Source organism: Polypterus senegalus, chromosome 13 (assembly GCF_016835505.1).
Source record: "Polypterus senegalus isolate Bchr_013 chromosome 13, ASM1683550v1, whole genome shotgun sequence".
NCBI classification, from domain to species: domain Eukaryota; kingdom Metazoa; phylum Chordata; class Cladistia; order Polypteriformes; family Polypteridae; genus Polypterus; species Polypterus senegalus.
The window spans coordinates 20,444,676-20,513,790 of record NC_053166.1 but is presented as its reverse complement, the minus strand read 5'-3'; the positions used below and the strand labels follow the sequence as shown (position 1 = coordinate 20,513,790).

At 36.9% G+C, this 69,115-nt stretch overlaps 2 protein-coding genes across 6 annotated transcripts in view; both read right to left on the bottom strand.

The window, feature by feature from the left end:
• Nucleotides 1-12,357: 12,357 nt before the first annotated feature.
• hmgxb3 (HMG box domain containing 3) lies at nt 12,358-62,188 on the bottom strand. 5 transcript variants are annotated; one of them, XM_039774612.1, is made up of 23 exons: nt 62,110-62,173; nt 54,845-54,918; nt 54,640-54,761; nt 54,334-54,520; nt 52,883-53,057; nt 51,559-52,074; nt 51,047-51,142; nt 49,562-49,693; nt 49,090-49,469; nt 46,854-46,963; nt 46,127-46,219; nt 42,676-42,764; nt 40,540-40,641; nt 38,574-38,723; nt 35,984-36,285; nt 34,909-35,036; nt 28,262-28,393; nt 27,034-27,218; nt 25,255-25,474; nt 23,481-23,614; nt 17,698-17,817; nt 15,517-15,726; nt 12,358-13,376 (listed from the first exon to the last, which is right to left on the bottom strand). In XM_039774612.1, the coding sequence occupies exons 4-23, from the start codon at nt 54,477-54,479 to the stop codon at nt 12,924-12,926; spliced, it is 3,873 nt and encodes a 1,290-aa protein (XP_039630546.1). In that variant the 5' UTR covers nt 54,480-54,520; nt 54,640-54,761; nt 54,845-54,918; nt 62,110-62,173; the 3' UTR covers nt 12,358-12,923. The 5 variants fall into 5 exon arrangements, with proteins under 5 accessions (XP_039630546.1, XP_039630548.1, XP_039630545.1 ...); XM_039774614.1 differs by lacking the exon at nt 54,640-54,761; XM_039774611.1 differs by lacking the exons at nt 54,640-54,761; nt 54,845-54,918 and having other exon boundaries at nt 62,110-62,188.
• A 5,274-nt stretch (nt 62,189-67,462) lies between these two features.
• sra1 (steroid receptor RNA activator 1) overlaps nt 67,463-69,115 on the bottom strand; it is a 14,396-nt gene continuing 12,743 nt past the window's right edge. The window contains exon 5 of the mRNA XM_039774997.1: nt 67,463-69,115. This exon is cut by the window's right edge and continues 303 nt beyond it. The gene's annotated coding sequence lies outside the window, so the exon portion shown is untranslated.

The window sequence follows — 69,115 nt, the reverse complement described above, 5'->3', positions numbered from 1 at the left end:
TTCAAGGGATGTAAAGATTTCCTGTGCTGTTGTTTGTTGTCAGAGGTGGCAGCTCTGTGGCTAATTGAACTTCACATTTCTTAAATATACAATTTTTAAAGGTAAGTATCCAATGGAAGCCATGCTGGAGTACAATGGCAAAATTGCTAGCTGCTTCCAAACATTGTGATGTTTTGCCAGTAAGTTACAGTTTAAGTTCTTTCGGACTGATAGGCAGCAACAACATTTATTTATATAGCACATTTTCATACAAACAGTAGCTCAAAGTGCTTTACATAATAAAGAATAGAAAAATAAAAGACACAGTAAGAAAAGAAAATAAGTCAACATTAATTAACATAGAATAAGAGTAGGGTCCAATGGCCAGGGTGGACAGAAAAGTAGGGAGGCAGGAGTTTGTTAGTCTTGGCCACAGCAGATTCAGCTCAGCGCCAGTCACACAAGGAGTCCCTCAAAGCTCTGTCCTCTGCTCTTCTGTATCTAAATGTTTCAACTTGGTCATACTGGTTATCATTTAAATGTAGATGACGCTCGAGTTTATTTCAATATTAACAGTCAAAATTCATCAAAGCTTTCTCTCACCACTTGCCTCAGTGAAATTAAAACCTGAACTGAAACTCCTTAAAATTAAACTGTAATAAAAGTGAAGCCATGCTAATTGGCACTAAAGCTCAACTTCAGTTGATATTATCAGACCTTCTTCTTCTGCAATGAAACTGGGTGTCACTTTTGATTCCTCCCCTTCTTATTTCACCCACATTCATCACATAAACAATCTTTCTTCCGCCATCGTGACATATCCGTGTTCACTCATTCCTCTTCCTTTTCCAAAACTGAGTAACCTGTCCATGCTTTTATCACATCTTCTATCGACTACTGTAACTCCCTACTTGCAGATGTCCCTTGTAATCTTTTATCATTGCTCCAATTGGTTCATAACTCTGTTTTAAAAATTCTTACACAGACCTGCAACCACGAGCACATAAAAACCATTCTGTTCTGCATTCTGGGTCTTGGACAGCTGAGTATAAATTTCTATTACTAACCTATAAAGTTTTAAATGGCTGTGCATCGAACTTCATCAGTAAATTCCTCCTTCATTATGCTCTTGTCTACACTCTATATTACAAATCGTAACCTTTAGATCCTCGAATGAGTATCTCCTTACAATTCCAAAAGCTAAACTTAAAAGAAGTGGTGAGGCGGGCGGCCTTCTGCTGTTATGCACCTAAAATCTGGAATAGCCTGCCAATAGGAATTCACCAGGCAAATACAGTAGAGCTCTTTAAAACACTGCTGAAAACATTACTTTAACATGGCCTTTTTATAACTTCACTTTAACTTAATCCTGATACTCTGTATGTTCAATTCATCATGATAACTATTCATAGTGGCTCTAAAATCCGTACTGACCCCTACTCTCTCTTCTGTTTCTTTTTCTGGTTTCTTTGTGGTGGCAGCCTGCGCCACCACCATCTACTCAAAGCATCATGATGCTCCAACATTGATGGACTAAAAGCCAGAAGTCTACGTGACCATCATCATCAAGTCCTTCTGTGAGAACCCTAAATCCAAAGAGGACTGTTTCATTTATGTCAGGTAGAATGCCCAGAGGGGACTGGGCAGTCTAATGGTCTGAAATCCCTGCAGATTTTATTATTTTTCTCCAGCCGTCTGGAGTTTTTTTTTTTTTTCTGTCCACCTTGGCCATTGGACCTTACTCTTATTCTATGTTAATTAATGTTGACTTACAGTGCATCCAGAAAGTATTCACAGCGCATCACTTTTTCCACATTTTGTTATTTTACAGCCTTATTCCAAAATGGATTAACTTCATTTTTTTCCTTAGAATTCTACACACAACACCCCATAATGACAACATGAAAAACGTTTACTTGAGATTTTTGCAAATTTATTAAAAATAAAAAAAACTGAGAAATCACATGTACATAAGTATTCACAGCCTTTGCCATGAAGCTCCAAATTGAAATCAGGTGCATCCTGTTCCCCTGATCATCCTTGAGATGTTTCTGCAGCTTAATTGGAGTCCACCTATGGTAAATTCAGTTGATGGGACATGATTTGGAAAGGCACACACCTGTCTATATGAGGTCCCACAGTTGACAGTTCATGATAGAGCACAAACCAAGCATGAAGTCAAAGAAATTTTCTGTAGACCTCAGAGACAGGATTATCTCGAGGCACAAATCTGGGGAAGGTTACAGAAAAGTTTCTGCTGCTTTGAAGGTCCGAATGAGCACAGTGGCCTCCATCATCTGTAAGTGGAAGAAGTTCGAAACCACCAGAACTCTTCCTATAGCTGGCCGGCCATCTAAACTGAGCGATCGGGGGAGAAGGACCTTAGTCAGGGAGGTGACCAAGAACCCGATGGTCACTCTGTCAGAGCTCAGAGGTCCTCTGTGGAGAGAGGAGAACCTCCCAGAAGGACAACCATCTCTGCAGCAATCCACCAATCAGGCCTGTATGGTAGAGTGGCCAGACGGAAGCCACTCCTTAGTAAAAGGCACATGGCAGCCCGCCTGGAGTTTGTCAAAAGGCACCTGAAGGACTCTCAGACCATGAGAAACAAAATTCTGTGGTCTGATGAGACAAAGATTGAACTCTTTGGTGTGAATGCCAGGCGTCACGTTTGGAGGAAACCAGGCACCGCTCATCACCAGGCCAATACCATCCCTACAGTGAAGCATGGTGATGGCAGCATCATGCTGTGGGGATGTTTTTCAGCAGCAGGAATTGGGAGACTAGTCAGGATAAAAGGAAAGATGACTGCAGCAATGTACAGAGACATCCTGGATGAAAACCTGCTCCAGAGCGCTCTTGACCTCAGACTGGGGCGACGGTTCATCTTTCAGCAGGACAACAACCCTAAGCACACAGCCAAGATATCAAAGGAGTGGCTTCAGGACAACTCTGTGAATGTCCTTGAGTGGCCCAGCCAGAGCCCAGACTTGAATCTGATTGAACATCTCTGGAGAGATCTTAACATGGCTGTGCACCGACGCTTACCATCCAACCTGATGGAGCTTGAGAGGTGCTGCAAAGAGGAATGGGCAAAACTGGCCAAGGATAGGTGTGCCAAGCTTGTGGCATCATATTCAAAAAGACTTGAGGCTGGAATTGCTGCCAAAGGTGCATCGACAAAGTATTGAGCAAAGGCTGTGAATACTTATGTACATGTGATTTCTCAGTTTTTTTATTTTTAATAAATTTGTAAAAACCTCAAGTAAACGTTTTTCACATTGTCATTATGGGGTGTTGTGTGTAGAATTCTGAGGAAAAAAATGAGTTTAATCCATTTTGGAACAAGGCTGTAACATAACAAAATGTGGAAAAAGTGATGCGCTGTGAATACTTTCTGGATGCACTGTATTTTATTTTCTTACTGTGTCTTTTATTTTTCTATTCTTTATTATGTAAAGCACTTTGAGCTACATTTTTTGGATGAAAATGTGCTATATAAATAAATGTTGTTGTTGTTGCCCAGTAAGGTCCACTGATTCTGGTAATCTGGTTGTGCCCAGAACCTACAGGGCCTTCATCTCTATAGCTCACAGACTTTGGAAAACCTTCCCGAAATTAATGAGATCAGCCGACTCAATTCATTCTTTCAAAAATAACTTAAAATTCATCTGTTAACGAAGGCATTTAACTTACCCTGACTTTCTGACCCTTCCTTCCATTTCACCACTCTATCCAGATGCCCTGGAAGATTTGTGTTTGCACCCCAAATAATGTTATTTGTTCAGATTTTTTTGTAGTATTCACATTTTTGTATTTTATTCTGATTTATTGTTGCTTGTTGTATCTCAATGCTGTGCATATCTTTTATTTAGTAATTATGCAGATATTATTTGTGTCCAGTGCTGTATATGCCCTGTTGTTCTTTCTGAATTTCTGTGAAGTGCTTTGAGCAAGAAAAGGGTGCTATATAAATAAAATCATTATTATTATCATTGTTAAATACTGAATTTTTATAAACTTTACATAATGCAGCCATGGCACAGTGTTTAGTGTAACAAATACTGAGAACACATTTGGTCACTACAGCATAAAGCATCACAAGTTCTCTTATAGTAGTGCTAAAGGCTTTGAACTTCAAACCCTGAGGCTGTGGGTACAAATCCTGCTGCTGACACCACTGTGTGCCCATGAACAAGTCACTTCACATGTTTGCGCTACAAATTGGAAAAACAAAAAGAAATGTAACCAACTGTATCTCACAACTCTTGATTATTACCTTGGATGAAGACGTCGACCAAATAATAAGTAATCTTCTTCTATATATAATACACTACTGTGGCTGTCCGTTCGTCTGTCCAGGATTTTAAATCACCTGTAGCTCACAAACCGCTTGACCTATTGACCTGAAATTTGGTATATATATACTATGTGACGTCTACTGTCCGCTTTCAGGGTGATGACTGACATCCAAGGTCAAAGGTCAACCCAGGAAGGTGAAGGTCAAAAATCAAATAACCTGTAGCCTGGAAATTTGCTACACACATACTATGCTGAAACTCTGCACTACAGCTTTATATTAAAAGCGAAGAGTTTTGGAATTATTATCTTCTTATTTTATTTTAATGTAGAATCAACTCTCTGCAGCGGGCAGCAGGTCGTGCACCGCATGCGTACGGGCGCCGTTCTCAACCCTACCACCTTCGCCGTCACTTCCCCTACTTCTTCATATCTTAAATCATTCTTGTGGCAGATTGAAGACTTAAGTGCCAGCTTAAGAGAGAAATTAAACAAAATGTACTAAGTAATCGCAACACGAAAACTGATTTAATGAGTTTTAATGCGAAAAGATGCCGACGGAAGAAGAGAAGAAGTGGGCCGCTAGGGTGGAGAAAAGAAGAACTGCCCAGGAAGCAGCAAGCACATCAACCTCGGAGCAAACGAATGATAAATGTACAGGGAAAGAGGATGAAAACTAGGAATGCTCAAGTCAAGTGTATTCACTGCACGTCATCGTGCTGTGTGCCTTTACTGGTAATAACAATAATACGTAATACATGATTTTTTAATTTTTACAGACTGTCACACACGTGTGCTTGGGAGTCAACCAAAGGGACCAGGAAACGACAATTCCACGCCAGGCCAGGGGGTGGGGGGGTGCACTGAACCAAACACGAGAAATCCTTCCTGTCCCACCCCCCGGGGACGTCACTTCCTGTGACCCAGCTATGAAAACCCCTCATCCTCCATTCTTAAACAGTTCTGTTTTGGACTCTAACCAGTACACATTGTGCTCTACTGTAAAGCCTTTTGCAGTTAGGGAAACTACACGGGTGGCTGCCCCAAACCTTTGTTGTGTGTCCATCTATTTCTTTCACAAGACATAAACATTATCTCACTTACCTGGTTTGATTTTAAGGAACAGAAGAAGTGAGTTGCTGCAACTGAGGTTCATGCAAAATGCTGTGTGGCCCACAGAGATGGACATGGGATGGGCTTGAAGGCAGAAAGCAGGCTGTTAGCACATAATGAAACCGATATTCTGGAACAGTTAGAGGTAAACAATATCATTACAACCATATTGAATAAATAAAGAATATCATCATTAGCGAATTGAACACATACATATACCTCCAACATTATACCTTTCTTATATGGTAATTACCGCCCCCATCTGGCCCCACCCCATCCCATGTCCTTCCTCGAGGTGTGTTTGCTTCAGGACGCACGACTGCAGATGACTCACTTCTGGTGTCAGGAGCAGCTGTTGAACAAATAAAAGCAAAAAATACACGAGAAAATAGTACAAACTCAATTAACCACCCTCATGCTAAAACTGAAACAGTAAGCCAATTTTCAACCAAAGTCGCACAAAATGTTTCTCTGTTGTAAGACAGATGACTTTGTAAATTTGCCAATGCTTTTCAAAGGCAGATTTTGACACCATATTTGAGAGATCTCAACAAAAACTCAACTGTTCCGTCAAATTTCCCAGAAAAATACAAGTGTCAAAATTCAACAAAAATTGGTCCATCAAAAGCTGAATTGTTTCACGGACAGGCAGACTAACATGGATATTACATTACAGTATATGCAAACACATCTAAAAATGAGCACATTTAAAATAATGAATTCAGTTCCTCCTTCTTCATTGACTTCAATGCAATTGTCAGAGTTTGGTGAAGTTCCCGGACATGTCTGTGATTTTGCGGAACTCGCGACAAAGCGAACTCTGCAGGTTTCATTCATTACTACTCTTTAACAACAAGTACTGACCATGAGATTTCACTTCTCACTAGTGTGAAGTCTTATTGCATTCGACATTCCTGCCCAAGTACATAAACTTTTAGAAACAAATGTATCTTTTCATCTAAGATTACATAGGTTGCTAATCTCTTCTTTGCTTCTAGTCTTGTTATGACATACTTGTATTGTAACACAATGACCAAAACTGTGCACAGTGTTCCAGATGTTATCTCATCACTGCATTATACCAGTGGTTCTGAAACTTTTTTATTTTTTAGCAACACATTTTGGCCTTTTTTCTGTCTTCAAGAACCACAATCGCCACCGACAGTCATCCTGGGGACCCTTTTGTGGGGTATTGGTGATTAATGGGGGCCCATTGAAAATTGACAACGCACAGCATATTGGAGCAGTTGTGCTTGCTTAAACTACCCTCGAAACTCATCGCAACACACTACACAACTCATAAAAATACTGGTACTTTAATGGCATTTTATGGCTCTTTACTGGGTTGTGTGGCTCGTCATACCATTTCTTTCTGAGACAGGGTCTCTGCATATGAAGCAGGGTTCTTTGTGCTTTGAAAACACTTCTTAATATGTAGAAAAGAAACCCTGAAACCTTTAAGTATGGTAGGCTACCTAGAGAGTGACCAGGACCTGGACCTGGACTTGGACTGTGTAGAGTCTTTTTAAAATCAGGACACATTGGTACTTCACAAATCTGTTACTGTCAGTTCTTGGTTATTTACTGTATTGAGTCTGTTATGCATCTAAATAAAGAAAGGTTCTTTCTGGAATCTTCATGTGGATAGATCTTTTGGGAACCAAAGATGATTCCCTCTCTGAGGAGCCACTCTGGCACTTTTAATTTTAAGAGTTTACGCAACCCTTTCTCATTGATTAGAATCGTGAATAATACCCAAAATAAGGCAACTAATTGCGACCCATAGTTTTTGAACATAAGCATTATGCAGTCTGAGTATAATCTCCCTTGATTAACATTTAACAGTTTATACATTTAAGTTTATAAAGTGTTTTTACACACTATTTGGAACGAGACAGCTCTGTGTCAACGTAAAGCCCTAACAGACAGGAAGTGATCTGTAACAAATGACAGCTCCGAGACACCTTTTCAAGGATAATATTTATAAGTTATTCAAAAGCAAACTCTTAAATATTTTAATGTTGCGTATAGTACAGCAGCAAATGCCTCCATGACTTTTCAGTTTAAATTCCTAATTCTCTTAGTTACTGTAATTAAAGCGAAATAGTCTGTAGTGAAAGTGTGAAACCAGCATTCTAGGCGTCTTGTCATTTAAACATGGTTTATATTGCTTATAAAATGGAAACGAAGTTTAAACCTTAACAGCTGTTTTTCCATTTACGCTTGCATATTGTACACTTTAGTAGTGACAGTTCTATTTACTAAAAAAGCGAGACATTTTAGGATGTTTGAATTCTTTAAATTTCTTGTTGTTATTCATTTGTGTTTTTACCCTATGATGCTTTATCAACAGAATATTGCAAGTCATTAATATCAGAAATAAGCCAATAATTAAAATCTTTTTGCAGACCCACACCTGGAGAGTGGCGTGACTGCATGCAGAGATAATCCAGGAGGCTGATTGCAAAAACTTTTGAAACATCTTGGTTTGAGGTGAAGCGCTTAACCCCTGTTTTCTTGCTCATTTTAATCCCTGGGTTTGTTCTCGAAACCACCAATTCAAAGCCTCATGCCTTTGCTTACTAAACCATGTGACAGAAGCCTTAGACTTGAAATAGCATTCAAGATTACAAAGATTTATTTCGAAAACATGTGCTTTTGTAAGTAAATACTATAAACAAGCTATTATATTTTCCATAGCCATTTAGTAACAGGAAATGTTTTGTGTACAGAAAAGAACTGAAAAGCATGAAACAACTTGAAATGTAAAAGGGAGATAATGTGGCGTGGAAATTCTTTAAAATGCTTTTGCACCATTAAAGTAAAACTGATTTAGAGACCAACAGCAACTCTAAGCTATCATGAGGGCGCTAAAGAAAACAGGCCACCGTACAGCTTGTATGGCTGGATTAGTGTAGGATAAATGTGTTACACCCTAGTTAAGAGGACTGCACAGGATCTGGATATAAAAATAAGAAAAGTATTACCAACATGGAAATATCAAATCAGGTTCCTTTGTTTACTAGCCAAGACTCTTTACGTAAACGGACTTCAATATTTAATGTGATTTACCGGTTTCACTGTGATTTTACTGATTTTGATACTTAATATGATTTAAGTAAAAAGAATATAATTCATCATAATTCTATAGTACTAGGGTGTTGTACTGTGGTAGCCATTATACTGTAGATGTAGTGAGAAGTCAAGCAAAATGACACCTTTTATTGGATAACTAGAAAAGTTCCAATATGCAAGCTTTCGAGGCAACTCAGGCCTCTTCTTCAGGCAAGATGTAATCATGTAATTATCTCTTGCCTGAAGAAGGTACTCAAGTTGCCTCAAAAGCTTGCGTATTGGAATCTTTCTAGTTAGCCAATAAAAGGTGTCATTTTGCTTGACATCATAATTCTAAATGCTGTTGTGAATGCACTGGCATCCCAGCTGAGATGGACCCTGTTCACTTGTCTGGCCAGGAGGCAAATACAACGGATAGTCTAGAAGAGAGGCAAGGTGTTCCCTGTCTCAGTCGGGAGACTGGCATGAGGTGTCAGCATGGTTGGATAAACAGATGGACTGGCATCCTGGTAGAGATGGGCACAAGGCCTTTAACTGGCTGAGAGGCCAATGTAACAGATGGAACATTTAATGGGTAGTGCATCCTGACCGGGATGGTTGGCACCGTTACATTTATTGGGTAGTGCATCCCGACTGGGATGGTTGGCAATCTCTTTTAGGAAGGCCAAAAGAAGTAAGGGGCATTGGGAGACTGCCTCTCATCTGCCTGTTATTCCCCAGTATAATGGGCGTTAGCACAACTCTTGGGGAGCCCCATTTAGACACCCGCATGGCAGCATGGGAATTGTGGTTCCAAAGGTCTGCCTTGTTGGTTTCCATGGGTGCCACCCAGGGAGGTATCAGAAGGAGAATCCCCTGTACTAAGGTGGTTCTGCCTGACATACTGGAGTGCTTCCCGGAGACTCTGGTTCAGCATTGGAAGTACTCCTTAATACGAGATCCTCTCATCAGATTGGATGGCCCAGTACAGCCTCCGCTATAGAATGGCCAGGAGAGGGCATAGGCGGCTGAGGTCTGAGTCTCCAGGACTGTGACTATGACTGACTTTCACTTTTACAATTTCAATCTCCTCCATTGTCAACATGCCCTAGATCATCAATTAATTAATGGAAAGATATTGCTGGTTTCCATTTATGTTTAATCATTCCATGGTTTCCATTTATATGTAATCAGTCCCTAACTTGTTCTTTGTGTATTTTATCAAATCTTATCATTTTTGTGCACTAGTTCTGCATTTAGTAATGATACTTGTATTTTAACAGAGAACTGTTCCCAGCGTTCTGCGCCTGTACTTAGTGAAGAGTGCTATAGAAATAATAAATTGCAATATAATGCAGGGTTTAAAAGGGAGTCCTCCATCTCCTCCATGTCACCCAAGGAGCTGGGTGAGGAGTAGGAGGAGGAAGAGGAGAAAGCTCTCATGGGAGGAGTGGAGGAAGAAAAAGAGGCCTCATTGTTCATTGTCATTTGTACCTCGGACTGTTGTGTGGTTGTGTCTGGGGTTTGGGGGTCTGTGATACTCCCTAGTGGCCACAATGCCCAGCTACCTTAGGCTCAGTTTATAAATTATAGTTTCCAAAAATAAGTGGCACAAGACATTTTACTTTATATAAATATCATACAATAAAATATTTCTGAAACTTGTTGAATATATACAATGGAATGAGTCATACATTTTTGCAGTCAGTTGAATATATAAAACATCATCATTTACAGATGACTATCACTTCAAAAGTACATGTCCTAAAGCCCAAAAAGGTTTTTAATCATAATAATAAAAAATATTTTTACAATTACTCACCTAGGTTTTAAACTTCACAATGTAATTTTTCTTTTATAAAAAGAATTTTTTTTTTTTTTTTTTAGAATATTTTCATTTATGTTTACCTAACTAATCAGCTCTTTTAATCAAGAATAAATTCTGCATTACAGCGGCCGTTACACTAAAGATGACAGCTTTAGAGATAACAAGATAAGATTCACTAAACCCATGGTGGGGCACACTTGAATATTTTAAAACTGTAATAACGTAAGAGAAAAAGAACTATGGTTTTCATGTTGCAAAAATATGAAAAAAATCTTTTAATTTTTAAATAAAAATAATTACTATTATTGGCAACATTTTAGTTTAGGTACCGCAAAAATGCATTACACATTTACTCTTATGTAAGTAGACATTAATAAAGGCTTCCATTTGTCTTCATAACACTTCTACAACATCACTAGTTGGGTTATTCATCTCAGTGCTGTGTGGCAAAATGACTTGTTAATATGAAACATTCACAACGCTTATACTAAATATGGAATATCAAGAGAAATTTGTTTCAGTTAAGCTCCCTCAGACCACTCCGAAGTGAAGCCTGGTTATTCGGTTACATCACAGAGACACAACTTTCCTGATGCTTTGTAAGGGTTATGGAGACCCAGTGAAGTGTATGTTAAGGTCTTGTTACAGAATTGTAAATCAGCCACAGATGCATGTTTGCGGTATTCAATCTAATGTGTTGCCTTATTTTTGCTTTGACAACTCACTATTGTCATTTATTATTTAAATTGCATAGTCTGTGTAAAACTTGACTTTTTCAATTTGTTCTTGTATGTTTATAGAATAGTTAGAGGCACCATAAATCTTAACTGGAAGTAACATTAATGGAATAACACATTAGCTGTAATATTCCAAGTCTCTTCAATATATTGTTGTATGAGGATTTTGTTATTGAAATAGCTTATACATTTATCATGATGAACAATTTGCACTTAAGTTTTTTGTAGGAAGAAAGCATTAAAAATCCATATTACTCAGAATTTAACTTAAAGTGAAAGTACAGCAGAGCAAGTAAGTGTACTGACTTCCTACACCTCTTCATAGAAGGTATGATTCAGTTTCAGTTAAACATATTAACCAACATCTCAGTCTCTTGTACATTCAGCTTGACTTTAATTCCACTTGAGAATATATTTTTACCTTTAAAGTACAGCATATGCCAGCATTTCTCAACCTTTAAGTATTTGCGACCCGAGTTTTCAGAACAATTTTAATCGCGCCTCCCAACGCTTTTTTGAAAGGAGCCCACTAATACCAATTTGTTCTTGTTTAATTAATGATATATCATATATGCATATTTTATTATATCTACTTAACTTTTGTCGACATTTATCTAACTCTATATTTATTTTTCTAGTATCAGAATGTAGTTTAAGTTAATTTGTTTTGGTTTCAATAGATATATTTTTCACATTTTTGATTCTTGTTTTCTTTTTTTCACACCTTCGCGCCCCCCTAGGGGGCCCAACCCCACAGTTTGAGAACTACTGGCATATGCTTTTGTAAAGCAGAAGGGTAAGAAGAGTATGTAGTAACAACTAGTACTACACAGTACTTACTGCCACTGGTCCAAGTATTCTTCCAAACAGTTTAGCTTTAGCACTTCATATACAGTATGGTAAATTAATCCAGTACATAAAGGCACCTTCAAAGGTGAAAAAAAATTATATGGATTTCTATTAAAGTAATATGTAACTCTTCCATATATACAGTATTGTTATACATCATGGAATGTTAAACAGAAAATACCAACAGTTGCACATGGTGCTTTAAATATTTTCAATTGGACTTCGGTTTCTAGAGCACTTCTGACCAACTAAATCAATGTGCAGTGTCAGTGTAAGATTCCGTGTGATGGGTGGCTCTGTCACTACCCTCGCTTTGCAATAACACCGCAAAGATAAGAAAAGCTGTGAAAGCAAAGAAAACATGGAGGCAGAAAGAAAGGAAAAAAAAGTATTAAAAAACAAATTATGTCAGCAAAATTGGATACTTCGTCTCTTCAAAAGGGACGACTTTGAACTATAAAAAAATTAATTTAGTTTTCCAATAAATTAAACTTTATGCAGGTTTCTTGCTACAGAGATTTATTTTTTTGTTGGCCAGTTGCATCTTTAGTTTCCCCTGCTTCCTTCATTGACAATGTTCTTTCAAAGTTAGGCCACATTTCAACTTGGCTGCTTTCCACCAATGCAGAAAATCCACTTGTGGTCTTTATTGCATTACTTTACTTATGTCACGTATACAACATTTTTCTGCAAAAATATAAATTACAATACAAAATTAATTGAGGACTGGATGGCTGCAAAAAGGCAACTACATTTCATATAAATATTGATACTGATGAAGATAACTGAGGGGTCAATCACTTGTTAGCCTCCAGTGAACATCTGTGCAAATCTTCAGTTCAGTAAGAACTTTCTTACTTCACATATAAATAGCTGCTCCATACTATAGTGTCTGTAATAGGTGCGGACAGCTGCACAGCAGCTAATGCAATCTCAGCCACTACTGCCTCTTTATTTATCCCCATTACCATTAATTAAACTGTAGTTTCTTTTGGAGACAGCAGGACTATTACCAAAAAATCAGATCCATGTATAAATTAAAAAGGGGTTTGAATTGACTCCATCTATAGAGATGTTTCCTCATCTGGCTCCAGTTCTGTTTTTATCTGAGCTACACCCAGCCGATAAAGAGTATCACGAATTACAACCTCTCCTGGCTGACAGCTCTGCAGTATATCTGTTATTTGACGGTTGACAATATCCTTGCTGGTGAAATAGTCAATGAGTCGATTGTAGAGATAATAATAAGCTGCATTATCAAAGGTGAATGGTTGCTGACGTACACTGTTAATTTTGCTGTCTTTGACAGCTTGGATGACAGCACCATATTGTTCCAATTCATGACATAAAGACATGGAGTGATGTGCTGAAGCTGTCTCCTCATGATCTACCTGGTCCTCTTCAGAAGACACAATCCATCTTGCAGTTGATTTGGTGATAGGGTGCATTAATGGGTTTTCAGCCACAGTCATGTCCATGGTGTACTGCTGGTCCAACAACTCAGGGCATGAGACATACTGTAGACAAAAAAAATCTTGTTAAGTAGAAGTCTTACTGTCTTTTGTTGACAGCAAAACCTAAACTGAGTTGGATCAGAAGGTATGTGATTTAATTAAGTTCACATGCTGTCACTACAATGAGTCATTATTGAATTTCATTTTTTTAAGCCTGTCAAATTATTTTTTTTTATATATTTTTAAATTCACCATGACTAGACTCACTTTTACATGTGTTTTTCTCTTATATCCTAAAGATGTGCAGGTCCATTTACTTAATATCTCTAAACTGGCTCAATATTAGTGAATGTGAGTGTGTAAATGAGTATGTCCTGCAGTGTACAAGAATTTTATCCAGGGCTCATTTCTGCCTTAAAGTTAGAGGTAAATCATAATAGCAAAAGGAGAGGTTTTATAAGAGGGGGTGCCCAAAAATAACCGGAATCGGTACCTGGCACACAATCTAGACATTGTTGCAAATTTCGCTGCTAGGTATAGCACACTTACAGTATTCTGTGGCATTCTGCCAAGTGCCGTTGCTCTGTATTGCTTGTACGCCATTTCGTGTTGGTTTTTCTTGGTGCTTATAAAACATGTTCTATAATTTTTGTGATGGGTGATCATAAAGAACAGCGAGTCTACGTTAAATTTTGGTCTCTCTTAGTGAAAACAGCTGCTGAAACTGTAGTGATGCTTGAAGCTGCTTTTAAAGAGGAAGCTTTAAGTAAACACAGGTCTACAAGTGGAGCGAGAGGAAATGTCACTTGTTGCTCCGTTCTACTTTTTCTTGCTCCTGCAGATGAAAAACAAACTCAAAGGAATGCAGTTTTGTACCGTGGAGGAAGTATGCAATGTTCACCTAGGGGTCTAAAGAACAAATAGCTCAGCAGACGTCAGATGCCATGTTGTCCCAATAAAGGAACATATAGTTCGTGACCCAAGAACTAACTCCTTAAGAGAGTTCTAGTCTGGTGTGCCTATAACCATAAGAGGACTGCACCAGAGATCAAAACTGATTCCTAGAGTTCGCCAGAAGAAATCCGGGGAGATGGTTTACAAACTGCCCTATGTTAAAAGCACAACTGAATATAGATACTGGAAAAATGAGCAAAGCACAAGATGATGAGGCCATGGTCAATGTCAATGGCGAGGAAATGTCCAAGTCCCGTTCCTCTATGTTTCTGTTTTCTCACGAAAAGAGGTTTTCTGCAAACCTAGGATCCCCAAGACAGAAGCAGCAGCTATCCACTTAAGCTACAGGGAGGATATGAAACAGGAATAGACTGGACCCCGAGTGATTTTCTTACTAATGATAGCCAAAAAAGAATGAGAAAAAGATGGGATGTGAGAAGTAAGTGATACTACTGTGTTCTGAAAGGTAGCTAAAGGAGTGAACCATCCCACAAGACATACAGTTGATCAGGATTGAACATGACAAACATGTAAAGAAGCAAAATGCTTTGCTATTTTACCATTAATTTTTTTCTATCAATAACTCACTTATCTGCTTGTGAACACACATATATGGAAATATTTGCAAAAATCTGAGATCACTGAAATATTACACTTAGAGCTTTCTCTCTCCTGTTATACCCTATATTAACTACTGGACAACAAAATTAAGATATAGATATTCTTTTATAATTCTGTTGGACATTTAAAAAACTTTGTAATATGGTTTTCTAAGGAAGGATTTGCGGAAAAAAAGCAATAGACTCAAATAAAAAATATAAATCATGAAGAAAATAAACATTGGCCTATCCAGGAATAATTCCTACCTTGTTCCCAAGGGTGTGGAGATAAGCTTAGACTCCTACAGCACTACAACTGGAGTAAGTAGGATCACAAACTAATGAAAATGTCTACAAGCATGTTTTAATATATGTGAAACAGTGGAACAATGCTTCTGTTGCCTCACAACTATAAATTAGATAATTTACCATACAAAAGGATCATCTGGAAAATTTCAGTTAAAATAGATCCGGAAGATGCTATATATCTTTCTGATTAAGATGCATATCCTTTAAATAACTTAAGAACATCAAATGTCTGACTTCTCATACTGATTTAAAGAAAAATGCTTATTTAAATTGCACAGTTTTTCTCCCTAACACAAGAGTATCCACTTAGCAATTAATACAAGCCATTATGAAACACTTACTTTTGGCATATCCATGGGATCTGAGAAGCAACCCTGGTTTTTCCCCCACATTTGAGCAGCCAATTCTGGATACCAGATATCGGTGCTAACAGCCACTTGTCTTGCAATGTCCACAACATAAACCGGTGGCCAGTAGCGTGAAGATACCAGTAAATCAACATGGTCTCGAGCCGATTCTCCTCTTACTATATATTTTGAGCCACATATAACCTAAGAAAGTAGAACATACAATTAATTTTATTGGAGTCAGCAAAGAGTAAAATAACACAAGATAAAATACAATAGCATTCTTTTTCCACTAAGATTTTCCGGGTAAAAAGCCTGTTTCTGTTACAAATTGCCAGTAATTTGGAAGCTTGCATTACCTGTAACTTAATATCTCTCTCTCTCTCTCTCTCTCTCTCTCTCTCTCTCTCTCTCTCTCTCTCTCTCTCTCTCTCTCTCTCTCTCTCTCTCTCTCTCTCTCTCTCTCTCTCTCTCTCTCTCTCTCTCTCTCTCTCTCTCTCTCTCTCTCTCTCTCTCTCTCTCTATATATATATATATAAAATTCACTAAGGGCAAGCAAGACAGAGAGCCACGCCCACCAACTCACAGAGCCCCGCCCGCCAACTCTAAGACCATGGGATACGCTCGACAGAGCCCCGCCCGCCAACTCTAACCCTCCTACCGCGTCATGGGATACGCACGACAGAGCCACGCATGTCAACTGTAACCGTCCTCCCGCGTCCAGTCTCGTTCTCGAGGCATGTGCACTGCCTGCTCATGTGCCCGCATGGAACAACTCATCAAACACAGCCTCAGTCGCATTCGTCTGTGCAAAAGTCCACATGCACCTCTGAGCCATGTTGACTTTTCACCGCACGCAAGACAGAGGCCACGACCGCCAACTCACAGAGCCCCACCCACCAACTCTAACAGCCCCGCCCATGGGTTACGCACAAAAGAGCCACAAACGCCCACTCTAACTATCCTCCCACGTCATGGGGAATGAACGACAAAGCCCTGCCCGCCAACTCTCACCATCCGCAGGTTTCCAACATTGCTCTTGAGGCAATTATATGGCAACATCGACTTCTCAACTGTCACTCTGGAACAATTCAGTACGCAAGCTATATTAAGCATCACCAATGAAGAGTCACTACACCTTAATGAACAGGTGCTGAAACTTATCCCTAACAACGAAGTAACTTTCACCAGCGTTCACTCCATCGTCACAGACGATCCTGCAGATCAACTTGCATTCCCTGAAGAATTTCTTAATAGTCTTACTCCCACTGGCATGCCTCCGCATAAACTCAAAATTAAAATTGGTTCAGTCATCATACTTCTCAGGAACCTCTTGCCAGCAAAAGGTCTCTGTAATAAAACTAGACTATCTGTTACCAGCATTCACCATAATGTACTGGAGTGTAATACTATCACATCTGCTACCTCACAAACTGTTTTTATTCCCCGGATTTCCCTGACCCCATCAGATTCTAACTTGCCTTTTACTTTTATACGCAGACAATTTCCTGTTAGATTGGCGATTGCAATGACTATTAATAAGGCACAAGGACAAACTTTCAAAAAAATATGCCTGTATCTGCCAAAACCTGTTTTCACTCAGGGACATTTGTATGTTGCTCTCTCCAGAGTTCCATCTTTTCATTCACTGACAGTTGTATCCTCAAACCCTCCCCATTTGGACAACTTTGTCTTTCAGGAAGTGTTCACTCATCAATAAATAATTATATGCGGCATGGCTAGTATCCTATATTTCACCAAATAAGCTCATAAAGAAAATAGTATTTACACTTGCCTTTTTGCATATTTGATAGGTAGGTTTAGCATTTTATGGGTGTTTTCACATTCCAAAGAAGTTTGCTTAGCAAATGATTTCTACATTTTGGCAAATATTTGTGTGCACTCCATTCAATGTCTATTGCAAACTTTATTTTAGTTGGGTAATCATTTTTCTTTTAATGAGGTCTATGCTGGCATTTTCCCATGCTGATCTTTAGACAAACTGAGTGAGGGAGCATTTAATTTAATTTAAACTAGTTAGTTGTACTTTTTTTCTTCCAACAAAAGATTTTTCAGTTAATATTTGGAGTCAGTTATTATCACCATTTCCTGACTGTGCTAACAGAACTGTGTAGACTAAAGATATATTAAATACAATATAAATAATATATTTACCTGGTGAGGGCAAATTTTGTATAACTTGCCTCCAGTAATATGTGAAGGAGGCTGTTTTGTAGTCAGAACTCCATTCTGAATGTATGCGTAGAGTGCAAGGAGAGAAAATCCCATCTGTTCCTGAAATGAGATACAGAAAAGGAAGTCAATATAACATTTTATGTTTAAAAATATATTCTAGGGAAATATACAATTAGAGATACAGTATAATATATATACTGTCACACACATGCGTATGGGAGACATCTAAAAGGCTTGAATGACAGTAATTCCGAGCCAGACCGGGAGGTAGCGGAGTGCACTGACTCTTTCTCTCGCTTTTCTATAGACCGTTCATGGGAAATTCCACCTGGCACTGATGACGTCTTTCCTGGTTCTGGCCCCTTTGATGTCCCTTCCGGGTGTGAGCCTATGGATGAAGACCCTTCCGGTGCCTGCCCCTTTGATGTCACTTCCTACACGGACCTTTAAAGCCACCACCTTTCCTCCATCCCCTTAGTTCTGTTCTGGACTCCAATCTGTACACATCAGCACAAACCTTTAAATCATTTTGCAGCCAGGGAATAATGTACGGGTGGCTGCCCCAAACCTTTCTGTGGCTTCTTTGATTTTGTGACAACACATATGCTTATATCTACATATTCAAACTCATAAACATTATCTTGATGAGCATTATAAAGGATGTTTTATCAACTGAGAAGAATTAACAAGTTTGAGTTTTATGTTCCCCCCATTTTATTAAAAAATACAATATGTGTTATTATTCATAGTATGTAAAACTACTATAAAGTAAAAGATTTAAACATGTAAATAAACACAATACAAACACAGTATGGTTTAGAAATATCTTCCTTAGGACTTGTAAGAGCCAATCTTAGAAAGTTAAAGTTTTGAGTTAAACTCATATTAATGTTTGCTTAATTTGAATAGAACATAAATTTCATTCATAGTCATAACTTATGGTATAGTCTTTTCCCCCTATAAGTTAGCAAGAGATAGAACCTTCTTACTGTAACTGAGAAACAGTGTGATAATGAGCTCAGTTGTTGTTTAGAACAGGTCCCATTACATAGGGACTTAAAAGACTCACTTTAAGCTTAGAAATGGGATCAGCATACAGTTTTCTGGTCGTTTTGAAATGGTTCAGAAATGTTAAGTAAATAGTAACGATTTGAGATGTAACAAGATTAGGCTTAGAACTGAACTTTTCTTAACAATAATTTTTCCTTATTTGCTATTTTAATTTTCCTTTACTTTGTGCAAACTGTTTAACTTCAAAATTAACTAAAATTTCAAAAACGAAGATATTTTTTTCTGTGGAATCCTTTTTGAGCGTCAGGCTTTTGTTGAATCCCATTTTTTGAGTTGAAGCTGCTGAACTTTGGTAATTATGGGAAAACGCAGCTACAGGACTGTAATTGAAAGTAAAATCAAAGATGATACATAAACAGTTTTTTAGGAAATTATTTATACAACTGCATCTGGCTATTCTCCTGTGAATTTGAGATTGCTACAGGAATGGGATCCAGTTATTGGGTCAGTACAGAGAAGTGTCAAGACAGTCCATGCCTTTCATGACAAGCATGAGAGCAAATGTCTTCAGTTATTAAACAGCTGCTTTGTCAGTAGGAGTGGCTGGTTGAGCACAAAGGGTTCTTCCATGAAGGGTCGATGGTGCAGGTGAGGGTTTGGTAGTCTAACAGTTACTACCTCAGTGGCTGCAGGATTAAGCATCTACTCACCTTAAAAGATGCCCATGACCACTAGAAGTAGATTTACATTACAGTTGGTACAGGATCATTGCTATTGGCCCAGGTATGGCAAAGGATGTTGAGCACTGGTGTCGCGATTTTGAAAGATTTGCTTTGGCCAAAGCAGTTCAGCCAAAAGTTTGCCATATATGAGAAATCAGGCCTAATTTGACCACGTCAACTAATGTTACTGTTTTGGGGTCAGCAGGATGGCCTTCAAAGGATCAGAGGTCCTGTACTGTTATTCTTGTTTCATCATTGGCTCTAAGTTTAGGGATCCCACCTCATATCAATTCTGATCAGGGAACAGAGTTTGAGAGTAATCTGGTTAAAGAGCTTTTCTAAGAATATTAGATTCAAAAGCGTACGACAACCACTAACCAATCTCTAAGGTAATGAACAGGTTGAAGTTTTATGAAATGTTGCAGGATTGCTATGAATTCTACCTCCAGCATAGAAGAGATATTGGCCTCGGTATCTTTCTTAGATTACCTATGCCTATAAAACTAGTGTTCATGTCACCACTGCTCATATTATCTGATACTTAAATGGCAATTTCAATTGCCAATTAACTTTTTTACTGGCATTGAAAGTGAAGCAAATGGTCATCCTGTTACAAATGAATGGGCTATTAGGTCATCAGAAGTATACTTTGGGTGGCCTACAATAGTGTGCAGGAGCAAAAAGCTAAGACAACTACAAAAAGACATCATGAATATAAGGGGCAGCCAGAGGAATCTACATTACAGTAATGTCAGTTATTGAAATTGAAGTACAATCACTTTCTTCACTTTTGGGGCCAACATAAAATGCAAGATTATTACTATTATTGTGTACACAAACTGGAGTATTATCCTAATGGTCAGGGGTTCTAGATGGCCCAATTTAACAAGTACGCCTGATTCATTTAAGAACTATATTTCCTAGACTGAATAACACTGAAAGGACAGAAAGGACAATGTTTGTTGCAAGTGATTTATCATTGGATATTGTGAAATTGTGAATTACAGAGCAGTTACGATTGAATAAATTGTTTGGATGGAAGAAAATACTTTGCAAATATTCGAAATGATGAAACAGTAGAAACAGCACCACAGTCTTTGTGCTGTTATCAGAGAAAGAGGGCAAATGCTGGGCAGCATTCTATCCGGCATCAGTTGACCCTATCAAATATTCAGAGAAAATCTGATTGTTATATGGAGAACAGGATCTGGAAATGAACCCTAATCTAACTAATCTGTTTACTCCATCATCGGCAGAACAATACAATTGGGGAGAATGAAATAAAGGCTGAGCTAGTTAGCAGGTGTGGTTCGTGGTCCGCTTCTTTGAAGTCACTTGTGCCAAAAGCACCACAGTTTTTTCAATCACTACAGCCTGAAGAAATCTAAGAAAAACTTCTACCAATATGTAACCTGCCTGACATGGAACAATAAAATTATTGATCAATTAAATAGGTATACAAAATTAGTAGCCAAACATTTCGAGGCTCTGCTAATTACAACCATGTTTATCTTCATCCCCATTCAAATGTCAACCTTGAAAATATGGATATAAAATATTTGAAAATATCACGTTTGTATGTATGCTAATATGGTTAACTAAGCATATACAAGTCAGTACATGATTATGCGTTATATTATTATAATACACTGGAATGCACACTTCGGAAACAACCTTCACATAAGTAATTCAAAGTTAAAGCAGCTGAGAAATTACGGAAACATACTCAGATGTTTTAATTACACATAACAAAGAAATTTTATTTAATCAAAGACTAATTGGTTACAGAAAAAACACTGTCACAATTAAAAGTATTCTGTTTGTCTAACTAACATCATACTTTTGAACAAACATATATCAAAAGTTAATCAGTTAGGCTGCATATTTGCAAATGTGTTATTCAATGTTAAATACCTCAATAGTCGCAATATCTTTTGAGTTAATTTTGAAAGCATATACTGTACTAATGCCACTATGACTCACTCGCTGACTGGGATAAGCTGTCTGTAGCCATTCCTTTCCAGTTTAACACACAAACTCATTTCTGACTGCACCAATGCCCTCTCCCAGCAACTATATTTCTGTTCACTGTCCTTCTTTAAATTGCATGCACAAATTACAAGGGAGCTATTAAAATACAACAGCTCTTAAGTTAATCAAAAACCTGATATCCACTTCTCTTGTATTTAGATTGTTCAGACACAATGATATTTTTAAATGAAAAGTTAAAAATAATCATGATAACTCAGTTTTATTTCTTAATGACTAATAAGCTTGCTATACTGGATGGAATTACAGTATTCAAGATACTGTCTAAGATTCTGCTTTAACACAACCATTGTGACAATTTATATACAATTCTTTTTTTATTAATAAAATTACCCCATACATAAAGAAAATAAACAATTTAATTCATTTTGAGCATTGAAAAACTGCTTTTTTCTTTGGATTATTGCTCTGCATTGTGTTGGTGTTAATATGCTGCTAAGGTTGCATAATTCCTTATATCAAATATTAAATTGTTAATATAAGTTATAGACGATTGCTTTAAAATGTCATGTGACACATACAGTATCTTCCATAATGTTTGAGACAAACATATATTTGTCCTTGATTTACACCTCTGCTCCACAGTTTAAAATTACAAATCAAACAATTCAGACGTGCATTACACTGCAATGAGCTTCAGCTCTTCCTTACATAAAATGTACTGTACAATACTCAAAGAAAGACATTGAAATTAAACAGTTTGGACATTTCATAAATAGTAAGGTTTCACTGCTGGTTTATTTTGTACTGTTTTCAAGTGTTGCAAAACTAAAATGTCTTTTAATGTGCTCTCTTCAGAACTACAGAGGTAGGGTGGGATTGGAGAAGGCTAATGCCTGTGGCAAGTTGGAAGTGATTTTTCCATTGTTTACACTAGGCAGCATTTGGGGTTGTAAAGTTAGCATCATGGTGGGTGTTGCTTGTAGCTATAATGTCTAGTCAAGACATGCATAGTGGGAAGATAAGAGGTGGATATGGGGAGATATTAGAATGGTTGGCAGCAGGCCATGCGTCAGTCATTTAAGTGTCAATAAATAGTTGGCAGATTTGCATTTAAGATACCTCAATTTTGCGATCTCTAGTGATTGACTCCAAGGACTGTAACCTCAGCATGCTGGAGAAGTGTGTATGCCAAAATTATCTTAAGATCTGTGTTTCCAGGTGTGTGTGTAATTTCTTCTAAGGAGTAGGGAAAAAAAAACAAAAGCAATATAAAATATAATAAAAATAATAAAACTTTCTAAGAATCTAGTCCAGGACTGGTGATCTCACCAGCATACATTCAAAGCCCAGGACATACATACATATGAAAGTGAGCAAAGTGCTCTTACAAGTGTGCTTTTATCATCACTCCTGCTTGTGAGTTTCATAAAAGGCAACAGCAAATGCCTCCAAAGTGCCTGTCTAGGTTTGTCAAATCAAATGTTATGGTTGCATACAGTATGTTGAATAGAATTCACATGTGTATAAGATAAATCTTCAATTCAAGGACAAAAGCACATTCTATACAATAAGATTACATAAAATAAGAAAAAAAACTATAACTTAAACATTTAATTACAGCATTGTGCTCAACTTTGATATAGTAGATATGGTACACCTTAAACAGGTAAAGTATGATTCCTGGTACTAACTCAATGCAGAAAAAGCTAAACAGAAAAGTCAAACAGAAAGGATCTCATTTACAGATATGAATTAGCCACTGATTTAAAACTTTGACAGCATGCAAACCTGTAGACATTGCGATGATGTGTGGTATTAGATCAATTATACTTCTACTATAAGTAGACAACAAAAATTAGATTCTTTCTTCTATGACTAGAACTGTTTATAGTGGTAAACACAGAATGACTACCAAACTACTGAAAAAATTAAACTTCAATCTACCCATTTCCCTAATATAGTATCGATCTAAAAAACAGCATGAAAAAATAACTGAATTTGACAAGAGCAAATTATATTTTTACGTCATGTTCTTACCTTTGTATCTTCTGGCTGACTCTCTATATTGCATGCATTTAGAAATTCTCTCAGTTCTTTTTCACTGTACGAGTTGATGTGGAATGGTTTTAAGGTACCCTCATGTATTAACCTGACAAAAGCACCAATATTTCCTGAAATTTAAGTATAAAAACATACTCGTTAATACAATGCTACAATTTTATGTGAACACAGTTCAGGAAAGAATGATACATTATCATGTATCTCATAGATAAATGCTTGCTAATAAATAAAGATACATAATTTGATATTTCAAAATTACCATTAAAACATAATTTCACAATTACTGTTACTTGAGTGGCCTTTAATGAGGAATAAACATGCCATTTTCAGAAGAACATAGAAACTATGCAATATTTGTGAACATATGCACAGTATGTGGCTTGTATGATAAATTATAATGCTTCTGTAAAGTTATTTGTATGTCTGTAATGCATATTAGTGATTCAGTTATCCTGGATGTGTAAGTCAAAAGTTAGTGAATGATTATGATTTCATACAAAGCTATTTTTTTAATTAAAACAGTTACTCTGGTGTCTTCCAAGCTACAGTAATTTATTACCAGCACTGTCAAACCAGAAAGAACTTCTTTTGGGCAGTGTGGTCTAACGGCCAGCATGTCACACAGAATAAACCACAACTGTAAACCTGCTTTCAATCACTGACTTCATACATGTCAGTGAGCAAGTTATTCAACCTGGCAGTCCTCCTACAATTATAAGACATGCAAATAATTAATCTGAAAGTCATGTTGATTATCACCTAAGTAAATTAATAAAATGTAAATGCAATGAAAAATTGGAATAGACTGTACTAGAGAACAGTTTAGTGGAAAGGTTAATTTGCTAAAAGTGAGAAGGAGTCTTTCGAATTGTGAGCCCTGTTTTTGCCAGACTTGTAGCATCTATGTAACATTTAAACAATGTAGCATCAACACTTGTTAAAATGATCTCTCTATTATAACAAAAAAATTCTGGGATGAGACGAGACTTTAGCCTGGGACAAGACGTGACCTTTTCAGAGAGATATTGTCACGTCCCACGAGAAAAGACTTTGTGCCAAGAGATTTAACCACACCTGGGGCCGGAAATAAAAGACAAAGAGTAGATGACAAAGTAGAACATCGTAAAGAATTCAAAAATGTTGTCGCGATACACACGCAGAGCAAGTTAGAGATAATGAAAGCACTAAAATTCGAAAGACTAAAAAAAATGATAGCACAAACAAACAGAAATTATTACTCGGTGAAATAACTGAACAGCGAAAACAGATAGAATATATTGTTCAGATATAAACTTTAAGTCAGAGACTTGTAGAACGTTTAATTCGTGTTGCCATCAGAATTAAAAGATTTGTTGTTTGGTGAAAGTAAAATCCAAACGTGAAGTGGCTGATGCATAGTGCAGGCTGGGGGGGTTGGCAAGCGAAGTGAGCAGGGAGCGAAGCCCCCTAGTAATTTTAATTCAACTGTTGATTTTGTTGCCATTGTTTATTTTGCAACAGTCTGCTGTGATTTAAAAGAATCATAGTGAATAAGTGGCACAGTACAATTTGATGTAACACTTGCAGTATACTGCATTATCTCAGGCAGAATGACAGCACTAGTTCAGACAAAGGTATTATCCAGTTCTTTGAAAAGCCACACAAATTTTCATTGCATGAAACAATGTTTTGACATATCATGATTTGTTTTGCCTACTGATTACAACACATTTTTATCATTAATAACATAATAAAAAGGGAAAAAAAATACCTGTTACACTTTGTTCACATGAATGCTTGTGCCTCTCAGTATTTACAATAATAGAACTTCTCATTAAAGGAGGGAAGAAAGGAGCAATAATGGAAGCATCAAATTTTGTGATTGGGATACTGGATGGGAATGCTGCTTGCTCAATTGCTTCAATTTCAATTGTTGACCAGAAGTCATCAACATTTACCTCCTCTGATGTTTCAAAAGCAGGCCAAGTGAACTACAAATGAAAAGACAAACATATTATGAAGTTCTCTGAAGAGACAAACTCATTTTTGTTTTTATTTATTTATTTTAATTTCCACAATAAAATAGTATGGCAAAATACAGGTAGTGTGGAATTTTAGCTAAGATATTGGACATTAAAGTTGTTGGTTTAGTCCACTCTTTGACATGAGTAAGTCACTTACGTTTTCTGAGCTCCAACTGTATTTTAAACGTACAAGTCCCCTGTATGGTCTTAAGTTAAAGCCTGGTTATCAGAATAAGACTTTGCTGGTGGAAACATATATACAGTATTAACTGAACTGCAAATTGGCGCTAAACTGGATCTTAAGAAAATGAGCTCCTTTTTCAATCACACTTGACGATGATCTCATCAGACCTTCTTCTAATGCAAGGAATCATGATGTCATTTTTAATTCCTCCCTTTCTTACCCTACCCACATTAACCACATTAAGAAACTTTCTTACTTCCACCTCAGTAACATATCTAGCGTTCTTTCATTCCTGTCCTTTTCTAATCCTGAGGAACCTGTCCAAGCCTTTATCACATCCTCATTCGATTCTTGTAACTCCCTACTGGCAGGGGGGCTTTCAAATCTTATATCACAACTCCAGTTGACTCAAAACTTTGCAGCAAGAGTCCTTACACGAGGCAGTAACAGTGAGCACATAACACCCATCCTGCTTCTCCTTCATTGGCTGTATCTTCCAAGATTGAATACAAAATTCCATTAATAACCTACAAAGATTTAAATGGCCTCACACCGGACTTCATCAGTGACCTTCCTCATCACTATGCTCCTGTTCACCCACTAAGGTCCTCTGATTCTGGCAATCTTTTTGTGTACCACACTAAACTGCACTCTGTGGGTGACAGCACCTTCAGCTGTAGAGCACCCAGTCTTTGGAATGACCTCCCAAAGTTAATTTGCTGACTCAATTTATTCTTTTAAAAAAATTTTAAACTCATCTGTTCAGGAAGGCTTTAAACTTAATATTCCACCCCTTCTTTCATTTTACCTTTCTGTGGAGATATTCAAGATTATTTGTGTGTGTGTTATATCACAAATATGTTATTTCTTCAGACTTTTCTTTCAGTATTGAATTTAGTATTTTACTCTGTTTTATTGTCTTTTGTTCTATTTAATGCTTTGCATGCCTTATTTTTCTTGTTTAGTGTTCTATGCAGAAAATATATGTACCCAATGTTACATATATCTTGCTGTTCCTTCTGAGACTCTGTAAAGCACCTTGAGCATGGGAAAGGTACTATATAAATAAAATGCATTATTATTATTATTATTATTATTATTATTATGTGGCTGAAGACAAAGCTGATCGCAGATGCGTTTGTTGGCTTGACACTGAGGCTCTCTTCAGATAGATAGATGCCTAATGCATCCTACCTGTAACAGCCATGAGTTTTAATGGAGATGGAGGAACATATTACAGATCCAAAGAGACTATTTGCAGCATGAACTGGCTATACTGTAAGGTTATAACAAACTGGAAACATTACTACGTAAAAATGTTAATTTTGACTGATTATCTTACCTCAAGATTTTTCAAAAGAAGAACAGTTTCTGCATTTCTTTGGGCAATTTCCACCTTCGGTGCAATGCCACACACTCCACAGATCATATCATTGTAGTCTCTGACAGTAAGACATTCGAAAGCCCAGTATCCACTGTACAGCAGCTCTTGGACTTGACAAAGCTCACTTTGATTTAACTTCTTTACTATAAATTGATGAGGAAAAAAAAAATAAATTGTCTGCCCTCTAGCAGAATACGTTTAAAAAAGCACACATCTAATTACAAGAAATGACATTTAATATTTGCAGAATGAAAATCATTTTTTCATGCAAAAATCACTAAGACTATGTATAACATTTTTCAAAGTGAATATACATATTTATAAGAAAACAGTACTGTCTATCAATAACTTGGTAATTCAATGATATGTTGAATGTTGATTATGTTTGTAAGCAAGAATTTCACTGAACACCCATCAAGTGACAATAATGGCCCTATAATATTTAGCACATTAGAACAGCTGTGACAAGAACAGGCCATTCAACCTAACCTTGTCTAGCTTATTCATCTAAATTTCATCAAAATAACATCAAGTTGTGATTTAAAGGAGCCCAAAGTTCTACTCTACACCACACTACTTGGTAATTTATTCCAAGTGTCTATGGTCTTTTGCACAAAGAAAAACAACATTTTTGTGAAATCTGCCCTTAACAAGTTTTTAACTGTGTTAGACATGTGCTTATTGCACAATTGGTTTGAAAAGCTGAGATCTATTGTACAAAATTTTGTCATAATTTATTAATTATAAACCTGATAAATTGCAAGAAATCCCAAATGGCAATAAAACTAAGGGATTAGGCTTAAATCATTAATTTGTGTTATCTTGGCAGATTGGCTTTACAGTACATTTAAAATGACAAGAGTCTTTGAACACATCAGCAAGGGTGCAATAACGACACTTACTAGTGGCACTAGAATACAGATGACCGGCTCATGGTTACAATGCGTGTGGGAAGTGAAGTGAAGGGTGAACATTTTGTGATCTTCACAAACCAGAATGTAACAATGTGTCTGACAAACACCAACTACAAATAATACGCTTATATGCCACAAGACAAACCTGCAGACACCTGTTAGTATAGCCTATACATTAAAACATAATGTGAAAATTTTAATATTTTCACATTATTAAGGAAATGTAAGAAATTTACAGCAAATATTTACTACACTATGCATTTTATATTTACCAGGCTGGCTTTGAAGAGTATCCAGAATGAACAATGCAGCTTCCTTTGGGTTTCTTCCAAGCTTTATTTCATTTCTAATTCTGAATAGAATGTCCAAGCTTACCAAAAGCCTATTACCTACATTAAAGAGACCTATAAAACAGAAAAGGGAAAATAAATGAAAGATAAATAAATATGATACATGCAGACTGGTATGAAACAGCTATATAACATCCCAAGCTCTTCAGCAAAAAATACAATCTCAGTTTATAAAGATTTCCAATTAATATGCTGATTATTTTTTATTTCATTACATGAATAAAATATGAAAGAGATAATTCTAAGTAAAAGCGTAACTTTGCTTTAATCATATAATATGTAAAAATGTAAGAAGTTATGGTGCGCAAAAACTGGAACTGTGGTTACTTCTGGTCTGTTAAGAGTCCTTTGTTAAGGTCCAAGTCCAGATACTGTCATTGTGGATTTTGCACATTATCCCTGAATCAAGCTGGATTTAGTACTCTAGTTTCTTCAACAATTCCAAAATGTAAGGATTAGGGTGACTAGAAATGCAAAACTGCATGATTAGTGTCTGCATTGCACCCACTGCTGCTGGGATAGGCTGTGGCTCTTTACAATTATGTATTGGGTTAAGCAGAGTTTCCAAATTAATTAATTAAAATAAAGCAATAATTAAATACTATTAGTTTTAACAAATAGTTCATTAATAAGAAGATAAAAAAAATTCCACTGATTTACAGTATATTTTACCCTTTTTTTTTTTTTAGAAACTCTTAATAAAAAATAAAAAAACAACACACAGAACAGTCGTATGTCTGATGGTGTCTAATGGAAAGAGCCTACTGACAACAAATGTACACTTTTACACTAATTTGTGCAAAGGTTATTAAAGCACTTTATCACAATATTAATCATATACCTTTAAATATTTCAGATGTTTGACTGTGATATACTGTATTTACTTTTGTACACTACTAATTTCACATTGCCTAACCATTATTGTATGTACACTGTACTGTATTTAGGTTGTTTTGTATATTGTGTCAATTTTTTAATGACTTAAATGTATGTGTTGCTTAGCATTCTCTAACTTTCCTTACAAGGTAATATTCAAGTTCTTCAATCTTTTAATGCCGAAGGCACTCTTTCATGTGAACGCTTTGACAAAATTGTGTCATGAAACATGTAGCAGTTTGCAAATACACCAAAAAAAGCAGACTAGTGAATGTGAAAATCTAGTATTGAGATGGAGAGACAATTCAAATTTGAAGAATTAATGTAGTTAGGGAATAGGCTTGCATTGCATGGCTCAGCTCATGCTGCTGAGTTTTGATATTACAAAATTAAAAAAAAACTGACTGTTCCCTTTTAACATTAACAGAAAACCAGATATCCATTCACTTTTATCTAATAGACCTAAAATATATGATGTTTCACAAATAAATGAGGATCACTCAGTCCTTAAATTTTGTTTGATTACCTAAAAGCTAGGTTGTCCTTAATGACAGTGCAGTAGTCTACTTCATTATACATTCACTCAACTCAATGTGCATGGCCATTACAAAAATAAACCTGCTGGTTGACATATTTTGCGCTCACTGGTACATTCATATAGGACTTAAACACTGTGGTAAAAGAACCACATTGTGCGCGGTCAAACTAAGACAAGTTTGTTTGGGATTTGAACCCAGGACCTGTCGCACTCTAAACAGGATTCATAACCATAAACCAGCAGTTCATGACAAATCATATTTTTCAGCCCAATCTGGCCATGAACATCTAGCTGGATCAAATAAGATTCAACATGAATCTTCATGTTGTTGTTTCTTTTTAATGGTTAACTGTATATATTTTACTGTTGTGACGCTGGAGTTTCTTTACTCTTCCTGTCGATTACCCTATCTATAATACATGTCCGGCTCCGTACTCCTCCATTACACTAACAGTTGCATAACAGCAGTTTTGAAAAGTGGTGCATAATTTGTCCCAAATTCTACTCAAACACACAGCAATCTGCAAGAAAAAGCACAACCCACTGCTTTTGCACACCCTGGTTATTCAGGCTTCAACTATCAATCTGCAACTGTTAGAAGTAAGCTTGTTTACCACTCTTGAATTTTATTAAAAATAAAATCTCAGGCATTAGTGAAGGGCTGTAAAACAGCATGCATTTTATTACTGTGTGTGATTGTTGATACTGTACAACTTTTTCAATATATATGTTGCTATGCAGGCTATTATATGTATTACAAACTATTACATATATTACATCTTTACTTGTTTTACTGTGTTTAAGCATGAATAAAAAAATGTTTTGTTCATATCACATACAATAAACAAAGCAATTAAATGAATCTTTAAATCGGGAAAGAAGTGATAGCTATTTTTTGTAAACTTTGATCTGAACAGTAAACTCACTCAATCAAATTATAAAAACATATGTTTTAATTTCTTGCCACTTCTTAGAAGACAAACCCTTGTGATTTACTCATATGTTTTATTATGTATCAGGCGGTGCAGTCTGGAATTCAAGATAAAAATGTCAAAGGCAATGGAATGTCCACAGTGTTCCTTTGTTCCTTTGATAGTGGGTTATTTTCTTCATGTATGCAGGTTCAATTTAGAGATTAAAGCCATGCTCTCCAATGTATTTTTAAATTTTGAAAATCTATAGCAGTAATAAGCTAAAATATACTATTGCAGCAATAAGTACGACAAAAAGATCCCCATTGCAATAAATAAATAAACAAGGTGTGGCTTTAGGTCTGCATGGTTTCTGTGTAAAACACACAATAATTAAAATTTTATTAATAATCCTTCTATATAAAAGCAGTCGGGATTGTCTTTCCGTCCCGTGAGCGCTATGCAGGCGCATAGTTTCACACACGCCCCGTCCATTTTGCCATGCACGATGGGATTTGTAGTTTCGTTTTTCCAGGTGACAGATGATTTTCTACTCCAGACTGTGCGATATCTTCTTCTTCTTTCTTACTATATAAAAGTGGTCGGGATTGCCCTTCCGTCCCGTGAGTGGAAAGCGTAGCGGTATTCTGCTTATCACAGACTTACTACTTGCAGCTTGCGGTACGAATCGACATGATGTGAGCAGAGTTCTGGTGCCCCATTGTTCCCTTGCTTTTGTGCGCGATGCGCTGGAAAAATAGACAAAATTATGTCTCTGGAAATAATTAATGTTGATGGAGTACAAATGCCTCACCGCGTAGTAAATATCAGGGGGGTTCAAAAGGGTGACCTCAATATAGAAATAGAAAAGTTTAAATTTCATCACAAAAATAACACAAACTATGAGTATTAAAGTAATACCGCTCAAATGCAATATAATCAAATGAATGAGTTTGTATAAAATATCAAATTGATCTGCATATTGAATTGCCTTAAGAAGTGGTCAACTTAAAAGTCGGTCGCCTTAAAAGGCGGGTCAACCTAGTTTTATTAATAAAAGGATTAATAACGGTAGCATTTCTTAAATAAGGAAGAAAATTCAACTGCACATTGCATTATCTTAGTAAAGTGTGATTAACCCAGACTAAAGCAAACTTCAACCGCTCAATAAACAGTTAATAAAAATTTCAAATATTTTTGAAGAAAGCAAAAGGATTGAAAATAAAACAAAAACTGAGGGTACAGAAGATGGTATCTTGCAGTAATATTCTGAAAATTTACAACTCAAAAAGCAACTAAAATATGTGCACTCAGATGTGGTATTGGACAGTAGGCTTAAATTGAACAGAATAAATTAACAACTTTAGTATTTTAAATTACTCATTCCTCTAAACAATATCAAAGCTGCAATACCTAATTCTAGGTCATGAGAGTCATAGTCTAACTTGGGAGTATTGAGCAAGGCAGGAAACAGTACTTGACAGAGAACCTAAATATTGTAGAGCACAATCACGCGCACATAATTAATACTGGGTAACTTTAAAATGCCAGTTAAATTAGCACACACATATTTGGTAGTACCAAAGACAATTTCAAAGCAGATACACAAACTGTGTAAAGGCTGTGATTTGAATCCAGGTCTTTTAAGCCATGAGGCTGTATAGTATCAGTACTACTGTGCCACCCTTCTTACAAATGATGTTGAATTTCTATTTAGAGTGGTGTCAAAAGTATCAAATCTTCTAGAACAGGCGTGTTGAACTCCAGGCCTGAAGGGCCAAAAGTAGCTGCAGGTTTTCATTCTAACCCTTTTCCTAATCAGTGACCAGTTTTCACTGCTAATTAAGCTCTTTTCCCATCATTTTGATAACCCTGTTTTTAAGGATTCAGTCCTCTGAATGTATTCCTTTCTTCATTAAATTACAGCCAAACAGAAATGAGATGTGAAATGAGCCAACAGCTGACCAGCTAAACTGGGATTTCAAACTCCAAACAATCTCTTAATGAGAAGCGGATTCATGCTGTTAATTAAACCCCGTTATTTAATTCCATGGCCTGTTGCTGCTCTCGTTTTGCCAAAGCAGACATTTCCAAAACTGTTGATTTTTATGTTTTTTCTAAGAGCTCCGCCAAAATGTTTTTGTGACCTGAGAGATCAACCTTACTGAGACCTCCACCTTACTTTATTTTCAGATATTGTGTGATAGGCACAGGTGAGCTGATCATGGGGCGGCTCATTTTGTGTCTTATTATTGCTTGGCTGCTAATTAAGGAAAAAGAACAACTAAGGGGCCCGAGTCAAGTTAATTAAAACTAAGGCAAAAGAAGTTAATTAGCAGCAAAAACTGGTCACTAATGAAGATGATAGTTAGAATGAAAACCTGCAGCCATTGCAGCCCTCCAGGACTGGAGTTCGACACCCATGCTCTAGAAACTCATTATCATTTTCTGCATGACAAAAGTTTTGTACACATATTTATCCATTCAGTACTTTTAATGCACTGTAATGATACATTTCCAAAGTAAAAATAAACTATTTTCTGTAGATAATTAACTGAAGCAGAACAATTTAAAAGTTAGTGTTTGCATAAGTATTTAAGCCACTGTGCTTTGGAAGCTCTAGGATTACACAAATGACAGATTATTCACAAACAACAAAAAGGTGACAGTCATTTGACCATAATTAATGATAATTTGGTATTACTTGTGAGTCATTTATATCTGTCTGGATATAAAAAGCCACCTTTGTGGGGCCCACAGTCTTTGTTGGACTGCAAAACTGAGAACAAAGGAACATTATGCTGATGTGAGAAAGTCATTGAAATGCATAAGACAATAAATGGCTACAAAAATGTATCGAAGAGTTTGAATGTCCCACCAACAGAAAGTGGAAGGTTCAGCACAGCACAGCACTCAGAATCTTACTAGAACAGGCCATCCCTCAAAACTAAACATCGGAGCAAGATGTTGACTGGTGAGAGAGGCCACTAAGAATCCAAATGTCACTCTCAGAAGTCTGAAATGCTGTTTGGCTGAAACTGAAGTGAAGGTGCAGGGGTCCACAATTTCAAAAGCTCTCCATAAAACAGGTCTCTACAGGAAGGCAGCAAGAAAACAGACATTCCTTAAGAAGGTCCACATAAAAACATGAATGGAATTTACTACAAAGCTTGAGAATGACCCAGTTAAGAAGTGGAAGAAGGTTTTATGGTCAGATGAGACCAAAATCAAACTTTTTAGCCAGTCTTCAAAGAGGCATGTGTGGCATAAAGCTAACACTGCCCATGCCTCAAGAAACATCATATACCTATGGTTAAATATGGTGGTGGCAACATCATGCTATGGGGATGCTTTTCACGTGCTGGGCCTGGGAATCTTGTCAGAGCTAAAGGGACAATGGATGGACACAAATATCGCACAACATTGCAGGAGAACTTGTTCCAGTCTGCTATGAACCTGCGGCTAATGAGAAGATTCTCTTTTACTATGACAATGACCCTAAGTGTATGGCCAAAGCAAAACTGGAATGGTTCAAAAACACAATGGTGTATGTCTTGGAGTGGCAAAATCAAAGCCCTGATCTTAACCCTATTGAGAATATGTGGCATTATTTGAAAAGTGTTATCCTGAGGCGCCATCCCATCACCCTACAGGATCTCTATAAATTCTGCCAAGAAGAATGGGGAAGAATCACTCCTGAACAATGTGCAAAACTAGTACATACACCAAAAGAATTAAGGCTGTTATTGCAGCAAAAGGGCTCTCAACAAAATATTAATGTGTAGGGCTAGAATACATATGTAAACACTAACTTTGGAGTTTTTCTTCTTCAGTTAAACATGTACAGAAAATGGTTTCTTTTGACTTTGGAAAGGTATTACTAAATAAGAGTTCACATTAAAAATACTGAATGGATAAATATGTATGGAAATCTTTTGTCATGCAGAAACGTATAATGACTTTCAAGGGGATTGAATACCTTTGCACATCACTGTATCTTTTTAGAGTATGTTGCCCATTAGAGGAATGTGGGGGAGCTGGAGACTATCGTATAAGGAATGCATATGTACTATCAACATGGGCATCTTTAGGATGTGGGAGGAAGCTAGAGGGGAAAAAAAATTGCAGAGTGAATGGAATTCAAACTAAGGTTGCTTAGTTTTCTTCCTTTTTGTTACCGAATAATAAATTAGGCTGCTCTTAATTAAAAGCATTATGTTAGGATTAAAATTGACATGTCTTACCAAAGTGAATATCATTGAAACTATGCAGTGCAAGACACTGTGGATTCAGACAGATCTTCAGCTGAATTGTAGCCGTTTGTATTTGTGAATCAGTCAACAACCAGCAGTCTTCTTGTCCAGCTACGGAACTACAATAAGACATGGGAATAAAAAAAAAAAAACATTTATAAAGAAAAAATATTATATTGCCATATCTACCCTTAAATTCAAACTGGACAGATTAATTGGTTTGCACAATGTTTACATTCGGACTTAATTATGAAAATAACTTTCCTAAAGTAATGAAATCAAGTACAGAAGTTATAATATGACTATACTGTAATTAGGCAATAAAGTGAAGGCAATTTTAGGCTACACTAACACTATGATGCAGATATTTGTCTGCACTGGGCATGCACACATTGGCAGAAAAACCCTTGAAGGGATGGTAAGACCAAAGGCCAGGGACATTATTGTAAAACTGAAGTGACTAGTAAATGATTTGCCTTTTGCACATATATGCAGAATTGAAACACAATTTAGATGCATACAGGTAAGCAATGCAACAAGCACCACGAAAAGCAACTCTTGGCCACTATGTGAGAATATGATTTTCTACTGTGAAGGGTTACAATCAGGGAATGAGACATTGTACTGAACAGTTTCCAATCAGGAAAGGGCAAACACAAACAAATCAGAGAGCATTTAGCATCTTTGTTTTTAAAAATCTATATTTTCACTCGTCCACATTGCAACGCTGAGTCAGCTTTTTCAGAAGTATATGGCTCTGGAGAACATTTTCAAAATTTTTTTGGGTGTTAAAAGCAGAGAGATAGTGTGTAGAAAATGTGAAATTGGAGTCTAATGTCTGCATTTTCAATTAAAAATGTAATAGTGTGGATGTAACCATAGAAAGCAGATCAATTTAAAAAAGGATAACCATTTCCTAAGTAAATATTTTAATGGTTCATTTTAATAATTACCTACAAACAAAAATTCTTACAGAAGTTTAATACTGTGTCTAAATACAAAGGATGTAGATTTCATATATATTTACAACTGTCTTAGTCAGGCTAAAAGATTATAAGTTACTTACCTCTGTCCCCCTTTGAAAAGGGCAAAGTTACACAGGGCACACTCAGTTGCAGCAGACTCATAATAGCGGGGCCAGCCTGTCTGGTCAACAGTAACAGCTTCTTCATTGCCAGCAGTCAAAGTCACCTGTGAGCTGTTCAGGTCTTGTATCATGCTCATTGTTTCAGAGAGTTCTCCTTCACTTTCTGGAATCAGCACAGTCTTTGTGAGGAGCTGCAAGGTTGACTGACGCTGGATCTCCTTTTGGGCTGCATTCAAGGGTTGATAAGGGTCTATCATGTTTGAAACTTCCACTTGTTCCTCCTCAAAAGAAAAAAAAAGTCCAAAATGTTAAAGAGTTTACTTTTTTTTTTGGTGTAACTTGAATATTCCATTTACATATGTATCCACTTGCTAATAAACCGTTATTATTAAAACACATTCATGTGATAAATTACTATACATGATAAAATCTCTGCATTCAAAGAAATCTTTTTAATTGAACTGGTATTAAATAGACACTATTATAGAAGAAATACAGAGCTTTTAGTGATGAGAGGATTATTAGTGTTTAAGAGACATGTGTCTGTGTGAGCTTCTGCTCTTCACACTGCTGTTCTAAAGGAAAGACCTACACTTTTAAGGGTTATAGTGATCTGTCTTCCTTTGTTAACTGTCTTTTTCTTACAATTATAATAGTAATATAAAGCACAATACTGTCCAAATAATGCTTAAGGAGGGGGTGGCAACACTGTTTGTTCCAACACTGCTTTCATACAGATAGAGGGGTTAGTCAGTAATTAACAAACATCAGGACACATGTAAGAATTGTTTGCATCAGTTTTCAAGGTTCTAAACATTTGAATTGCTGCAGAAAAGATGTAGGTAGTTAACCAATTACTTGCTCCTTGAAAAACGCCTTTATAAATATATAACTTTTAAAATTACATTACTTTTCAGTTTTTGGTGACCTAAACGATTTTTTAACCCTGATTTATTGGACTTGAAGTGAATAAATTTCAATAAAAGCTTGAAAAATGGGAGTGTTCAAAATCTCTTGACCAATAGTGTCTATAATATGTTACCACAATATTAGCTGATGTACTAAATAAAAAAAGCACTTTATGCACCCGCAATTGTGTTAAGATCTTTAAAACAGTGTCTATCTCAGGGGTCGCCAACTCTAGTCCTGGAGGACCACCGTGGCTGCAGGTTTTCATTCTAACCCTTTTTTTTTAATGAGTGCCCAGTTTGTGCTGTTAATTAACTTCTTGTGAATTCATTTTAATTGAATTCCTTTATTTTAAGATTTGTTCCCCTGAATTTTTTTCATCATTCCTCCGAATTGCTTCATTTTTTTCCCTTAAATGGCACCTAAACAGAAATGAAATGTGAAGTGAGGGAGCCAACAGCAGACCAACTAAGTCAGGGCCTCAAACTCCAACCAGTTGCTTAATGAGGTGCCGATTTATGTCATTAATTACACCTGTTCTTTAATTCTGTGGCTCGTGGTGCATTAGCAGACATTTCCGAAATGATTGATTTTTCTCTTTCTAAGAGCTCTATTAAAATGTTTTGTGGCCCGGAGCAGATCAACATTCCTGAGACCTTTATCTTTCTTTATTTTCGATATTGCATTATGGACGCCAGTTGTTTTGACTCATTTTGTATCTCATTATTGTATTTGCTGCTAATTAAGGAAAAATAAACAATTAAGGGGTCTGAGTATTCAAGAGCAAGTCAATTAGCAGCAAATACAGGTCACTCATTAAGAAAAAAGATTAGAATGAAGACCTGCAGCCACGGTGGTCCTCCAGGACCAGTTGACGACCCTTGTATATTCACTGCAATAAAATTAAGGTAATTAGATACAAGTTTTGATCCAACAAGAACAGTCAAAACTAATTCAAATAAGAATACATTTTCTTTATGGCTCATCACAGCTATGAAACCTGGTAGCTGCAGCATTATATGTTTGTTTCAGCACTCAATAGAGACAGTGAGCTATTAGGATTCAGAGAAAAACTTAACAAAGCAAAGTACAGGTTTATTACTATAGAAAAACACTTGTGATAATATTTTTACTGTAAACCAATAAATCTATTTAAGTTCATGTTTTCAGTGAAATTGTAAGGAATAAGGAACAAACTGAAAGTCTATGAAACACCTTAAAAATGTTATCTATAACAAACTCCTGGATAAGCACAGACTGCTAAAAAAAATGTTACACAGTTGCCACTGTATTTATATAACTAAACTCTGATCTCACTGCATTTATTTAGTGCTCAGTTTAATTCATTTTTTCTTATGTTATTGATATTGATTATATTGATTATTTTTATTTTTTTCATTTTTATTACTATTTAATTTAATATTGTTTCTTTGTATCAGTATACTGCTGCTGGATTTTGTGAATTTCCCCTTGGGATTAATAAAGTATCTATCTATCTATGTATTATGGATTGCCTTAAATTTGAATAATTTTACAAGACGATTAATATGAACAAAAAAATAAAACTAACATTTCATTTATGTTTTCTTATGAACCACCTATACTGTCAATAACAATTTTGGACTTGATTAAGATCATTAATAGTTACAAAAATACATACAAAAGTTGATGATTTTTTTCCTTGTTTGTCTTTGGTGAGATCCCAGCCACATGTGGGACACACTTGGGGTTTGTGTCTGTTTTTGTAGACAAAATCACAGGATGGGTTTTTGCACTTTCCTTTGCCCCGAGCTGTTGATAATCCAAGTTCCTGAAAACCAGTGCAAAATTAACAAAAATATATAATAAAACCAGAGATGACAATTTAATTTATTAACAATTCATGTGATTACATTTTTAATACTAAGACATTCCTCCCACATGCCCAAAGAGGTACAGGCTAGTTTTAATGATGCTTCCAAATTTGCCCTGTGTTAATGTCGGTGTGTGTGCATTGCATGTGAATGGGCTCTGCGATTAACTCATTCTATCCAGAAATGATTTCCTGCCTTTGGGCAAGTACTGCAGGGCCAGGATCTGGACTTACTGTAAGTGAGTTTGAGAAAATTATGTTAAGTGATTGTATATTAAAGCAATAATTAGAAAGTTAAAGGCAACTTTCCAAACAGGTATCTCCTACATAAATTGAACAGCACTTCCCTTACAATACAATACAATACAATACAGTTTATTTTTGTATAGCCCAAAATCACACAGAAAGTGCCACAATGGGCTTTAACAGGCCCTGTCTCTTGACAGCCCCCAGCCTTGACTCTCTAAGAAGACAACTCCCAAAAAATAAAATGGAAGAAACCTTGGGAAAGGCAGTTCAAAGAGAGACCCCTTTCCAGGTAGGTTGGGCATGCAGTGGGTGTCAAAAGAAGGGGTCAATACGATACAGTACAATAGAATACAATACACAGAACAAATCCTCAATACAGCATAAAATTAAAAATTTGGAAGTACGGAGCAGAATTTAACAGTAGATGATATCACATAATAAGATTTGGATATTTTTAGAGTCCTGGAGACCTCATCCATCAAGCTGCCTCCCCCATTTGGCCATTCCACGGCTGAAACAGTGCTTGGCCAGCCAATCCGATGAAAGGATCCCTCTTTCCCATGATTCCTGCAATGCTCCATCAATGATGACTTTACCATAGGCAGGCGGGCCGGGGCCCTTCAGTGTAGCTAACCTAAAAGTTAGGAAACAGTAATGCAAAGCCATTTCGGCACTATGCATTCATACACAAGTGGTATTTCTCATACAGGGCATGCAGCTCATCACACCTCTAATTTGTGGTAGGGAGACTTTGTCCACTTCTGCTAATATATGGATGGATATATAAAAACTAGATTTTATAAGGGTAGTACAATTACTATTCTGTACTTCCCCTGGAACATGAGAAAGCAGCCATCCTGGTGGGTGCTGGGGCCACAGGAACAGAGCTTGGAAGCTCAACCTTGTGGGACCCGTGGCCACTGCCTGGGGGTGCCTGGATGGTTTGGAGGCCATGGTATACAACACTTCAGGTCATCAGGCAGCACTTCAGGTCATCAGGGAGCACCTGGAGCACATCTGGGTGCATTATATGAGGGGCCGCCTCACTCCATTCAGGAAGCCAGAGTCAGAAGGCAGAGGACGGAGTTTGCGAGGAGAGGAGGTGGCAGTAGAGTAACAGAAGGAGAAAGAAAAGGACTGAGATATATTTGTGGTGATTTGTGCACTGTGTGCTGTGCTGAATTGAAAAAGAAGAAAATAAAAGGCATGAACTCGTGTAAGTGTGCCTCTTGTGTCTGTCTGTGTTGTGTTAAGCACTAGTATAGCGCCATCTATTGTCACAATATATACATAAAAGCACCAAATAATATGTGCTTTAATTTTCTTACAGCATTGAATAACATTTAAAAGAACACCAACATTAATACGGAACTGTCAGGACATTAGTGATGTTTAAAATATGCTGCGCAAAGTCTGCTGCTATGTGATCTTGCAATTAAAAATCATATTTACTCAATAAACCTTCACCTCTAAACATAATACAACAACAGAAAAGAAGATTGACTTAAATGTTCATGGCACTTACTAGAGATGCAGGAGGATTATGTTTGCAAGACAAAACGGACAAAATCTTCACTCCTTTTTCTGGCGATTCATTTCGATTTACATTAGCCAAACTGGGAAGTCTCTAAAAATAAGTTTAGTTAAACTTTAATATCATGTTGTGTGTTGTCTATGCAAATGCATTAAATGATTTTCAGATTAGGCACAAGTAATGCCAAGCGCAATAAAAAAGTAAAACTGTCATACTTTTCAATATGACTTCAAAAGATAACTTGCATTTGAAATTTATAAAAATGTATTTTGCTAAAGTCATAAAAATAAAACCTTTAATGAAATTGCAATGAATATTCCATAACTAAAAGCAATGGTACAGTTAATAAAGTTACTGTGTTCAAAACAGCTCTTTCAGATTGTTAAACAGAATATTCCACCAAAATATGATATATTTTTTTTATAAGTTGCTTACCGCATGTGGTTTGTTGGTGGACAACGCTGGACAACAGCAAACAAGACTGTGCTTCTGAATCGAAGACAGGATTCTTTGTGAGTATTCAAAATTCAAAAGCACTACCTTGTGTGAACAGCCTTCCTGTTTCTGTACTACTTTAGTTTTTCCATAAGTATTTATTTAACAATATTTTAGCAAAAAATGCATGCATTTTGCACATTGTGAACATAGAAATAGAGGACTTAATATGTGGATTATGCAACTTGAGGCTTTTTTAATAAATGATTTTTGATATTGTTTGCTGCTGTCCAGCTCTGGCCATCCAAGGCTCCCATTCTATCAGAAACAACTCAATTCTCCATGAAAACATGAGATTAAAGTTTTCTTCAGATATCACAATAAACCACATGGTTTAAGTAACATGTAAAAAATATTTTTGGGTGGAGTATTTGGTTAAGGAATGATATTCAATGTGAATATTTGAATTTGAAAAACTGACACAGTTAAAGTAGTTCTTGGCCTATCTACCCTACAGGCATAAAAGAGCACAAAGCAGTCCAAACTAATCTTTTAGTTATATATAATAAAATAATATAGTTAAGAAACCTTGATTATTTTATAATAAACAAGAAGGCTTTTTTGAAAAACTGAAAATGTTGTTATAATCAGAGACTCAGTCAATTTATAAAATCAGCAATCCATAAAGTATACAAAAAAATGTATATATACGAGGTGTGGCAGAAAAGTAATAAGACTGGCAACACTGCAAGCGATCTGGCAACGCTGCACTGTTGTCCTTGATAGAGCACGTGTATCAGTACCCTCCCATAGCTCAGTGCGAGTTTCAACTCCTTCCGTTAACTACGTGATTTTTGTGACTGCTATTAGCGAAGTTGTGTTTTTGTTGTGCGCCACGCAAAATGGAACAGCGGAATTTGAAGCAATGTTGTGCCATTAAACGGCAAGTGTGACGTTTGAAAAGTTAAAACAGGCCTATGGGGAACATTCTTTATCCCGAGCTCAAGTTTTTCGCTGGCACAAATCATTTTTGGAAGGCAGAAAACACGTTGAAGATGAACACCATTCAGGGAGGACTTCAGCTTCGAAAACCAATGAAAACATCGAACGTGTGAACACTCTTGTGAGATCAGACCGTCGTTTAACATTAAGAATGTTGAGTGAATAATTAAATTTGAACAGATTTACCGTTCATCAAATTTTGACTGAACATTTGCACATGCGAAAGGTCTGTGACAAAATGGTGCCGAAAAACTGTCCTCTCCATAACAGAATTTTTGACCTCAAAAGGCATTCCTGTGGTTCCCCAGCCCCCTTATTCACCTGACCTCAGTCCGTGTGACTTTTTCCTTTTTCCTAAACTGAAAAATGTCCTCAAAGGACATCATTTCGGGACTTTAGAAAACATCCAAAAGAGTGTAACGGACATGCTGAAGACCATAACGGTTGAAGACTTCCAGCGCTGCTACCAACAGTGGGAACAACGTCTCCATCGGTGTGTAGCTGCCCAAGGGAACTACTTTGAAGGGGATAACATTGATGTTTGAAAAAAATAAAAACTTTGGTAAATAAAAAATCAGTCTCATTACTTTTCTGCCACACCTCGTATATATATATATATATATATACATACATATATATATATATATATATTATGAAATGTTACAAAGTGCTTTCAAAAAACCTTCTTACTTGCTCATCCTCTGTTTGTTTGATCTGATGTCCCAGTTGTTTAAGTGTATTAGGCTTTAGCCCGTACATCTTCAGCGAAGTCTGCTTAACTAAATAACAAAAACATACTTTTAGTATACATACTTTTATTATTTAGTACAGTCTTGCAAAATTTCTTTTTATATATACAATGGGGAAAATAAATATTGAACGCGTCAATGTTTTTCTCAGTAAATATATTTCAAATGGGGCTATTGACGTGACATTTTCACCAGCTGTCGGTAACAACCCAAGTAATCCATACATATAAAGAATTCAAAACAAATAAGTACATAAATTAAGTTATGTGCAATAAAGTGGAAAGACACAGGGAAAAAAGCATTGAACACATGAAGAAAAGGAGGTGCAAAAATTAATGGAAAGCCCAGAAAGCAGCTGAAATCTGTCAGTATTTAGAAAGCAATCCTGCCCCCTATAAGTGCAAATTAATATCAGCTGGTTTAGTCCTAATTGATGGCCTATAAAAAGGTTTCTCATTACCAAAGGTGTCACACAAGAAGCATCACATGATGGGTAAAAGCAAAGAGCTCTCTCAAGACCTTCGCAATCTTATTGTTGTAAAACATACTGATGGCACTGGTGACAGATGTATTTCTAAACTTCTTAATGTTCCAGTGAGCACCGTTGGGGCCATAATCAAAAAGTGGAAAGAACATCATTTCACCATAAACCGGCCATGACCAGGTGCCCAAGATTTCTGACAAAGGAATTAAAAGAATAATCAGAAGAGTCATCCAAGAGCCAAGGATCAATGAATCAACTTTGTCATGATATTCTAATTTTATGACAGGCACCTGTAATTGAAGGAAGGATGAATGGAAAAATGCCCCGAGACATTCTTGAAGAGAATCTGCTGCTATTCCAAACATACAGCCAAGGAAACAGGTGGCATCTTGAAGCTGTCATTACCAACAAAGGCTTTTCTACCAAGTATGAAATAAATTTCAGTAAGCGTGTTCAATACTTACTCCCTCTGCCATTCCACTTTATTACACATAATTTATGGACTTATTTGTTTTGATTTCTTTGTATGGGTGGATTACTTGTGTTGTTACTGACATCTGGTGAAAATTTCACATCAATAGCCCCATTACAAATATATTTATGTAGAAAAACATATATATATATTTATATATATACACACATATGTGTGTGTGTGTGTGTGTATGTATGTATGTATGCACTTCTACTGTGCTTTTAACATCATATTTTTACTATTACATTTTAATTTTATTTAAATTGGGTATTTTTTTAAAGAAAGGATTCAATTCCACAAATTCAATTGCCTAAATAAAATTAGTGTCACTGTTAAAACAACATTGGTGATGCTGTAGCCAAAGTGCTTTAAATTGAAACATTCAATTAACATGAATAAATATATAAAAATAAAGTACTGTACAATAAAATGAAATGCAGCCAGCAATGAGTTAAAGAAAAGAAAGAAGATTACTAAGAGTAGGGCAACCATCAGTATCAGTGAAGGTCACTGAAAGCTAGAGAATAGAAATGAGTATCCATCTAGTTTTAAACAGTTCAGTTGTAGACGACTCCTTAATGTAATGAGGTAAAGAGTTCCACAGATGAGGTGCAGCAGCCGCAAAAGCTCTGTCCCCCTTAGTTATATACTTAGTGCGAGGGACCAAAAGAGACAATTGACTGGTAGACTTAAGCTTTCTGGATGACTGGTGTAAAGCACACAATACATATAAACAGGCAGGAGTATATCCATTTAATGATTTAAAAACTAGCAAAAAAATCTTAAAGCCAATTCTGAAACTAACAAGCAGCTAGTGTAAAGAAGCTAATATTGGAGAAATAGAATCAAACTTTCTTGCCCCAAACCACAAAACAGACAGAAGCATTTTGAACCAACTGCAATGTGTGTATCAGGGATTTGCTGATCCCAGAATACAATGAGTTACAAAAATCAAGCTGAGAAAAGATAAAAGCATGAGTAGCTTTCTCGAGATCCCTAGGAGATCAAAAAGATCTGACCTTAGCTAAAAGACAAAGTTGGAAAAAACAACTCTATACTACAGAGTTAATCTATTTCTCAAAAGAGACTTTACTGTCAAAAATGACACCAAGATTACGGACTTGAGGTTTACAGAAGTCAGCAAAGCAGCCGAGAAGCCTGAAACTAATTTGGGGGACCAGCTATCAGCACTTCCACTGTTTTTGATTGAGATCAAGAAAACTGTCAGCCATCCAGGATCTTAGTTCAAGAAGACAATTGTGCAGCTGGTTAATTGCAGAGCTACAGACAGGAATATAAATCTATGTATCATCAGCAAAACAGTGAAAATAACTATTAAATTTCATGAAAATAGCTCCTATAGGATGAAGATAAATAGAAAATAAAACAGGACCCAAAACAGATCCCTGAGGAACACCACATTTAACAGGAGCAGTAGACGAGAAACAGGAATTGAAAAGTGTCTATCAGTAAGATATGACCTGAACCAGTTAAGAGTAGCCCCTTTAAGTCCCACCAGATGTTCAAGCCGCAACAGCAAGATCTCATGGTCAACAGTATCAAAAGCTGCAGAAAGGTCTAGGAGGACAAGGACTGCAGCCCCACCTGAGCCAATAAAAATGTCATTTAATACTTTCAGGAGGGCTGTCTCAACACCATGAAAACACTGAAAGCCAGACTGGTAGATCTCAGATAAATTATTGAATTAAGATGATCAACCAATTGATTATAAATAATTCTTTCTAGTGTTTTAGCCAGAAATGGCAATTAGGAAATTGGGTGAAAATTAGCTAACACTCCAGGATCTAAATCTGGCCTTTTTCAGACAAGGTCACACCGCCGCATGTTTAAAAAATGGGGGCACAAACCCCCTCACTAATAGAAACATTGATAACAGCTAACAAAGATGGACCCAGAACATCAAAAGTTTCAACTAAGGGGTATGGTGGAATAACATCAAGAGGACTAAGAGCAAGTTTAAGTGTGTCAATAGTATTTTTAGCATTAAACAACTCACCACCCAATTCATCGATTTTTCAAAAAATTTGGCACACATATATTATAATATCTCACAACAATAAACATTCATATACCTATCATTCAGTTTTCAGTACCTGTCTTTTTATTACTGGGTTGCATAGAATTAATTGTAGTTAATCAACAATACACAGAAATAAGCCCTAAAAAAAGTTTACCAGTCTATCACATTGTACACTAACAACACACTGTTCTTTCAAATTTTGTGGTGTCACAATATAAACTAACAAGAGGCAAAATGATGAACTTATTAAAAATGTTCACAAGTCAAATATTTTTTCACAAATCCATGCATGAAGAATAAATAAATGCACAACAGATGCTGAAAATTTGAGGCACTGCAAAATATTGATAAAAGTATAACACAAATGTATAATGAAAAATTTGCATTTGCTTTACCTGACTTGCTTTTATTTTTAATCAGTTCTGTGTTCTTCCATTTTTCTGGTTGTACAGTTACCCATTGAACAAAAGCAGAGTTGTGGTCTGGCCCTGCAGGGAGAATTTAATATATGTGCTGTATGAATAACATCAGCAATTAATAATATTGTAAAATTACAGCTGTAGATATGTTATCTTAAACTGACCATTTTGTCTCACAAAAAATCAAGTAAAAATAAATCTTAATACAGTATACCTCAAAGTAACTTTACACATACAGAAAATATGTAAACAAGAGCCTACCTATCTATCTTTAAACACTGTGAATCCAATTCACTATCTTGTGGACTAGGGCTTCAAAAACACTGGGCGCAATGAACAAACTTATTTATGGACACGTCCATACTCACTCAAACACAGCCAATTAAAAGTCAACTATTAATCCAACACATATAAACTTCATATAAATGGTACCAGGGCCTGGATTCAAAACCCAGTCTCAAAACTGTGAGGCAGCAGGACTAATCTGTGCACAACTTTGTCAGACTCACAAAATAAACTATATTTAAATAGAATATCATGCTCTTGCACATAGAAAATGATTAATCTCATCAAACATCATAGCCTTTTGAAATATAAATTTACCAGTTATTCTTAATTTTGGTTCATTTCTAACATGTCTAGTAGGACTATGATTGGTATATACAGCATTTTGTCAGATAATAACCTCAAGTATAATCCTTACCTGCCTGAGCAGGAGCAGGAAGAATGGCTCGTACAGGACGTTTAGGCACAAGTGCTACATGTTTCGCTGCACCTTTAGTTTTAGCACTGGATATGGCATAATTATAGATACTGTGAAAAAAAAAAAAACAAGTGATGCACTATAAAACAGTTATTTAAGGACAGCAAACAAAAAGTAACTTTATGACACAGTCCTTTTAAAACAAGACATTTATGAGGTGTGATGATTTGAGGACTGGTTCTGTATCTTGAGAAATATTTTTTATGATCAGTTTTTTATTATGCCAAAATGGTAGTAGAGGGTACAGATCAAACCAAATTAGGCATATAAATAGTCATCCAACACACCCCACAAAAAACTTCTGAAAATGCCTATATTAAGAGAATCTGAAGTAAAGCAATCCTTGAACTAGCAGTGGAGGAGGGTGAAATGCCCACAACATACCCTCAAAAGAGAGAGAAGAAGAAAGTTGATGGGTACCAGCACTCACCATTTGGCCCTGAACCACCCATACCATACTGCGCCATTTTTCAATAACTGAGTTAAATGACCTATTGTCTCTTTAAAGTTAAAATAGGATGTACTATAGCTGGTAACAGTAATAACAACAATGATCACCTTACTATACAAGCTAATGAATGTGACTACAATTGAGTAAATGGCAGCAACTTGTGGTGAGGTTCATGGCTGGTGAGGCACTGACTCCTACAGAGTCAGATTTACAAATATATGAACCCAAAAAAGTAGCTTATTCACTATTCAGTTAGCAGCCAGCATTCTTTACACACATACAGTCAGTAAGGCACATATTTGACTAAGAAAGAAAGTTACATTTATAGCGGTGAGAGTGGAGACAGTGCATTTACTCTGCACCCTCCAGGTGTTCTAAATTTGCCATTGCAATTCCACAATTCCTACTCATTCAATACAAATGAAAGTATAGAGTGGTGCATAAAAATGGATTTCAATTTTGACCTTAATTGAAATATTTAGTTGATTTTAAAAGCTTAATTCTGATGTTTTAATGAATTTTAATACAGACTGCTCAACAAAAGGAAAGACAAGAAAAACAAAAGAATATTTTACTTAAGGTCAAAATTTAGTTTTTAAATATTGGATTGTGTTTTCTTAGCCTGATTCCGTTTTTTATAAAATTTAAAACTGTTTATGGTCTTACCTTTATTTGTAAATGAAGTCCATGCGCCTATCCTTCTCCACGAAAATCTCTGTCACTTTCTTGTAAAAAGTCGTCCTTATTTTCCTTTAGTTTTAAAAATCTTAATCTTCCATTTTGGCAGTCAGTTGGAACAAAAAAATTTAAATAAACGGACAGCTGCAGTGCACCTGACTTTCTGATATCACTAACTTATTGGCACCTCTGTGTAGAAGAACAGCAGCAACAACAAGCACAAACATGTTGGGATCACATGCACCCCCTTCGGTGCAGCATGGTACTGTGTGCCTCACGTTCTGTCTTCTCCCTGCGGTTTTATGTCCGATCAGCAACACTAAATATGTCACACACACTCAATGAAGATATTAGCCAGACTGTGGAAAATCAGGGTGTATAATAAACATGTCTGCAAACATTATATTGGCGACATAAGGAGAGACAGCAACAGCCACTCGCCAATGCATGCAGCATCCTAGTGTGTGGGCTCTTCGCTACCGCACCTCGCGCTTATACTGTGTATTTGAACAGGAAATGCACAAATTCATTGATTTTGACTATAAAAATTATCACAATTATTGGAATCATACTGAAAACAAATTTATAGCACAGACCAGTGGACAAATTTATTTTATGTTATTAGTTTTATTACTTTTCATGAGGACGCCTCACCTGCCTCCCTTGACCGCACATCCCTGGTAAAAGGTGCTTCGTATTTTTCATTATTTTTTTCAAACCAAATTTTCAGACCAGAGTTTCAAGGAAATTGTGCTTGTGTAATAGTAAACACTTTTAGAATGTAAATGCTAATTGCGTAGACGAGTAGGTTAAGTAAAACTACTTATTCCAATGCATGAAATGTGTGATGAGTGCAATTTAAATCGGACTACAAATCAATGTCTGAATCATGAACCATTATGTCTAGAATTGTAAAAGAGCATATTGCAACAATCTGTGTCTCACTATGATATTGCATTTTGAAGATACAGTTAGTCCCCAAACTTTCTGATCACACCTCATAGATGAATTAATATAAAAACTTGAATATTTAGGAAAGCAACTCACTTAGAATGTTTTCTTGGTGGAGATGAAGAAAGCAGTATATCTGATGATTTATTCCTTGTAATTCCTGCCGATGACTTTTTAGAATATGAAGATACCTTTTTCACTTGTTTGTTTGTATGTACTAACGGTTTTGTAACTGCTCCATTGTCTCTCTGTGGAGCACTTTTCACACCATGAACCTCGGGTAACAGAACTTCACCCCACTCAGATGAAGGTTCTTCTCTCTGCTCAAACGATGCTGAAGCAACGATGAGCTGAGTCACTGCTTCTGAAGCCTCAAGGGATGGTTTGCTAGTTTCACTGGAACCTTTATGCTGGTCTGTAGAAGTGACATTGTTGACTACAGCTTTTGTAGTTGCTTTGTCTGAACCTTTTTTCTCCTGTGAAGCATTTGAGAGGAAATGATAAAAAAACTAGATGAGAAAGAAAAAAAAAGACTGTTTTATTAAAGACACTGAAAAAGAATCATTACATTTGACACCCATTTTCCACCAAGGTTCTTTCCACACTGAGGACATATAGGTGGCTTGTGTCGTGTTACATATGTATATGAACAACCTGGAGTCTGACAGCTTCCTCTTCCTCTTCTGGTGTATTTTATCGACTGAAAAATACAATTAGATCTTTAGTTTCCATTAGTGTAAATATAAACAAGTTATTTATTTAATTAACTTTAAATAATTTCATAGAAAACTATATATTCATAACTACACTGAACAGAAATGAAGAACTATATAAGCATTAAAAAATATCATTTTCAAATATTACCAATATTACTAACACACAATACACTCACAACTTTCAATAATGTTTTGCAAGCAAGGAAGCATGGCCACTATTTAACAAAAAATGTTGTAACAGTAAGCAAAGACGACAGTCATATTGTTCTTTGTTCTGATCCACTTTGACACTAGAACCTCTGAAGCCTACAAAAAAACTTGTAATCTTGGCTCTCCTTAAATTCTTTCACACCTCTCCATCAGCGTCTTTTGTTTTGTGAATGTGTTGATCGGCACAAGTAGCCTGCTATCCCATCCCATATTCAATAACAGCAACAATAAGAGCAGCTCACTACTCAAAACGGACGAGGTCGGAATTGAACCAGGAACCTCTTGATTCCAAGTCAGCATTTCTTACCATTGCACTACCAAAGCGGTCATGTCAGCGCCATACCCTAAACCTAATTTCTTATTCTACGGTTATATTCTTGAATAAAATTGCACATGTGTTGCTATATTTGCACCTTTTGTGAAAATGTTTGATATTTGGACATCAGTCTTCACGTATTATACACTTCATGTCAATAATTGGTCAATTGTTACTAAAATATGAAAAATGTTTCTTTTTTAGTTTTGTGTTCAACAATTCCTGCCTTGCATTTCATTCTACATTTACACAGATCGTTGTAGACACAGAACACACATGAAATGTATGTTCTAAATGATGATATATTTTTTTACCTTCTATAACTCCAGGCACCTCACACCCAGATAAACAGACTTTAACTCTGAGAATCTTCTCTGCGACTTGAGCTGCGTCGGTTAGCAGACTGCTTGTGCTGATGGACACATTTACAAAACAAAAGACGCTGATGGAGAGGTGCAAAGTAATTTAAGATGGGCCAGGATTATGATTTTTTTCATAGGCTTTAGGGATTCTAGTGTTAATTACTGTGCTTTACAGAACGTCATAAAATGAATGTCAATATACAGTGACTGTATTAAAATATAAAACAGCAAATATTGCACTACTGTCATTTCCTTGTACTCTATATTAAATTCACACTGAATCAAACAGCAGTATTTTTCTACTAATATGTTAATTCATTTAAATAAATTTAAAAAATAGTGAGATCATCCTGCAACAATTCAAACTCACATCTAATTAACCAAAAAGTAACTATAAAAGAAACACCATTTTCATCTTCAAGTTTCAAACATAAGCAAGTGTTACTAACCAGTTTAAATGAAGGAGAAGAATGTGAATCAATTTTGTTACTGATGGGTAAGACTATCAACCCTGTCGATGCAGTGGAGCCCATTTCTGTTGCTTCCTACAGGACAGAAATCAAAATATAAATAACAGAAAATTAATATATCAGTAAAAGAAAAGTTATTGACTTTGTAAGTCCAGTTCTAGCTCAGGCAGCGGCCAAATGGTGATGTAGCTGGACACCCAACCAAGAGAAGGTGAACCTTGTTGAATGACAGTTTGCTGTTGCTTAAATTTTAACAGTATTGCATTTTGCAAAAGCTACAAAAAGGCTTCCGATGTGACTTCAAAATCACATTATGCAGTACAGTCAAAGCATAAACTCTTGACCACTGCTTCACACAACATGCAATATGACCTACAATAATATTAACCTGGGGTGGTGAAATGATTTATAAATAAAGGATACATGAAACATTGCTAAAGTGAAACTTATCAATACATACACAATAAACAGTCAAATCTGTGGTGTCTAACCTGGTTTGGGATGATCGTCACCAAATGCCCTTCATCTACATTCTGTGACCCAGGTGGAACAGGTGCTACAGAACCAGACCCATCCATTACGGATTCCTCTATAACCACACCAAACGCTCCATAGGTTGGGTTACCCACCAGCTCCAAAGTATCCTGCTCTAACACAAAACCTGCAGCTGACTTGTCCTGTGAAGGACTGGAGTACTGAGACAATATTTGCTGCAGGGCAACTGACTGACTAAGAACAGCAGCTGCCTCATCTGTCAGTCCTTCAACAGCAATACACTGCTCAGGAAGTTCAACTTCACTGCCCAGTCCAATTGGAGAAAACAGAGTATCATGTGAAAGAGATGAAGTGGCAGATGTTTCTGCCTCATCCTGATCCAAACAGAGTTCTGATTTCTGGCTTGTCCTCTCCTCAGGTTGAGAGCTTTTTGGAATAAGGACATAACTAGAGCGAGGAAGGATTTTTCTGAAACCTGGTAGATCAGCTGAAGGTCCTGATATCCGAGTATCCTAGAAAGAAGAAGAAGAATTATATTTATGCTATTTGCTATGTTCTTTATTTATAATCAAAAACATGCAAAGGCTATACTGTCATTGCAACAAACTCAAAGCGAATCTTATTACATTAGCAGTTGACAGAAGACAATTGAGTCATTCAGAACCCAAGGAATGTGAGGCAGACACATTACACAGCATGGCACAGAGCTGCTCTGTAACCCAATATTAAAAAGTAAAAATCTGGACTCAAAAAATGTATTTAAAAAAATAAAAATCACATTAGTTTGTGCTTAGCTCGTGGTGTTGTTTGCCACTAGGATGAGAATCAAGCATTGTTTCTGTAATACATGAAAGTAGTTTAAAGTAAAATAATTATGTATCTCTCAATTCCCCAAGTGTAACCGAAGATGAAGGCAAAGATCTGCTTGTCCTGAACAAAGATGCTAATGTTGAAAAACTAAATTCACTATTTGTTTAAATTTGAGGTTGAGGTTATGCTGTTCAAATGTCTTGAAAAATAACATAAAATTGAGGTCCTAAAGAAACAACTAATAATAGAATTTTTGAAATAAATGTCAAAATAAAATTGATGCTACGGTCACAAAAATCAACAATAATTTAACCCATCGATACAGATTATAAAATTTGGTTATGTCTAAAACCAGCCCCACAATGAATTACTACTACTCTCCAGGTCTTGGCACCTAGGAACCACTGATATAAATTTGTAGTAGTAAAATCATATTAAAAAAATTGCATTCATAGAAAATCCCAAAATTTAAAATGGAGAGCAAACCAAAATGTGTTGAAATACGCTTACTGGATCTATTCCTTCCTTCTCGAGTTTGGCTCTCTCCAAATAATATCCTTTTTCTGAAACATTTAGCTGTTTCCAGCTTGCACTGATCCTTTTGTTAATTTCAGACTGTGGGAGGTGAGGGTATTCTTGTTGAATGCTCTGATGAACATCAAAGTAATACAAGAGATAAGCAGACCTGCAAGAAAAATAAAGCAGTCAAAACAGGTGAAAAAGATTAAAAAAGAAATTGGACTGTTATGTATTTTTGATTTTTTATTGTGTCATGTTTCTAGCCCATTTCTCCAGTTTTGATGTCACTACACTGGTTACCTGTGCCATTTAGAATTGACTTTAAAATACTGTCTATTGTTTACAAAGCCATAAATAATCTCCATCTTATATATCGGAGTGTCTGACATCTTATACTCCAAATCATAACCTTAGAGTGTCTGCTTAGAATTCCAAGAGCAAAACTTAAAAGAAGTGGTGAGGCGGCCTTCTGCTGTTATGCACCTAAAATCTGGAGTAGCAGACCGATAGAAACTCGCCAGGCTAATACGGTGGAGCACTTTAAAAAACTGATCAAAACACATTACTTTATCATGGCTTTCTCATAACTTCATTTTAATTTAATCCTGATGCTTTTCATATTCAATTAATTATCATTACTATTCATGGTGGCTCCAAAATCCGTACTAACTCCTACTCTCTCTTCTGTTCTTTTTCCGGTTTTCTGTAGTGGCGACCTGCGCCACCACCACCTGATCAAAGCACCATGATGCCCCTACATTGATGGATTAAAGGCCAGAAGTCCAAGTGACCGTAATCATCAAGTCTTTCCATGAGAACCCTGAATACAATGAGGACTGCTCATTTATGTTTGGTAGAATGCCTAGAGGGGGCTGGGTGGTCTCATGGCCTGGAACCCCTGCAGATTTGATTTTTTCTCCAGCCATCTAGAGTTTTTTTTATTTTTTGTTGTTTTTTCTGTCCTCCCTGGCCATCGGACCTTACTTTTATTCTATGTTAATTAGTGGTCTCTGATTTTATTTCTTTGTCTTTCTTCATCATGTAAAACACTTTGAGCTACATTATTTGTATGAAAATGTGCTATATAAATAAATGTTGCTGTTCTACCTGAACAATAAAATTAAAATGGGTGCATGGAACGTTTTGTTTTAACTGCAAGTTTAACCCTAATCATGCCACGAACCATTCAAAGACTGCGTAAGAAAAGAATCCTCTCACATTATGGAAATGCCATACCATCAATGGGGCAAGTTTACCCACTTTGGATTTTCATTTGGCCATGGTTTTCTAAGAAATATTTAGTGAGTCCGATAGGATTACAAATCGTATTAGAATTGTGAAAGATATATTTTTTTTAAATGCATTTATATTTTACTTTGTGTGCATATGCTTATAAATTTTGAAAATATCTTGATTTGGTTTGGTTTTGGAGTTAGTCATACCTTGGCTTTTTTGCTTTTTCTGTGTTTTCTCCATAGCCTTTACATTTCTTTTTCTTTTTAGGTGATGAAACTTCTATAAAGCTATAGCATCCTTCATTGCCTTCTGCTTTTACTTTCATCCCAGGTCCTTCACAGACATCATCCATAGCTATTGTTTGGAACCCACTAAGCCACACATATTACAAAACTGTAAGAAGAAAAAAAGAAAAAAAAACAGAGTACATAAATGACCCAATAATAATTAAACACTAAATACCACCATTTGTTTACTACTGAGATATTTCAATCAATCTATAGTGACTGTACAGTGGTTAGTGCTGTTGTTTGATGGATCCAGTATCCTTGGTTCAAATCCTGCTCCCAGTTGTCTTTGTGCAGTTTGCACAGTCCTCTTGTGTCTGCTTGTTTTGTTTTTTGCCAAGTTTTCTCTAAAACCCCAAGGATGTATGTTAGGTTAATGGATGATTCCAAACTGGTCCTTGGTAGCTTTGTATATATAGTTAGACCCTACCATGAACCGGCAGATGTTTACAGGAGGTCATCATGGCACCCATTTCTGCCAAGACAGGCTCCAGTCCCCTGAACCTTAAAAAAAAGATGTGGATAACATTGAAATAACATTATATTCAGCTTTAAATTTACTTTATATCTACTCACTCTATATATAAAATCCTAAGCCTAAAACTGCAATGGTTTTATATGAGGTTTTTATATCACGTTTTCTGTCATGCTTTAAAGCAGGCTTATTTTAAAACTTACATATATATGTTTGGTATTATTCTTTTCAGAATTTATCGAACTTAAATGTGATGTTGTTAGATTTTCAGATTCTTATTCTGTTTTTAATTTATAAACTAAAATATCAAGAAAGTTGTGGTTTTTAAAATCAAGAAAGTCGTAATTTTTATTTTTGATTGAGTAAACTTTCTTTCACAGGAACAAACTAAACTAAAGTGATTTATTCATAACACCAATGTATGTATTTAGGTGATTTAGTTAGCTGAAAGTCAATTTACGATGACCCATTGCATACCACTTTAGCTTTCACGTGATTTTTCCTGGGGCGGCACGGTGGCGCAGTGGGTGGCGCTGCTGCCTTGCAGTTAGGAGACCCGGGTTCGCTTCCCGGGTCCTCCCTGCGTGGAGTTTGCATGTTCTCCCCGTGTCTGCGTGGGATTCCTCCCACGGTCCAAAGACATGCAGGTTAGGTGGATTGGTGATTCTAAATTGGCCCTGGTGTGTGCTTGGTGTTTGTGTGTGTCCTGCGGTGGGTTGGCACCCTGCCCAGGATTGGTTCCTGCCTTGTGCCCTGTGTTGGCTGAGATTAGCTCCAGCAGACCCCCGTGACCCTGCGTTCGGATTCAGCGGGTTGGAAAATAGATGGATGGATGATTTTTCCTGTTATTTAAATGTCATTTTTTAAAAAGAGTTTTTTTTTTTATCTATAAGAATGTCAGTTAAAGCAAATGGATTGTTTATTTAGTCTCTTATAAATACTCATCGAGCATAGTGGACCTCAGTTTAACGGGAATACTCCAATCGATAAGAGAGTAAATGTTTGATTCTCATTTCATGATTTTTACTCTGTTAAATAATAATTATTTTTTCTTTTACATATTTATAGAACTTTGTGATTTTGACTCCAATAAATAATCATTCAATCATCACCAAATTTCCTTGGTACATTTACAGATTTTACTAATATTTTGGCCGCAACTGGGGGTTGGGCGCCGAAGATGCCAGGGGGCCTTACAGTATAGTCTAATATATAAAGTTCAAAATGTGTGTGCGTCTGCGTGAATATATGTGTATGTCTGCTTATCACTGCCAAAATTTGAACAGCCATCTCATTTGATTAGGAATTCATTTTTTTTTACCTTTGACTACAATTTGAACAGCAGTGCCACCTGGTGGCTCCAAGCAAGTGAAACGCCAGAACAGACTGAAGTCAGACTTGCAGACAAAGGAGACCAGAGCTTAAAATGATTTAACTGTGCAATGCCAGGTGTTGCTTCTATACAATATATCACTATAACTAACATAGCATTGGCAGGTTAAGTAAATTATCCAGGTCGATTTAACATTGAAATATATAAGGCTATAAAACAATATGAAAGCAGTCAATTTAAACATTAAACATATATTTTTAAACATAACCGGAGTAAGATATGCAGATTATAGGAGATGTTTGACATTTATTTTAAAAATTGAACTTACTTTCTCATATTAATGGCATACTTATCATAAAACCTAGTCACCTGAAATATCTGCAAGGGGCACACAATTAAACATGAATTAAAAGCCATAAACCTTAACTAGAGTTTATGCTTGAGATTATATTTATGAGAACAAAATAGACTAGAAATGATTAACTGTACAGCCACTTTTTAGTATCACCGTGCAGAGATCAGTTTGTCTCCATCACAGCAAAAAGTTGAATTCAAATTGGGCCCACAGTCCATGAGGAGTTTGTGCATTCTTGTGTTTCATGGTTGACTCATACATATGTATAAATGTGCTCTATGACAAACTGGCCTTGCAGCCTGTGTAAGTTAAAAATCTATTTTTTTCAAAACGATTTGGTGCCGGTAGTGTAGCAGATAACAATATAATTTCATGCAGCCAATATCCTGAATTCAAATCAAACAAATTAGAGTTTACACATTAAGCCTGTCTGTTTTTCTTCAATATGTCCACAGCTGAGATGTTTAGGCTGATAGGCATTTCCACCTTGGTGAATGTGTATGGGGTGGCACGGTGGCGCAGTGGGTAGAGCTGCTGCCTCGCAGTAAGGAGACCTGGGCTCGTTTCTCAGGTCGTCCCTGTGTGGAGTTTGCATGTTCTCCCCGTGTCCCGTGTCTGCGTGGGTTTCCTCCCTCAGTCCAAAGACATGCAGGTTAGGTGCACTGGCGATCCTAAACTGTCCCTAGTGTGTGCTTGGTATGGCGCTCTGCCCAGGATTTGTTTCTGCCATGCGCCCTGTGTTGGCTGGGATTGGCTCCAGCAGACCCCTGTGAACCCTGTGTTAGGCTAATGATTGACTGACTGACTGACTGTGTATGTGTGGGCCTATCTTGATGAAGGCTGTTTCCTGCTTTGCACCCAGTGCTGCTGAAGTAGGCTCCAGACCATGGCTATCCTGCATTAAGGAGGTCTGAAAAAGTTATAATTAATACACAGCACTAGTTTTGGCTTTAAAATGGATGTATTCCAAGTTTAGGGGTTTTATTTTCATATTTGTCCTAATACCCTATTGGCCAGTACATTTTTTGTGAAATAACCAATCATAAATTCACTTAATAAGTAACTGTCTGGAGCAAATGAAACGATATTTATGTTCATTTCAAAGTATTACGGACAGAAGATATCAATAAGTAATAAGGAAAGTGAGGACTTTGGACCATGTAAACAGTAGAGAAGCTTGTCTGTCTGATGTCTCATGTTTTATATACCATGACAAAATGAAAAAAGAAAATAAAAGGGCAGAGATTTCTGCTGAACTCACTGCAGCTGTTAACCTTTCGCACAGTGTTGGATCTGTCAGGCAGAATGTTATTTGCTATCAGAAAACTGGCACAAATGTGCTGGATAGTTGGCATGCAATCACTAAATGTGACAAAACTAATGATCTTCAGTTGTTTAAACTGACATGGCTGGTGACACAATCAGCAATTGCAGTAGGCAAAACTGACACCCCACGGCTAGAAGTTGCATAATTTGGCATTGGCTTCACTAAACCTACTTAAGTAGAGGAGGTTTCTCCTGACAAAAATCAGGCATAAGGCAGACACTAGCATTGGATAAGAAGCCTGTCCACAGCTAAAGACACACTTGCATATCATATAGCTAATCCATCAGTTCCAACTGGACAATAACCCTTAGCAGCAAGACAAATTAAGTTCCATGAGAAAATCGAATGCAGACACTGAAAGAATACAAAATCCACAAGGGTAAGGTCCAGGCCAAAAGTATGAGCAATGGCCATCCTGCCACTCCAGAATCTTTGTATTTCTAATTATATTCTTTGATTCTTCTTTCATTTCATTGTTTGGAAAGGGACAATGGACACACAGTTGTTGTCTCCCAATTGATGATCCACACAACCTAATTAACAATGTTACAACTTCAATGCTAAAATTGTGGATGTCATCAAGTAGTATATATAATTTGCTACAGAAAACATAAATGGATTCAACTAAGACAGACACAAAGAAAGAACTTTTATTTGTCTGCAGATGAAATTTGGCATTTTACAGAAACTCAAAGGCACTGATAGATAGATAGATAGATAGATAGATAGATAGATAGATAGATAGATAGATAGATAGATAGATAGATAGATAGATAGATAGATAGATAGATAGATGTGAAAGGCACTATTTAATATGTAGATAGATAGATAGATAGATAGATAGATAGATAGATAGATAGATAGATAGATAGATAGATAGTAAGGTCTGAACACACACCAGACTGACTGAAAAAGAAGAAAAATGTAAAGAAAGAAAACTTCTGACTTGGCAGTATCAGTCACAAGGAGGCATTTTACAGGTGTATTGTTATTGATATAACGGAGCCCCTATACAGTGGTGTGAAAATCTATTTGCCCCCTTCCTGATTTCTTATTCTTTTGCATGTTTTTCACACAAAAATGTTTCTGATTATCAAACACATTTAACCATTAGTCAAATATAACACAAGTAAACACAAAATGCAGTTTTTAAATGATGGTTTTTATTATTTAGGGAGAAAAAATCCAAACCTACATGGCCCTGTGTGAAAAAGTAATTGCCCCTTGTTAAAAATAACCTAACTGTGGTGTATCACACCTGAGTTCAATTTCCGTAGCCACCCCAGGCCTGATTACTGCCACACCTGTTTCAATCAAGAAATCACTTCAATAAGGAGCTGCCTGACACAGAGAAGTAGACCAAAAGCACCTCAAAAGCTAGACATCAAGATCCAAAGAAATTCAGGAACAAATGAGAACAGAAGTAATTGAGATCTATCAGTCTGGTAAAGGTTATAAAGCCATTTCTAAAGCTTTGGGACTCCAGCGAACCACAGTGAGAGCCATTATCCACAAATGGCAAAAACATGGAACAGTGGTGAACCTTCCCAGGAGTGGCCGGCCGACCAAAATTACCCTAAGAGCGCAGAGACGACTCATCCGAGAGGTCACAAAAGACCCCAGGACAACGTCTAAAGAACTGCAGGCCTCACTTGCCTCAATTAAGGTCAGTGTTCACGACTCCACCATAAGAAAGAGACTGGGCAAAAACGGCCTGCATGGCAGATTTCCAAGACGCAAACCACTGTTAAGCAAAAGAACATTAGGGCTCGTCTCAATTTTGCTAAGAAACATCTCAATGATTGCCAAGACTTTTGGGAAAAATACCTTGTGGACTGATGAGACAAAAGTTGAACTTTTGGAAGGCAAATGTCCGTTACATCTGGCGTAAAAGGAACACAGCATTTCAGAAAAGAACATCATACCAACAGTAAAATAAGGTGGTGGTAGTGTGATGGTCTGGGGTTGTTTTGCTGCTTCAGGACCTGGAAGGCTTGCTGTGATAGATGGAACCATGAATTCTACTGTCTACCAAAAAATCCTGAAGGAGAATGTCCGGCCATCTGTTCGTCAACTCAAGCTGAAGCGATCCTGGGTGCTGCAACAGGACAATGACCCAAAACACACCAGCAAATCCACCTCTGAATGGCTGAAGAAAAACAAAATGAAGACTTTGGAGTGGCCTAGTCAAAGTCCTGACCTGAATCCAATTGAGATGCTATGGCATGACCTTAAAAAGGCGGTTCATGCTAGAAAAACCCTCAAATAAAGCTGAATTACAACAATTCTGCAAAGATGAGTGGGCCAAAATTCTTCCAGAGCTCTGTAAAAGACTCATTGCAAGTTATCGCAAACGATTGATTGCAGTTATTGCTGCTAAGGGTGGCCCAACCAGTTATTAGGTTCCAGGGGCAATTACTTTTTCACACAGGGCCATGTAGGTTTGGATTTTTTTTTTCTCCCTAAATAATAAAAACCATCATTTAAAAACTGCATTTTGTGTTTACTTGTGTTATATTTGACTAATAGTTAAATGTGTTTGATGATCAGAAACATTTTGTGTGACAAACATGCAAAAGAATAAGAAATCAGGAAGGGGGCAAATAGTTTTTCACACCACTGTACTTCTTTTGTCTAATTTGTTAGCTAAAAGTACTCAGTGTCAGGGAGGATGTGGGATATTGTTCATAATGGCACTCATTTTTGTTTCAATTTTCTCTTTCACTACTACCTCTGGATAGTCAAGAGTGCATCCATAACTAAGCCTGCCCTTTTAATTAGTTTGTTGATTTGGTGGGTCTCTCTAAGTGATGTTACCTGCCCAACACACTACAGCATAAAAAATTAAAAAAAAAATAAATCACACAGGCCATCACAGAAATCTCCTAAGAAAAAAAGAGCCTGTTCTGCCTTTTCTTACACAGTTCCACTGTGTTGTTAAACCAGCCCAAGCTGCCATTAATGTGGACCACAAATACTTGTAGCTATGCTTCATCTCACCTAAATAGTGACGGAATACAGAGGCTCTTTGGTGTGACAAAAATCAATAAGCAGTTTCTTGGTGTAGCTGATGTTATGTTACTGACAATTGTTTCTGCACCAAGAATCAAACTTCTCCACCTGAGTCTCATCCCGCTTATTATTGCACCTCATAAACGTAGAAACATCTGATAATTTCTACAAGTAACACGATTTGCAGTTATATTTAAAGTCTGAGGTATACGGAGTAGACAAAATAAGACAGGTTTGTTCCCCGTTAGTGCTCCAGTAATGCTCAAATCCCTATCAGAAACACGGCTCTCGGGTCTCACAAACTGTGGTCTGCCAGACAAACAGTTCATTATCCAGGACACCACAGGCTCATTCACCTGCATATCTCTGAGCTCACCCCTACAGGGATGACCATATGATACTGAAGGCACTGGAGAATTCTCAATTCCTTTTTTGGACCCCATAAGCTTGACCTGCTGTAACGCCTTCGAAATGAACATCTGGACAGGTCTGACCACCTTCCTGTCACCTATAGTGGCAAAACGTTTGATTTCTGGCAGCGAACCCCGTACGTCCAATCAAATCCTCAAGTGCTAATCGCTGAAAATGACACGATGTGGTGAGCAACTGAACTTTGCCCTGATTTCAGAGGCAACTCGTAATCGGTCTACATTACGGAAACGCCCATTTAAAAAAAAAAAAAGTCTCAGGGTCGCTAATTTGTCGCATTGCAAAACCCAGCTTCTCAGTCATACACTGTGCACATCTAGGGTGGGAGAACTGATGAGACACTCGTGTCTTCAGGTCAAGTAGGAGCCCACCACCGTGACTTTACAGGTGACCACTTTAACATATTAGAATTATGCTTTTGCCCTCCGGTTTTTTCTCCTTGATGCACAGCAATACCGCTTCGATATCCCAACACCTCTCATGTAATCCTTAGCGATCTGAACGCGTTTCCTTCGCACGTCCGCGCCCTCCCCGCGCTCGAGCTCGAGTTATTCTTGTGCCTCCATACTGACTCGAGGCCCTCCTTGCCGTCCAATAGGCAGCAGTCTTGTTGCCACCCGGTCTCAAGCCGTTCATAAATACCTCCAAACCAGTTCCTAATTGATGGACACTTACTTCATTTTAAACGATAGTTAAATATTATAATAAACGAACCTGTCATTCCAATACGTTCGCTGCGTGTTTATTACTTATTATCGTCTTACCACAAGCCAGAATCCTCCTCACGTCCCGGATCCTCCAGGCCTCGTAAAAGATGGCGCTGCTGTTGCTAGGGAGTCAGCCAATGAGGTGACAGGTTGAATGCGCAGGAACCAATCAATGAAGACGTTTTAGACACGTAGACGCGGTGTGCTGCGGCCGACAAGACTGCCTCTTAAAGAAACACACAGACGTTCCGTCTCGATAGTTCATTTCAGTAAACAGGACAGTTTTCGGAAATGTTTGGTCAGTGGAAACTGTAGCAGTCTTGCAGAGTTAGCGTGTTACCCACCCAGTTGGATTATTCTTGATCGATTTCCTCGGGGGACAAAATGGGACTTTCGCGGATTACCCTTTTGTGGAAACGATGGAAATATGTGTTGGTCTGTTTTTAAAACCAGAAATAACATCGCAGCTGTTGTGCCGAGCTCAGTTCTCATAAACTTAAACACGTTAGAGCTGCTATTGCAGAAGAAGAACCCATGGCCAGACCCTGAACGTGGTGATCAGTTTTTGGATGGTGAATATAATTAGCTCCGTAAAAGACATCCAAAAATCATTCAATACAGCAGGCGACAAAGCAGGACAGTGCGGTTGCAGATTAAAGTCGGTAGAAGCAAACGCAAGGAAAACGAAAGGTTTTTAAAATAGTCAAGCATCGCATGGACATAGTTGCCAGATAAAAAAAGGAAACCATTCACCTTAATGAAAGGTTACGTGTCTGTCTTTCAGGTTGGCATGTTTCTGTCATTCCAACAGATGGTGCATTACAAACATAAACTGCTTTTACTAGTCACTTAACCAAACTGAATATAAGCATTGCATGGTGTAGTGCACACGCTAATGCAGTGGTCTACATCGATATTTGGATTTCAACCCGTTTAGACAGGTAGCACAGCTAGCAAGGTATAAACAAGTTAGAAAAAGTATGCATGGCAGAAGATTAAAAAGTGTTTGAGGACAGTGCAGGCAATGTAGTCCTCAGTTACAGAGACATAGGTCACTTCTAGACCTTTCTAAATCCATTCCAGGGTTTTGGGGGCCAGAGGCAATCCGCTCAAAAGACTGAAAACCAGCCTGGACAGGACTCTAGTCTATCTCAGGGACCACTGTCATTCACATACACAAACACACTGTATTCACGCAGTGACAAATTGCAAATGACAATTAACATAACCTAAATAAATAAAACCCGTTTGTAATTCCCTCTGTGCCTGAGGGTGTCTGGTCATAGTAATTTTCATGAAATTGGATTTGAAAAGCTGTTCAGTTATGACAAACTTTATCACAGTGAATGACCATTCCGGATATCAGGTGTATGTGGCATCCTGATGGTAAATTAAACATTTAGGTCCAGTATTTGGACATTGATGCCGTTTTTCTCTGTATACCACAACAGTGGATTTTAAATTAAGCAATGAAGATGTGACAGAAGTATAGACTTTCAGATTTAATTTAAGGGGTTTTGCATTAAGCTTTCAGAAGTTACAGCCATTTTTCACAGAGTCCCTCCTATTTCAGAGGCTCAAAAGTAATTGGACAAAGTAATATAATTTAAATATATGTATTGTTTTAATACTCGGATGAAAATCCTTTGCAGTCAATGACTGCCTGAAGTCTGGAATCCGTGGCCATCACCAAATGCCTGGTTTCCTCCATTGAAATGCTTTGCCAGGCCTATACTGCTGACGCTTTCAATTGCTGCTTGTTTGTTAGTCTTTCTGCCTTCGGTTTTGTCTTCAATATCTTAAAAGCTTTCATTGGGTTGAGATCAGGAGATTTACTTGGTCATTAAAGATTTACCCATTTCTTTACCTTGAGAAACTCTTAGGTTGCTTTCACAGTACGTTTTAGGTCATTATCCATTTGCATTGTAAAACACCTTCCAGTGAGTTTTGCAGCATTTGGCTGAATCTGAGCAGCCCTGTGCACTTCAGAATTCATCCTGCTACTTCTGTCAGCAGTCACGTCATCAATATCGTATCAGTATATTGCTGCTGGATTATGTGAATTTTCCCTTGGGATTAATAAAGTATCTATCTATCTATCAATAAACACCCGTGACCCACTTCCATTGGCAGCCGTACATGCCTATGCCATAACACAGCCTCCACCAGGTTTGACAGATGAGGTGTGGTAAGCTTCGGATCATGATCTGTTCCTTTCTTTCTCCATACCTTTCTCTTCCCATCATTCTTGGTTTCATCTGTCCAAAGAACCTTCTTCCAAAACTGGGCAGGCATTTTAAGATGTTTTCTGGCAAAGTCTAATCTGCCCTTCTTGTTCTTCTGTGTTACCAGTAGTTTGCATTGTGAGGGGTTCAGCCCGGACACAACCACATGGACACCAACTCTTCATAATAACACATGCTTTTATTTTTGTCTCCCAGACACCAGTCCCACACACAGCACAGTGCTCCTGCACCACAACACCCTTCCTCGGGCCTTTCACTGTTCGTGGGCCACCTTTCCTCTCTTCTCGGGAGCTTCGTCCTGCTCCCACTCCTGACTCTAGCTCCCAGACTGTAGGAAGGCGGCCCCTTTTATGTTCATCCAGACGTGCTCCAGGTGCTCGATGATGCTCTTCCGGCAGCGCTGCCTGGTGTGGCGGAAGTGCTGCTCCTGCACCCGGAAGCACTCCAGGTGTCCCTGGAAGAATCTTCCTCCATCTTCTCGGGTGTGGCAGAAGTAAATGTTTCCCGTGCTCCATGAGGCTCAGGGCGCCCCTGGTGGTGGCCACTGGCCCCAGTGGGCTTGTGCCTCCTTGCTCCTCTCCCGATCCAGGGCGGTTGCCCCCTTGTGGCCCGGAGGACGTATACGCCACCTCCCGGTCCTTCCAGGCATCCCACTGGGTCTGTCCCCCAGCCTCCTGTGACAGCATCTAGCGGTAAACCCTCTGTATTTACCTTCATGAAGATGTCTCTGGATTGTCGACTTTGACGGTGATACACCTACCTCCTCAAGACTGCTCTTGACCTGACTAGATGTTGTGAAGGGGTTTTTATTCACCAAGTAAAGAATTCTGCGATCATCCTCTATAGTTGTCTTCTGTGGTCTCCCAGACTTTTTGGTATTGCTGACATCACCAGTGCATTCCTACTTTTTTAGAAGGCACCAAGTTATGCATCTGAACATTCCTAAAGGTTCAGCAATCATTTTGATAAGTTTATTTTGTTTTTTCAGCCAAATGATGGCCTCTTTCACATGCATTAACACCTCTTTGGACCTCATGTTAAGTTCCAGTGAACAGTTACCAAGTGCTTTGAATCAACTCCAAACCTTTTATCTACTTATTTTGTCATGGAATAACAAGGGAGGGGGCCACACCTGGCCATGAAACTGCTTGCTAGTCACATATCCGATTACTATTGGGCCTCTGAAAATGGAGGGACGCTATGAAAAATGGCTGTAATTTCTGAAAGCTTAATGCAATATCTCTGTTAAACCCCATAAATTAAAGCTGAAAGTCTATACTTCTGTCACATCTTCATTGCTTAATTTCAAATCCATTGTGGTGGTATACAGAGAGAAAATGACAAAAATTGCATCAATGTCCAAATACCTAACTGTGGGTGACCAGATTTTCAATGTCCCAAACCGGGATACATATGTAGCATATATGCCCGTACATAAAGCCCATCTTCATTTGTTTGATGGGTGCTTTATCTCATCATCATCACCACAGAGGGATCAGAGCATGAAAAAAAAAAAACAATCACTTTCACAAATGAACACAGAGGAGCCCACACACTGCTTGAAGAGTAAACAAATAAATAGCATAAACTTACGTACGCACAGTGTGAGGCTGCCATGATAATTGTGTGGCTTTACGCCAAGTTTAGATTTTATACATCTCGAAGTGAGCGTGGAAATGGCCATATGCACCATTTATACATGAGGCCCCAGTTCCTTTGACTGCCATGAAATCGAAAGAGAGGGAAAGCAAACTCACATGTTGCACATCATAAAAACCCACAGCTTTTCCCTGGGAAAGCATACCTGGGATTTGCATCATTAATATGCATAAACATAGAAAAGGTTTTCAAAGATAATAATAATAATAATACATTATTCACAGTGCATCACTTTTTCCACATTTTGTTATGTTACAGAATTATTCCAAAATGGATTAAATTCATTTTTTTCCTCAGAATTCTACACACAACAAATGAAAACATGAAAATAAATGAAACAACATGAAAAAAAGTTTTTGCAAATTTATTAAAAATAAAAAAATTGAGAAAGCACATGTACATAAGTATTCACAGCCTTTGCCATGAAGCTCCAAATTGTGCTCAGGTGCATCCTGTTTCCCCTGATCATCCTTGAGATGTTTCTGCAGCTTCATTGGAGTCCACCTGTGGTAAATTCAGTTGATGTGTGCCTTTCCAAATCATGTCACACCTGTCTATAGAAGGTCCCACAGTTGACAGTTCATGTCAGAGCACAAACCAAGCATGAAGTCAAAGGAATTGTCCCTTGTTAGAAAGCTTGTCTTGCAAAAGCCGTGTACACCTGGGGCACGAAGTAAGCGTTTAACACAGCTAATGCACTGTTGTAATCCACCAGCCCATTGGTATTTTCCACAGTAGAAAATACATCCTGTACATCGGACCCACATGGTGCAAAAGTAATGCCCTTTCTCCGTTGTTTTGTCGTTTCTGATACATTATCTGTTAAAATTAGTCCTTTGCCATCCGTGAACAATTCAGTGTTAGTCATCTTATTCAGCTTGCTCCCATTGTGGATGGTTCAGCGTAGCAATTGAATTTTGGTACAGATATTTCCATCCCGAACAATAATTCAACTCACTTTTCAATGCGAAAAACCACCGTTCAACAAAATGCTCATCACCAACGTTCAGTCTTTCACCTTGCCCCAGCTTAAGACTATCAAACTGAATCAATAGACAGAACACCAGTTCATACTTGAGTTCAATGCTTCTTTTATAATAAAGCATTAATAAACACCTTAATAAGGCGTTTTTTTTATTATACAAATCCTGTCGTAACCCAAGGGTCTTTATTGCAATCCCTCAGGGGGTCATGACCGACACTTTGGGAACCACTGCTGTAGATAAATGTAAGTTTATTGCTCATGCAGATGTAATTTCCTTAGGCCACATGCTCCAATTTCCTACAGTTTCAGTGAAACTTACATTTGCCATATTAGATGAAGTATCATAATGCTTCTTTTGCAATGCTTATTTTTAGAACCAGTACAATATTAAAAAACTAAAATAGTTTGTACTTGTTACTTCCAAATAGTTCTAAAGTTATTGTAATAATAAAACAAGTTTCTCAATTGGAAAAAGCATAAAACACATTTCCAAGCAATTAACGAAAATAAAAAAACAACATAAAATGTATTGTTTTATTGAACAAACAGTATTTCATATAACATTACTTGAAACAATGTCTCCACAGTGATACAGTGAGGGTACAAAAAGTAAATAAGCTCAAATGTTTAGAAAACTTTTCCCATAATTCAGTATTTCATATCATGGAAAGCAGGAACTTTATTTCAAACTGTCATACTGTAAATCTACATAAATTATCTGTACTCTGAAGGATTTAAATAAGATAAAAAAAAAGTCCCAAATACTACTTTGGGGGTAAAAGAGTGGTTCATTTATTAATATTAAATGCAACACGCGCAGGTGCCAGTTTATGGAATAGGCTTTAATATCACTTAGTGGACAGAAGGACATGATGTTATTCTCCACATTTACTTGTTTGATTTTTTTCCTTATACATTTTTTTTTTTTTTTATAAGCGCTGCAGTGCTTTAAATTATTTTTCAGTGATATGTGATAATAAAAACATGGAAATCTAGACTTGAGCTTTATGATGCTAATACTGGAAAGCCTGCATACCTTGAAAAAAATGTTCAAACTAATTAGCCTTTTACTTTATTTTTAATGTGCATGAACAATTTATTGAAAAGGTATATGAAAAGAAACACAAAGTGCATCATCAAAACAACAGTATTTTTAGGACATAATTACTATTTTTGGAAAAACATCAAAGTTTATTATTTAATATCTTTTTAGGTGAAAATCACTATGCTGCAACTCTATATTTTCCAAAGCAGGGTTCTTTATTTATTATGTTTTAAGTGCTCCAAGTGGGAGAACACAATGCGTGCATATATTTAAGCATATTGTTTTCAAGTTTATCAATAACTTGCATAGTCTAGCATAAGTCAGATACAAGGTACAAGATACAAAACTCATGGTAGTGTTACTTAAAGCAGTCATGAAATAAGACTTGATAAGTGACTGGCTAATCCTATTCATTAATTAATGCTACCAGATCACATTGTATCTCAGCAAAATCTATACAAACAGTTTTGCTTTATTGTGCATTTATTTAATTGAAACTATCACTTATTAATAATGTATTATTATATTTAAGAATGTCATATATCTAGTCATTTTATCATTTTAAGTAATTTTAAAACTCCAATTATGAATCTGAGTGTTTATATCATGCAGACTTTACTAGTACTAAGCATTCAGTTTAGTGTTAAAAGTAATCAAGGTTTTTCCCATTGAAGTAGAGTTAACAAATATATCTGCAATTAAAGTAAACATTAATCCCATTTAAGTGACTAAAAATTAATACTGCATATTAAAATAAACACATAAATATAGACTTCTGTAAAACTGGAAAACAATTGAAGGTTTACAAAACACAGTGCCATAAGACCGCATAATTTATTTTTCTCCATTACAATTAAATTCACCCACTTAATGTAACTGTTAAATAAACGTAAAGCTTCTTTAAGTGTCAAAGTGTTTAATACGTACCTTTGCTGAAACTTTACTAAATAGGTTTAGATCAAAAAATCTGGTCAATCCATTTAATTCCGGTTTTCAGCTGGCACGAACACTAGAAGGCACAGTAAAGTTTAGATGAACACCCAATGCTAAAATCATTCTGCAAGTAAAACGCCACAGTGGGTACCTTTTTAAACCATAGCACCTTATTGCAGGTCTTAATGTTCATAG

What these genes read in the sequence shown, in the direction of transcription:
- hmgxb3 (XM_039774611.1), bottom strand. Translation starts at nt 54,479, where the DNA reads ATGGATGATGTCTGTGAAGGACCTGGGATGAAAGTAAAAGCAGAAGGC. An exon ending in GAAAAAAATCATCAACTTTT is followed by an intron (nt 36,286 to 38,573) that starts GTATGTATTTTT and finishes TTTTCTTTTGAG; the next exon opens with GAGGAACAAGTGGAAGTTTC. An exon ending in ACAAAATTTGCCCTCACCAG is followed by an intron (nt 15,727 to 17,697) that starts GTAAATATATTA and finishes CTACTTTCTTAG; the next exon opens with GTTATATGTGGCTCAAAATA.